At 40.9% G+C, this 72,089-nt stretch overlaps 4 protein-coding genes across 4 annotated transcripts; 2 read left to right on the top strand and 2 right to left on the bottom strand.

Moving 5' to 3' along the window:
* Positions 1-9,849: 9,849 nt before the first annotated feature.
* Positions 9,850-21,146, bottom strand: LOC139475850 (uncharacterized). Its single transcript, XM_071259054.1, has 12 exons — positions 21,030-21,146; positions 19,048-19,188; positions 18,182-18,410; positions 17,249-17,343; positions 16,816-16,913; positions 15,529-15,717; positions 15,120-15,267; positions 14,434-14,576; positions 13,826-14,114; positions 12,148-12,349; positions 11,317-11,813; positions 9,850-9,941 (listed from the first exon to the last, which is right to left on the bottom strand). The coding sequence occupies exons 1-12, from the start codon at positions 21,088-21,090 to the stop codon at positions 9,850-9,852; spliced, it is 2,184 nt and encodes a 727-aa protein (XP_071115155.1). The 5' UTR covers positions 21,091-21,146.
* An 8,795-nt stretch (positions 21,147-29,941) lies between these two features.
* Positions 29,942-34,876, top strand: LOC139475560 (uncharacterized). Its single transcript, XM_071258751.1, has 7 exons — positions 29,942-29,990; positions 30,936-31,006; positions 31,434-31,658; positions 31,892-32,036; positions 32,324-32,460; positions 32,713-33,277; positions 34,266-34,876. The coding sequence occupies exons 1-7, from the start codon at positions 29,942-29,944 to the stop codon at positions 34,874-34,876; spliced, it is 1,803 nt and encodes a 600-aa protein (XP_071114852.1).
* Positions 34,877-41,919: 7,043 nt separating this feature from the next.
* On the bottom strand, positions 41,920-50,257 carry LOC139473776 (uncharacterized). Its single transcript, XM_071256531.1, has 7 exons — positions 50,209-50,257; positions 48,820-49,197; positions 47,813-48,199; positions 46,519-46,590; positions 45,670-45,756; positions 43,969-44,059; positions 41,920-42,733 (listed from the first exon to the last, which is right to left on the bottom strand). The coding sequence occupies exons 1-7, from the start codon at positions 50,255-50,257 to the stop codon at positions 41,920-41,922; spliced, it is 1,878 nt and encodes a 625-aa protein (XP_071112632.1).
* Positions 50,258-51,763: 1,506 nt separating this feature from the next.
* On the top strand, positions 51,764-69,843 carry LOC139474071 (vacuolar protein sorting-associated protein VTA1 homolog). The gene is made up of 7 exons (XM_071256929.1): positions 51,764-51,884; positions 53,675-53,769; positions 57,503-57,630; positions 61,126-61,201; positions 62,086-62,194; positions 65,863-66,111; positions 68,503-69,843. Exons 1-7 carry the CDS (start codon positions 51,776-51,778, stop codon positions 68,649-68,651), a joined length of 915 nt encoding a protein of 304 aa, XP_071113030.1. The 5' UTR covers positions 51,764-51,775; the 3' UTR covers positions 68,652-69,843.
* Positions 69,844-72,089: the final 2,246 nt, after the last annotated feature.

Below are 72,089 nucleotides of genomic sequence, written 5' to 3'. Positions count from 1 at the left end.
GTGTGACACGTAAATAAAAAAAATTCTTCTTCTTCTCCTTTCCCAGAGTCACGGCTATACAGCTGAGACAAAGAGACCCAACCATCATAACGTAATTAGGGTCCAATAAAAGCAATGCTCTGCCAAACCTCATAAACATGATCAGTGAATGTCGTACTACAGACGTTTAAAAAAAGCATTTGAATAGCAATAACATTTAACAGGATCATGTATTCTCTTAACACTATCGCAAAACATCATGTAGAAAAGCCACAACAGTACTCATATTTACCAACAGTATCACATCTAAAAATGAAACATCAGCAAGTACATAGACACAATGTTATGGATAACAACTTCTTTAATTCTCTAAAAAGCAAGACAGTATTAAATAGGTTCTTATCCATAAAATTGTGTCTACCTTGTCAATGTATATGTCTACTGAATTGAAATAAAAAATTAAACTTATGACAGTTATGGTGACACTGCAATTGAACATGTCCAGCTTTCGTTCAGCATCGATCAGGCCGAAACGCTGAGATGTAAATGAAACAACTGTTCAAAGCGGGAATGAACAAATATCACTATCAACACGAAGCAGTTAAGTTCCTTGATTGTCCAAATCCCGATAAAGGGCAAGTGAAGTGAAAGAACATGATTGCGATTTTGTTGCGAATATCAAAGTAGATACATTAAGTCAATGTCCGAGAGTGAAATGTTCATAATGTTCGAAGAAAGTAATCAAATGTCCAAGTGAAAGCGTTGAAATCACATGCTCTGTAATCGGCCTCACAAAAAAATAATTTGTGGGCGTGGACTAAAATCAACGGCACAGCGGTGACAACAGATTTCATTGGCTGATAGGTTTGCCACGTTTCTCTGTCTTGTGATTTTCAGCCGTTATATATGCTCTAAATTCACCAGTGCTGGTGGAATGTCCTATGATGTGTATACCAAACTGTATCAATCTTGAGTGAGCCCATATTATTCTATGGTACTGGGAATTAGGTTGAAAATAAATACAGAGAAATTGAAATCATTCAAAACAAAGCGTGTAAATATGTTCTGGGTGTGGGGTAGAAAGCCTCAAAGCCAGAAAAAAATCACTTATTAATAAATCTTTTTATATACTCCAAAAGAGTAATGAATTATGGATTATAAGAGATAATTGGGGGAGCTTAAAGATGAAAGTTACATTCTACAGGAATTATTAATATAGAGAGACAATCTGCAGTGGTATTGTGACATCTGGAATGGCTATGGAAAGGTTAATGGCAACAAGTAAAAAAACCTACAGATTGTATAAGTTCGAGTGCTCACCTAGTTCATATGTGAAATCACGTAAACGAAGAGATGAAAGAACTGTACTACCAAGGTTCAGATGTGGATCACTGTCTATATCAATAATAGCCAGCCCGATACTCCAAGCCCACTATTCCTTTATCTGAAAGGACGTGTAAATATTACAACAGTTGCACATGCTCGACTTCTCCCATTGGACATTTTGAAGGCGAAAAACATTTTCTGATTGACTGTTCCTTTTTTACAGACTTAAGGTCTGCTGGTATTAACACTAATTTCAATTGTTATGATTCTGTGGAGTAATTGTGGGAAGCCACCAAACTCCTGTCTACTAACAACAACTGACGACAAAGAAATATACATGAAGCCATTGGCATCAGGAGACACCAGCCAGCCATGAACCGTGACCAGTGAACCTATCTGCCTAGTGCCTGGGACTTATTGCTTTGATCTTTGTCGATGCTAATTATAGCTGACTTCCATTTGCCCATTGCCATTTGTATTATTTTACCTATCAGTGCTAATTACCCACCGCCCTCCAGTTTGCCCATTGTCCATTGCCAGTTACCAATCAGTGATAATTTAAGTCCTGCCTTTCAGTTGTCCATAACTATCAGCGCTAATTACTGTAAAGTGTTGGCTAATCAATCAGCGCCAATTATATGTTGGCTTCCCTTGTTAAGTTTCCACCTTTTGCTATCTTATTACTTCTGTTGTTCTCACATGTAAATATATATGCTCTCTGCCTCATAGCATCGAAAAAGAACGTTTTGACCACGAGATTCTAACTCTTCAAGATCTAAACTCATTTCTGATCGAAACTCAAGACCGGGGCATCCAACCCACGACCCAATTCATCATGAACAGTACTACCAACTTCATAAAAAAAACAATATCAGCCCCTCACCAACCTAGACTTTAACCTGGTAAAAAATCTTCACTCCGGCTCTCTTGCAATCTGCTCTTAAAAACACTAATAATATGCCCTATCCCCACAATTTCGCCTCTTTTACGTCCATCGCATGTTCATCTACTAATTATATGTTTATACATAACCTACAACATGTTTTAGAACTTCCCAAACAAGTCTGACCACAATCTGATAATGTAAACAAACTATCTCCCATTTAGGATCGGGAACCAAATTACAGCGCTGACTGTCTTCTACGACGTCCGCGCGTTAAATTTCTTTTATCCATACTACTAAATACCAATGTTGATTAACCAGCCAAACTCTCAAGGCCACTAAGAGCTCTCTACTTCACCAGTCACACGGATAACGCCCCCCCCCCCCCCCCCCCCCAACCTATGAACTCCAAAAACTGTAATGCAATTTCTTGATGAAGTCGGATATGTACTAAAGCTACAGTTATCATGAGTCATTCTTATTATTACTGCATAATGTAAATATCAGCTATTAAACAATGTATGAAGCTTCAAAATTGTCCTGTCTGTTTAACCTTCTTTTGGGTCACTTCATTATTTTAGAGGTAACACAGAACTTATGTGCAGTCAGCTGTAAATTTGTTTTGATAAGGGTGTAGGCGAAATGGGGACAGGCCAACTCCACACACCCACCTGTCTATACTTACACGAGGCGCTTAATTCCCTTTATCTTCTTTATTCAAGCCCCTTATTCTAAAATTGCTGCTTTACTGCAATCATTTTACACCCAGTTATGCTTTACCTTTACTAAGCTTAGCTCATAGTAATACTAGGATCATTTAAAACGCTCTTTCGTCTTCTTTTTAGACCATTTTTATATATTTCATTCTAAATCCTCTCCTCTCTAAATTATTAAAATCAATATACTTACTTAAATACACCAGCTGTGTATATTATAGCTATAGTACCATAGATAAAGTTTATGCCCCATCACTTATAGTTTTTGGGTTATGGTGACTTACTTTTATTCAAATATTATTTATATTTACTTTTCCCCAATTACCCCTTCCATAAAATACATTAACTGTGAAGTGGACGTTAAACCCTTCAACCAACCAATCACACCTTTCATTCACCTGATGAAGGAGTAAGCATTTTTCTCCGAAACGTCGTGTTCTTCATAATAAAGAAGTTGACACCCATAAATTCCCTTCCTTTTATATTGTCGTAGTATTAGTTAAGAAACAGTTGACTTAATATCGCTCTTAAATTGCACATGCTTATTAGTTCATGTACAAACCCCATGGCGTAAACATGTGCTCGATATAAACAAACATCAACCTATTCAGTCGTTGATTATCATTGTGTGGAGCTCATAACGAACAGGTATCATAACACATATATCTTCTTCTTCTACGTACCGAGTCTTCTATTTCTGTTAATCCCACGAAAGTAACATCATTGCATCACATTGTTCAATGTGTGAAACGACCTTTGATCTTAACATTGTGAATAATGAAATTAATAATTAACAGTCGGTAACTAGCGTTGAATTACTAACATCCTGTTAATGTCTGTCCTGTTTTTTGGTAATATATAACACCAGCTCTATTCCACACAATAAATGCCTGTCAGGGATTAATCCCATAAACAGAACAAACAACTGAAGTCATCTGCAGCGTTGTTACTAAGGTGACGAGGCTGAAGCAGGAAGGATGGGCGTCGGCCCGATCGTTACGACCGTTGAAATTGCAAAGTAAACCCCTTAGTAGGATTTTTCGTTGGGGGGGGGGGGCGATATCCTGAGCGTTGAGCCATCCGTCACAAACACATGATAAGGCAGGACAAATGTAAACTTGAACAAACACCGGAACACATGGCCAAGTCCAATAATATATTTAACATCATTGTGATCACTGTTGCGCGAAATTTGCCCTCTATATGTTTTCAAATGCCCCCCCCCTACCGCCCCCCCCTACCGCCCCCCCCTACCGCCCCCCCCCCCCCCCCAGCATATCTACTGAAAAAAGTTTTTAAATCTTAACTAAGACCTGTCCTCAGAAGCGTTGGCCCCTACTCATGGATTTGCATCTGGCTCACCTCTCTGGCAGTGGCGATGAGACTTGGAGTGAAGGTAGCCCAGTTGGCAGCGACATCTCCCATCGGTGCACACCCAGTGAAGTCCGCCACCACAGTCCTCTTCAGAATTACAGGGGGAGCCGAGGTCAGTTCCAGCTGGAGTGGGTGAGTAAGAGGGAGAAAAGTTTAACGCCTCTTTTAGCAATATTCCAGCAAAAACACACAAAAATGGGCTTCACAGATAGTGTCCATGTGGGGACTGGAACCCAGGCCTTCGGCTCGGCGAGCAAACGCTTTAACCAATGGGCTGTTCAAGCTGGAAAGGCAGTTGGATTATTTACTAACCTGCAGCTGTATCACTACGGCCGAATAAATCTTACGTCATTACATCTTACATCTTACATCTTATGACATCGCTCACTGACGGCGTGATTGCTGGTATTCTTCATTTGCGTTTAAATTATTGAGAAGCGATCATACATCTTACATCTTATGACATCGCTCACTGACGGCGTGATTGCTGGTTTTGTTCATTTGCGTTTAAATCATTGAGAAGCGATCTATTTCTACCCAGTGCTCCATGAAAAAGCCAACTACCCTCGTTAACTACAGATTGAAGGTTTGACCGTAAAATCCCTTTTCGCTAAAAATGTTATTTGCTTTACATTGAACGCATTAAAAACATTTCAAAATGTCGTACTTGCTGTGGTCACATCAAATATCTATTACTGGCATTCTAATGAGAAAGATTGTTATTTTAAGGGTTGGTTTTTTTCATTATAACGATTATCAGATTTGCAGTTGTATAACGCATTGAATATGTCATTTTAACGATGTTGCACCGATGTAATATCCAATTGTAAGTGGCTTAATGAGCCCGAGTGTTGATTGACTATTGTCTAACTTGTCTAAATTACTACTTTGGAAACCTTACAAAGTCTATGTTTCCGGGACACACACTCTTCGTGTGAATTTCGATATTCGTTCTCGATTGTCTCATGTAACTGATATGGTACCATACACTCACAGGTTCTAATAATCACTACATAAATTATGAAACGATGACGAACTTGCCTCTGTGGATGATGTTTGGTTTTGGTTTTGGTTTGGCTGTTGTTTTACGCCGCACCCAGCAATATTCCAGCTATATGACGGCGGTCTGTAAATACTCGAGTCTGGACCAGACAATCCAGTGATTGATATCATGAGCATCGACCAACGCGATTGGGATCGGTGACATGCATCAACCAAGTCAGCCAGTCTGACCACCCGATCCCGCTAGTCGCCTCTTACGACAAGCATATTCACCTTTTATGGCAAGCATGGGCTGTTGAAGACCTATTCTACCCCGGATCTTCACGGGTGCCTCTGTGGATTACTCAAATCACTGACACTCAACCCATTTAAATCCCCAGATTTTTTTATGATGGCAACTGTTTTTTAACCGAAGCAGAGAAACATTGTTTCTTATCTATAATTTCTCGGCCACTATTGATTGACCAATGATGGTCTGAACTATCCATTTATGGATCTAATTACTGAATCAACATTGTCGAAATTCGCCCATTACCTTTGAGACACATGTAGCCATGCGCACCCTCCACTGGTACATACACCTTCCGATACCCACATGGACTCATGAGACACCCATGGTTTCCCGGGTACTAAAACAAAAGATACATTCAATAAAACGCACTTTGGGAACATATTTGAACCAGTCATTGAACGTATTCACTGAAGCTAAATTATATGAAATATATTCGGTAAAATGCCAATATATGAATATATTCGCAATCTCACAACGAAGCTTAATTGTTTCTCATCCTTGCCCGAAAATAAAGTTGTATAAAATATATAGTTTCCAGGGTTATTTGCTTTCCCTATTCCTTTTCGAAAAAGAGCATTTTCCACCCTCTGCCTGCACATACTATTTTGAAATATTTATAGGAGACATTTTAAATCATTTGAAACATTCATGAATTTAAGTCAATAACAACAACGCCGAGATTACCCTACAGGACTATTTTGGACAGAATGTGATGAGTCCTCGAAACAAGTACACCTAAAAGCAAGAGTCACCAATCTTGATTAGTGAGATATACGATGGCAATAATCAAATTATGGCACGGGTGGCCAAGTCGTATAAGGCGCCACAATTCGTTGTGTAATGTTGCATCCCTTGGGCACGCCAGAAACCTATGGTTGTGGGTTGGAGTCCCGGTTCGCCACAATTATATGTCTGGGTTTGTCAGCACCATATTCGTGCTAGTGGGTCTCACCAAAGTGGTAAACGTCTAAGACCTGCATCACTTCGGGCTTTCCTCCCACATCAAGCTGATACACTGTTATATAACTTCAAAGCGACGTTAAAAGCCAGTTCACTCACTCACTATAGATACAGTTTTGAAAATATACTCAATCAATTAGAGATGTTATGAAATGTAGGCACCAAAGCCTGGGTCTGCTGTAACATTATTCGAAATAAACCGTTACGGAAAGTTAACAACTGGAAGTCATTCCTCTAGCCACACTCTATTGCATACTCTATCCCCACTTATACATCGATCTAAACATGAAACAGTTGAAGCGGTTTTATTTGTCTAATATATTTTCTAGTATAGATGGGTAAATAAGTGGAAGGGAACTGCTTATTTGATCATCATTGAATGATACCAGATCATCGATTTACCCGAAGCTTACGTTTAAGTGTGTATCCAAATCCCCTTGTTTTGATTTTGCCAATACCAGCAGAAATTCCAATTCATATTAACAGAAACAAGAAAAAGACTGAGGGCACCAACCACTACTGGATCCAACACCTCACTTGTTACGATGATATGATATAAATGTTTTCTTTGCAGACAGGTTATATTACCGATATAATATATCAGTGGTCTTGTAACTGGCACAAGCCGCTTAGGGGAAAGTAAATGATTACGAATGCCGGGGAGCTAAACTTTATCCAAAACATGTAAATAAAAGTGACAAAAGCAAAGCCCGTTGTACTATTCCGATAATAAAATTATCATAATCATGTGCTTATGAGTCAATATCAAATAGTGAATATACCAGGTGTTCGCGAAAAGATGAAAGCATCCTTTCCCACCTGTGGCGCCCATCATGAATACATGCAAAGGCAAGTCAAGTGTTCTCCTGAACAAACACGGGAATATAAAAACAGGGTACATATTTGTATCCCTTACTGACATTGTATTGCTTATTGCACAATGGAGAATAATATTTGCAGCCAGAACCAGAATCTGATAACGTGGCAATTTGTTCAGGTGTAGACCCATCCTTATTCAATAGGAATTTAATTAGGATGGCACCAATTTTTGAAACTGATCGCAATATTCTTACCGAACATTTTAAGACATCATGCTTTGTGTTGCTACTCAGAAGAGAGCATGTACGATTTTGGCTTTCCCACCGAAAGTAATGGCAACCCTCTTGATAGGTGCACAGGCCGCAGCAGGAGAAGTAGTTCCACGTCTGCAGGGTTAGAAAAACGTTTTCAGGATCAAGAAAAGTATTTCTCGTTATGTCCAATGGCCTACAATTCTCCATGCTAGCCGCGTGAATATCAATCGCCAACCCTGTATCACAATCCGAGTATAGTAGGATTACAAGCCACAAACTGCTCTTGTTGATGACATCAGGCATTTTTGAAAGAACGTCTCTGAACAAACGTGCCCAACGAAACAAATGCGTCATTGCAGACCGCAAGCTTCTTCTTGACGGCATTGGACTTTAACTTGTCCACGTAAAGTCTCATGGGGTCCAAACTGCCTGAAGCCAGCAAGACATCCATTGTCACATACGTATAAGAATCAATAAGGGCTGTTGACTGTGTGATTGATTTCAGCGTCACGAACCTAAATAATCAGTCATTAATTAAATATTAATGACATCTTTCGACATTCATCTTTTCGACAAAGACATGTTTTTGTTTACGGGCACAGCTGTCCTGTGAGAAAAAAAACTTTGCTTTGCTTTTATGTGTCCGTATTTCATTTTCATGGATCGATTCTCAAGGGACTGTCTTACCCGGACTCAATTATTTACAATCAAATACAGTAAACTACGGTTATAACGAAGTCAAAGGGACCACTAATTCAGTTTGTTGTAACCGCAGTTCGTTATAAGCATATATACAGCACATAAACAGCAAATAGCCGGGACCAAAAAATAAGTTCGTTATATCCGTCAGTTCGTTATAGGCGCTAGGTTAATTGATCCAAATGTTATTTTGAAAAGAGATGTAATCTGTGAAAATTCAGTTGTGCAAGATGTTTATTTACGTGTTAGTCTGTAAATATTGTTTCATATGTTGAAATATTTCAATAATACATCACATCTATTGTCACACGGTGATGACGTTTTCTGCCTTCGCAGAGAGCAAACCGGAATAGTATATCAATGTGCCTCAAACAAAGGATGCTCAAACAATTTTATTGAAAAAATAAATAACAAACTGTACTTTATCAAAAATATATATACACACACACAAGACTCGTTCATACATTGAAAAACATTCACTTCACTTCAATTTCACAAGGGGTCATGCATACTAGAAGGCCCAAGCACTGAAACAGCAGTGTGGAACCAGATGGCCTTCTTCACAATGTCAATGAGGAGATCGTTCATTTCTTGATGGGTGCATGGAGATCACGATGAGTACTCATCAGTAAGTGTGTCTATTGAAATCTCTTGAACTATCATGACATAAATCGATGGAGGGGCAAGAGAGTAAATGACGCTTCACAATTTACCCACTATGCTACCCTCTGCCCGTGTTGACTAAATTAAAGATTTCAAGAACACAACGTACATCAAGTATGAAATAACACGATGAGGCGGATCCATGATTCTATATGGTGTTCCACGAATAAGTTATTCTATAAGAATAATAATGAATCTCCGTTTGTTTGTATGGATTCGACCGTCCATGGTCTCTCGGAAACACGATCTTGAATATGAAAAACTATGGATGAATATATTCTTATTTCTTGAAGTGAGAACGATGTGGTCGCTTTCTCCTGTGTCTTCGCCTCTGTTTCATGCTTTTCCTTGACTTGGAGTTAAAATCAGTGTTTGATTTTCTAACGTTACGCCTGGATCCACTTATCTGTTTTTCTAGCGACCGTAACATAGGTGTCTGTTTACGTGATCTCCGCAATCCACGCCTTCTTTTGAGATTCTTTGAAACATTTAAAGTCAGATCCTTTTCTGATTCACGTCTGTCACTTTCTTTTTCTTTATCGTCTTCGTCTTTGTTCTCTTTCTTTGTGCCATCGTCGTCTTGGTCAGCGTCCTCAGATTCAACATCATCGCCATTGCTTTCATCAAGTTCTTCAACCCTCACTACCTTAACCTTTCGGGTAACAGCTTCCGGTATGAAAGATGATGAAGGTGACGTCAGTTCCGGAGCACGTGTTGAATATGATTTGATGGATGGAAGGATGGATGTTGCTTTTGGGTTGGAAGTCGATTTTCTGTATGTGGTAGGGGTGGATCCAGTTGGTTGGTTGGGTCCTTTCGATTTCTCTCTCAAGGGAGGATCTTGACCTGGCGGTGTGGATTTACCCGCCTCTGTTCCTAGGCTCAGTAGTAATCTCGTCGGTGTCGCTTGCGCAACCTGCGCAATCGGATGGCCGCGATACGAAATGTGCGTCGGGGCTGCTTGTGTTGAGGATCTGTAATTGAACCGTACTATATTAAATCTTGAACTTTTGGGAAATCGTAACGTGGAACACACCTGATAAAGAGTCTTACAAGAAATATTATTGTTATACTTGATGAAATCAAATATTTATTCAGCCTTAGAATTTCACTGTCTGCAAAGATTATTAGAATTATTTCCTTGTTCCTGTTAACTGTTCAGTGTCAGTGTTATTTATGTCATTTAATAAAATTGATAGCCTTATAATAGTACATTATAACTGTTTTCATTAAAATGTTAAATGTTAAATTATTTGGATTTGTAACTATTGAAGTAACTGTTCATCTCAAAGTCTAACGCATAATAATATATTCATAGAAGCATAGTAGGTTACAGATGGTAGTTGGTGATAGCAGATACAAAAATGACAATATATATGTATTGAAATGGAGCGTCAACATATCGTTCTTTACTTGTGTAACTTGACTTGTGTCAGTCTTTCTCATTTGCGTTAGCAATACTCAATGAGAATTTCCTAACTGAGATTTTATTCTCTCCTGTAAATCAACTGTTATTTATTTTATAAATACTGATAGAAAGTTGAATTACACAAAGAATGTGTAATTTCCATATTTAATCCCAGTAGATGCCGCATGCAAAATATGTTAGTATAAGCAAATGTTAGTTAGAGATAGTGAGAGAGTAAGGTTTTACGCCTCTTTAGCAATATTCCAGCAATATCACGACAGGGGACACCAGAAATGGGCTTCACACGTTGTTCCCATGTGAGTTATCGAACTGAACGCTTTACCCACTAGGCTACACCATCCCCGCAGTTAGAGATAGAACGAAAAGGGTAATATCAATATATGACAATATATCCTTCAATGAGCCTTTTGTTGTTAGATTCTATTATGGGAAGGTATATACATGATATATTTCAAAATCCATTCGCCATCGTTATGAAGGGAGTAAATGTGCTGACATCAAATCTCATAGCATTATCAAAATATGTATTCGTTACCATGTTAATATACCGCAGAGTAAGTATAGGAAAACAGGGCAGAGTTTCTGAATAAAAAAACTAGATCGAATCCAGAACAGACAAACCATCATCTGAATGTGAGGGCATCTCCCCGGGTACGAGCATTCGAGGAGAGCTAGATAGAATCTGAGAGTTTCCCGGATGTCCACACTTAAATGTGGCACCAAAATTTCAACAGCTTTTGTCGAAGACCAATTCCAATTTAGTTTCTTCATAGGACAAACATAAAAGTGACTTTGGCATGTACAAAATAACTATTTAGGTATTAGGTATGAAGGTTTAGGCGATCTATATTTAAGCAATGATAAAAATAAACTAACAATGATGAATATACTCGCAAGCAAATTTACGACTGTTTTCATACCTAGAATGTGTTGCATTTCTTGGTTACTCTGGTTATCAGTGACCATTGGTTGAATGATAATCCTGTCGGGTGTGCTGTCGGGTGTGCTGTCGGGTGTGACCATGGTGTAACGAGTGAATGAGGGACTGACCTTGGTTTCATGATTAAAGGTTGGGATCATGTTGGTTTCAATAGTTTTATATACATCTACGTCAATATCGGAGACATTATCTCTTACAATGTTTTTCTGTCGATCTGGGGGTTTCTGTTTTGCGGGCATTTTGGAAATATTGGTAGAAATTAAAATGGGTGAAATTGTTAATACGTTATTGTTTAGGTGCGGCATTTCTTTCATTTTGTATTTTTTCACTTGCTGAATTAGATCCTGCATGGTATGGAACAATTTACTTTCAATATTTCTCGAGTGTCTAATATTGGTTGAATGGGTAACATGGTTTGAAGGAATGCGAATATCAAAATAGAATGTTTTAGAAATTGTGACATCATGGTTTTTGCGTCTGAAATAAGAGAGTATTGTGATTCAGCTATTTCAGTTCAGAACAACATAATACCTTCGATTATATCGAAGTTAATCAAAAAAATATATTCTAATAGTGGCTTTTGGGGTTACTTTCTACTCTTGATTAATTTCGAGATTCTTCGTACATTCTTTTGAACTAACGTTATCAAAAGTCCACTATTTTACCTTTCTATTTTCCGTAAATTTGTAGTCACGCAATAAAAAAAAATCCGTTCATGTTGTTCATCCTCTTTTTTACTTTAGGTCTTTAGGTTTGTATTTTAATCATAATCCAAATTTTAAACGCAATTGAAGTTCGTTAAAATACTTACATGCCAGCCTCGTCGACACAACATTCCATGAACTTGTTCATACACATGTTCTTCCCAGTCTTCAGGCTCCTCCGGTATATCTTCCACTGATGACGGCAGTGGTTATAAAGTCCTGTCTCAACTTCGAAGACTTCGCCAGCATCTTTTCCATGTCTACAACAGGTGAGCTTCAGATCCAGCTTCCGCTTCCGTTTTCTTAAGGCTGAAATTATGAACATAATCATAAACATCACCAAAATTCAATATTGAACTGTAATGTTGAGTTCCTGAAAGTAAATCTGTCTCATTCCCTACACTACGTCATAGACATTGAGAGAAATGACACTATCGGGCAAGTTATTTTATACTTTTAGGCCTGTCTTAGCTTTATCACAAGAAAATCGAGTGCGCACCATGATGCGCAAGATCGCTTCGAAAACGGTGTTGTCTTGGAACGCGTAGGTCTGCTATATTAGAACATTCCAAAATGAGGTCACACGTACTTCTAAATGCAATAAATATTACAGAAGTTCAAGATTAAAATACTCATAGTATTGACTAGTTCAAAAATGCAGTTCGGAACACATATTTGTTTCAAATAGAAGTTGTCAAATAACGCTTCAAAATTTTAATTTCATTGCAACATGTCCTATTTGCACTCCTTGGACTCAAATAAGTCAAGTAAAGAGAAATAAATGCTGAACAAATTTATGCCTCCAACAAATAACAAGAGTAGATTTATATTGAAGTTGTACTTATGTAATAGTTTGTTTGACATATCTTCCCAAAAGTAATACATATTACGAATGACTACATATCTCTACCCAGAACTTCATCCTGGCTAAACTAGGTTACTCGTCATTGTCCATTGCTGCTAAAATAGTTGTTCACGACGACAGTGTTATTTACAAACTGTATGAACCAAGAGGACAAGCTCGGTCTTCATTTATGTTCAACATTTCAACCCGGGGAAGTATTGTTGTAAAACGTGCCTACTGTCACACCCATTGCCAACAGAAAACACCCTGAAGTATGGCGATCACTGCCGTTAACTGTTGGCTGCAGACGACGATATGAGAGAGACTGCTCACATTTGCGATCGATGATTATGTGGCCCTGAGTAAGTGTGTGTGTTACTTAACTGGATGTGTTCTAATATAGATATTATCATATTTGATAAGCTGTCGTTCTTATATCGAACGTATACAATAATCTTAAGGTTTTGACTTCCACTGTTGTATGCATCGATGCGTAGGCTGTCGAAAGATCGATGTTTTCATATGCATTTTTTGTATGAAAAGGCTTCATTTAAACGAGGCATCAGGAGGTAAAAGGATACCTCTTTTTAACCAATATAAAATCAAGCATTTTTCAATATCATGGAAGAATGATCAATTGACCGGGGTAATAGCGACATGAACATTCACTTGGTAGCCTAGTGGTTAAAGCGTCAGCTCGTTACGCCGAACACCCGGGTTCGATTCCCGACATGGGTACAATGCTTGAAGCCCATATCTGGTATCCCCAGCCTTGATATTGCTGGAATATTGCTAAAAGTGGCGTAAAACCAAACTCACTCCCTCACACATTTGGTGAATGGAATCTGGTGCATTATAAATGTACCTGGAAGGTGAGTTTCGACAAAGAAAACACCATTACGTTTCTAATGTGGGTCAAAGACATATATCACATTAATTACCATCTAGCTCCGCGTCCACCGCAGATATCGCAGCAACCGGCGTTTTAACGTCGATAGCTTGCCGACGTGGAACGTCGCTCAAAACGCTGCTGTATGTGGATGACTCCGCCTGGTCAGACTTCCTGGTGGTGTGTGTCTTTGAAGTACCTTTGTCACGTGCCTCAGATGTTGTTGTAGCCATTGTCGTAGACGATGACGGTCCAGTAGACATGGTGTAGGTGACAGTTTCACGCCCTCTAATTACAACGTCTTGTGTAGCATCATCAACAAAGTAGTCAGTGTTGTGTTGCTGTGCGAAGAATATATATTCATGAGGATGTTCTCAGGCTAATAAATGAAATTCCATCGAGATATTATGTTTGTCAAGATTATTTAATTTCAGATAAACGCCAGAACATAATAAACTTAAATGAGATAATTTGTTACGTGCATGTACACTGAATAGATTTTAGAAATGTAATCTCTGTGTAAATTTCCTTTACTCCTTACACCGACTGCCTTTTACCGTCTTGCTGCACGATCTCTAGATGTATTGTCTCAATACATTAATCAAAATAAACACCGACAGCCTCACGATACAAAATCGTTCATGAGGTATGTATAATTACCATTTCTACTTCTCGTATTTCTGAAGGATAGTCCCCGATGTCGTTGACGGGATCCATCTCGTCAAAAGAATAATCCACGGAGTTTTTTCCCCTCACCGTCTTGAAAATCGAATTGTGGGCAAAGCACTGATAACGTGGTTCGCCTGTGGACGTGAATACGATAGTGAGTATTTTCATGTACAGTATGGATATTGGACTCAGCAATATTATTGCTATATGACGACGGTCTGTAAGTTATCGAGTCTGAACCAGACAATCCAGTGATTGACATCATGAGCATCGATCCACGCAATGGGATACGATGACATGCATTCACCAAGTCAGCGAGCCTGACCACCCGAAACCGTTAGCCGCCTCTTACGACAAGCATAGTCGCCTTTTACGACAAGCATGGATTGCTGAGGCCTATTCTAACCCGGACCCTTCATGGGTCGTATAAATTTATAAGCGAAAGGACACACCAGGATTTAGGGGTCTCGGAATTATCTTTGCGAACAAGTTACTGTTTCGACATTTCGTCAACACATTAAATCTTTAAACCAGAGTATTGGGTTTATGAAGTCACTGATAATATAGTTGTGTCTAACCCACACAAATATCATTGAAAAGACATTGTACTAATATCAAAATCCGATATTTTCCTACGTGGGACCAGAGGCTATTAAAGAACTTCATCCGCAACATACCAAGTCTCCAGCAACATCTCTCCTCTTTTTCCCTCATGAAAACATCCCGTCTGGCGGTAAAGGGGACGTCTGGGTGTCCCGTTCTACAGTACCGGTCGATACGACGACGTCGCATGTCGTCAAAGCACCGCGTCTTCTTGGTCGTGCTCTGAAAGAAAAAAACATTGATAGATGTTGAACTGAGACAATGCGGTGTTCAAGACTTTTGTCCGTGTTTGGTCTGATGATGGCTGACTTGCATAGCAGCATGTCACGTTGACATTATTCGAATATGCGAAATATATGTCTGTTATTGCATAAATGGAATATTTGTCTTATCTAGGATTTTTCTCTGATCAAATTTACAATATTGTCCCGGTCTCAATCTATTGTGAAATCGCTGTTTTCGTTTGATCGTCAATCTTCTTACCACGATCTTGCAACATTCATGGATATCCAGTTTGCGCTGGTCAAGAGCCAGTTCAGTCCGCATTAGGCTAGTTAGGTTGAGTCTCGTTATCTGCCTTCTCCTAAGGAAAACCTCCCTGGCCAACAACTCAGCGCCGTTGAAATGGAGCGAGATCTGACACAATAAATCCATCCTCTCTGGACGACTTAACTGTAAAGAATAATGACATTTTTTGCATGGTTGTTTTCTCTCTGGATATTTAAGATAATTACTACATGTCGTAATCCTCAGGTGATGAAATGTACTGATGAAATATACCGACACAACAGAAATATTTTATTTGAGAGAAATGGAATGCAAGGTAGTCCGCCGAACGTACATCCATAAGTGTGTCCAAAGAATTAAGAGACATTCATCTCAGCCATTCGCAGTTGGACAAATTCGTATATTTAATATAATTGTGTGACAAAACCACATGTGCATAAACAAGTCAATAATATGGCAATGATGGAAATATTCCTCAAGATCACGGACATGTACTGGATAGTCTACTAGTTGAAGCATCAGATCGTTACACCGAGTATAGCCGCCTACTCGTTGAAGCATCAGATCGTTACACCGAGTATAGCCAACTAGTTGAAGAAACAGATCGTTACACCGAGTATAGCCTACTAGTTGAAGCATCAGATCGTTACACCGAGTATAGCCTACTAGTTGAAGCATCAGATCGTTACTCCGAGTATAGCCAACTAGTTGAAGAAACAGATCGTTACATCGAGTATAGCCTACTAGTTGAAGCATCAGATCGTTACACCGAGTATAGCCGCCTACTCGTTGAAGCATCAGATCGTTACACAGAGTATAGCCAACTAGTTGAAGAAACAGATCGTTACACCGAGTATAGCCAACTAGTTAAAGAAACAGATCGTTACACCGAGTATAGCCTACTAGTTGAAGCAACAGATCGTTACAATGTGTATAGCCTACTTGTTGAAGCATCAGATCGTTACACCGAGTATAGCCTACTAGTTGAGGCAACAGATCGTTACACCGATGGTTTATGGTTTTCGGAGCTTTTTGCAGTATGCCAGCAATATCACAGCGGGGGACAGTAGAAATGTGCTTCAAACATTGTACTCATGTGGGGAATCGAACCCGGGTCTTCAGCATCACGAACGAACACTTTAACCACTAGGCTGCCCCACGGCCCCTATGGGTAAAGAAGCTCCCCTTATCGTAGTGCAATGGTGGCTTTGTGTAAGGCTCCTATGCATTAGCAAGGCTCCTCTGACAAAGAAGTAAACTCACCTTTTTCTTCTGTGGCGGTTTCTGTGTTGTACTGGCTGTAGTTGTGGTCGTGGTGGGTTGCTCTGTCTTAACTGACCGTGTATATTTGGTTCTGAACACTGAAGCACAAACACAAATCATTTGCTTCATAATGGACAGTATCATAACCATCGACAAATTAAATAAGTTTTAAATAACCCTATCTGTACTTGAGGAGGAACAAGGTTAACTTGATTCTCATAATGCGAAACCCGTTATACTCCAATATGGTGTCAAGATGGCATTTTTATGAGTGCTGAAAACGGCTAAAACGGACTACAAGGACATATAGAAGTTACACTAACCTCACTGCATACTTCGCCAATTTGCAATAATCAGTCATGGTTCTAAGACATGTACGTCCATGCTGAAGTATAGGAGTTATATAGTCATGTTGTTAAGGTCGATGACCTACCATGTAGATTCTGTCTTGGGCAAAGTCGCTTTGAGAGGAAGCCAGAAGGTGTCTGATCCATATAGTATGTCGTTCCATTGCTTATAACTGTAGCACTAAAAACAAAATATGAAACATCTTAAAAATCTTCTTGGTTCTTGAAAGTCCACCCCTTAAAAAACTTGTTTCACTTATTAACATAAACTAAACAACCTGAAAGTACGTTCACTTTCGCATTCGGACACTTATTAAACAAAGTTATTTTCATGTTCATTTTTAGTCGTTTATATTTTGATTATTTTACTGAAAGAACATGCAGGCTTGGATTCAGAAGTATGTGTGTTTTGTTATCATCGATTGAAATTGATTGAAAACTGAGTGGGTACATTGCGAGTACAAACCACCTGATCAGTGTCAAGTGAATATTTGACAAAAAAATGACGTGAATTGTTACTTAAATTGGACTTTGAAATACATATAAAAGAACCATGTTTTATGGGTGTCATCATGTTTATCGTATATAGACAAGCAATGTCTCAGAGAATTCCCTAACTCATTTACCAATCGCGCAAAAAGGTGAACATACTCAGAGAGTGTGTCTATCCACACTAACGTGCGAGAGTGAGCATGTCAGCTTAATGTTTTGAGGAAAGCCCGAAGTGATGCAGGTCGCAGACCTTTACAACTTTGGTAAAATCCACGAGCACGGGTATGCTGACAAACCAAGAAACATAATCGGAGCGAACAGGGATTCGAACCCACAGTCATAGGTTTCTATCGTGCCCAAGGGACGCAATTCTGCAAAAGCGAATTGCGGTGCCTTTGACGCGCAAAAATGTAACCGGGAAATTTTTATCCGCACAATGAAGAAATTGACATTCACAAAATCTTCTCCTTTGAACTAATGCGATTACATATGATGATATTCTTAAGAGAATGCAGTTATTATCTTACTTTATAAGAACACAGCCACATTCCGGCGCCCGCCACATAACGGGAGGTAGTTCAGTCATAGGTTTTTTCTTGTTCGTGAGCAGAACTTCTTGGCAGTCTTTGAATTGGTACAGGTGGGGGGTATCGAACTTAAAGTGACCAGTTCCACACCCACGTGAAGGGTCCTCCTCCTGGAGGGTCAAGACGGCCTCGCTGAATGGAAAGTCGGTGTCCAGAGTCGTGATGCCCACTGAATCAAAAAGAAAAGCTATACATAGCTGTATGTTTGAATCTCTAAAAATTTAGTGTAGCATATCAAAGTTATATTATGATAAATACGAACCATAACTTCGCTATGCCATTGCTTTTATCAGTAGTTTTGCACAAGATTTCTCTCAGATGAGCGTAACATGACGGACGGCTATGGGGAGAGTCACGTCATTCGAATTTGACACAAAACGAGCTATGGTAGGTCCATGTCGGTAGTTATGTCACGGAATGTTCACTTCAGGAGGCAAAAAAACATGTTCTTGTTATGCCTTGATAAGGCTTCCATTAGACAGCCATTACAGAAGGCGGGTAGTGGACAGTGTGAGTAACATTTCAGGACGTTAAACCTCAAAACCATATACAAGGACACTCATACTGTGCAACCATTTTGACCTTCTGATACACATTGGAATTCGATTTACAACAATTGACATTAGTTCTGTACCGAAATTCCAACGCGAATCCTTCTTTGGAAGTTTATAGAATGTATACTTGTGCGTTTGTATACCACATTGCACTCTTTCAACATATATAATGTATACTTGTGGGTGTGTATGCTGCACGCTATTCTTTCAACATGTATAATGTATACTTGTGGGTGTGAATGCTTAGCTTACATTTGTAGTAATGGTTTGGCTTGTATCCGAAACGGGCTCGGCCAACGTTCAACCAGAACAGGGCATGTCCATCACTGACGTCATTAACACCCAAGGTCAGACCTGTCGGTATCACGCCCCCCGGGCAGTCAAGGGCGTACGCTGCAATGTAATGAGGCATTTACACACGTGGGATATAAAGACAAGTGAAGTGAATAAAAGGACTGTTGTGATGCGATATCAAACATCGACAGGATGTAACGATCAAAACTGTTTCATGAATTCTGAGGTATTTCAACACTTTCATCTGGATATTCTTAAACATCACGGCATCTAAATTGGACGTAAGAAAGAATAACCTGCGTAAACTTAATGTAACTGAATATTGCTCGCACTAAAGATTGAATATCACGAATCAATTAAGCAGTAATAACACACTTTATGTCACGTGTATATACTCCCACAATGGGCAACCTTCCTACCAGGTTTTTTATTAATAAAACTAAACTAACCCGATGACTGTTCAATGTATATTTAGAGCGACAATATGACGAAAACTTTGCTCCACGTTTATTGAATAAAACACAAATTTAAAGTTTCCACCTCTTTCAATACGAAAATCCTCAGCCAAAAATGGTATCGATAAATTCATTAACTATAGCTAACTTCTGATCACGTGCACGATCGTCATGTGACCGCTAAATTGTGTCCGTGCCATGTATATCAATTATTAGATAACTGTGATAGATATAAATGTGATAACAAGACTAGTAAACACAGCAATACCACTTGAGTCTAGATAACCACGTTTGGGAACCTGGATTGATACAGCTTACACTCGTGGACAGTTCGCTTAGATCCTACAGGAAGATATCACGTATGAGTTGCCATTTTATTTCGTTGCTGTAAAAACACTTTTAATTTTCTTATTAATATTTTCGAGTTTGAGAAACACCGAAGAAAAATTAAAATCATAATACAAGCTTATAAACAAAATTAAAAGAACATTATCTTACAAGACCAATTGTTTCAAAGCAAAACGAAATTAGATGAATACTCGTTCTGTAATAAGAATTGAGAAATATCAATGTTTTAAATAATATAATACAGTGGAGACAGTGTTCGGTGTTCAGTGGTTCATTATAAGAAATATTTCAAAACCAAAAAAGGCCATTTGAACAGATTATGAACATAGTATAAACAGACCTTCAATAACATAAACGTCTAGTTCCCAAACAATAGATTGTTAAGCTAATTGTAGGATCGGATTGAGTATAATGTGTTTGAATGTAGTATCCGTGTTAAACTGCGGCATGGTAGCTCATTTGGCTAGCACTATGAAAGTCAGGACCAGTACAAGTTATCACAAACACGTGTGCATACATGTCGTTAAACCCCATTTCACCTCATGAACACGTTTCTTGTTGTTGAGTTTTAGATATGCGAATGCATTTATTGCACCACAAGCTTCCTGGTGTCTGGCCCGTTCGCTTGATTGTTGAGCTAGTCGCTTTCAGTTGATATGCCAGCTTCTGTTAAAACACTGGAACATTGTTTGTCCAGTAAGATCGTCACATTCGCATATAGGCTGCAGTTGGTCATGTCCTAGAGATTGTGGTTTTATACTGCATACTACATAATCTGCCAGGCCTCTAATTTGTTTCTGACAATTTGACCCATCGTGACCGCATCCGACCCTAACCCACTACCTGTGTCAGTACGATGATACAGTTAAATGGACAATGGATAATGAGTGCAATATATGCGAAAGTTCCCATCTAATAGGAAAGCTATCTGCGTGTTTGTAATGATGATTATACATCTATTTTAGTTCATACAAAGCAAAGCATACAACAGACATCTTACACCATCCATAAAACTACATGCAATCTTGCATGATGTCGCGACGAATAAATAATAATCTACAATAATACCATCAGGTGCAGAGCAGACACACTACGTACCCCACATGCTAAATAGTCAAATATTTAAGAAACCCTTACCTTCCCAGGTGGCCAGCAGCCCAATGATGAACAATGCTTCAAGGAACAAAGACTGGCGCATAGCAATGCAGGCAGATACACTTTAAAAATAACTGTTCTTAAAAGAAAAGTTTCTCCTTAAAGGGAAACTTTGTCAATTCGCTAAAATGCTAAGAAGGCACCTCACTCTGGCGGCAATGTCATGGATACTGATGTAACTACAGTCAGGGTAAGGGTTTATAAGTGAATGAAATAATACCATGAGTGAGCTGGCTGACCAAACACATGTGAACGGAGGTCCATTATCAGTCTCAACCACGAGTGATGCGTTTATACCTCGAATTGTAAACCGAGTCGCTGATTGGTCACTCAGCTCGGTAGACGGTCGTGAAAATCTTGTGTTACACACGTGGTGACACGGGCTTCGGGGGTAAGGGGTTGGGGGAGCACGCGTGAAATTATATCCAGCATAACCCGCCTGAGAATACACGGTCGGTTCAACATGGTATATCCACGAATAACGGCGAGTTCGTGCTATGAAAAAAATGCGAAATTACGGAGTAACTATACCTTGTACTATGCATGTATAAATAATTGAAAAGAAATTGTACAAAATATATCATAATTGCAAAATGAAATTGTATCAGTGTAATACTTTTTTATTGATGTATTATGCATGGAACATTTGACATCTGCATGTGTAACTGATATCACAATCCATTTGTTCAACAATGACCCATAGAAAAAAAGTAATAAGAAACACATAGGAAATATAACGCTTTAAAATTATCAAAATCCTTCATTACAATTATTCAGAAATATCTGAAACCTTTCTCCTTCAACCCTCATATACAGAATTACTACTTTTTAAGGATCCGAACGAAGTATATCCCAATTTCGGTGAATATCATTCCAGCGATGTTGAGACCCGAGTGTGTGTTTATAGTTCTGCGACGATCAATCGTGACACAATAGTTAAATCACGACACCAAATCCAATATAGACCAATGGAAGTAGTTACCAGAGTATTAACCGTTGTGAGACATGGATATTCTGTTGACTTAGAAATATTCAATTCGAGCTAGAGTACTCGAACCCGGTTGAGTCTGTCGTGAACAGTCAGTAAATTTAATAAACGAAGATTTTTACGTTTGTCTTATCAATAGGCATTCAATGCTCATACCAAATATCCTTTTAATACTACTTGTACAAGACGTCATCTGAAGTTGGTATACAATAGCCAGTTTGGCTATGAGATGATAACACGGCTACCACAATATGGTTTATCATAAAACAAAACGAAATTCGCTTTGTAGATAACTGATGTGTATCAGTGTGTGAATATTAGGTGATACGAAGTCCATCTGAAGCACATGTGACGCACGCCTGTAAGCAGCAAATGCGTTGCGACAATGCAGAAATGAAACATGGGAGTTATAATGAATAACACTGGTGTGATACGCTCTCCTTGTGCTACACCAGTGTTGAAGGCATGTCGCGCGTGTTGTTGGCACGGGGGTGCAGGCTGTAGCATACACCACTGCTCGCACACAAGTGACTTCCGTGCACATCATTCTGAAGTATGTAAATGTGTTTATACACAGCTGCAGTCAGCTATATCAAAGCTGTCAGTAAATAATGGAGTACGGACCAGGCAAACCACTAACTTTAATCATGTGCAACGATCCTCACAATAGGAGTAAGACTGTCTGTGTTTCCCGCCTCCCGCCCGAACTGAATTTTCCTTCCGAAGTGAAATAATAAAAAAAGTTTTCCTGTCACAATTGTCCCTGCCTCTGTGGAAATGTATGCCCCGATGTGATAACGAAAATACTCCTACAGTTGCATATTAAAAAAAGCCAGGTCAGCTTGATCTTTCCTCAGCTATATTTATTAAAACTTCGTTTCCAAAGCAAAGCGGCTCGATGTTCATCATAGATTGATTTAAGAGCTGTAACCAAGTGTTTTAAGCTTTAACATTTCATAAAATAGGTTATACAATTAGTGATTGGTCGATTTATTTTTTTACTTTTGTTTGTATGTTTTGCCCGACCGCTGTCTTGCTCGTTGAGGTTCGAGATGAGAAACACATAAATAAAATATGGTTGGCCTGAGGTGACATGCGATGTGTTAATTCCCCTGATTTCAAGTCGTAGGACAGGAGATGCTAACCCTTTTAGCGAACACCTGGTGTCATCACTGATTTTCAGTGATCTATTCAAATACAGTTCACTGCTTTTTGCCTTTTACACCCAATAGAACCTATTTCTTCGAATAATTGAAACTGGTTATTTATTCTCTGGCGTTAACGTTTTACGTTTACAAGCAAGCGGTGATGGATATCTGTTCTACCCCGGCACCCCTACGGGGATAGCCTTCTACATGTAAGAGAACTCGTACCGCAATAACTATCACAATATGACCAGAAATTGATGAAGAAAGGAATGCCAAATAATAGTTCGCAGCAGCATCTGAAGATGAAGATTCTTGTTCCTTAATTCTAACTTATATCCGACACATTTGTATAAAGTTATAGAAAATAATTTACGAGTGACGAGGAATGACGGATTATCTGTGAGGGACTTTCAAAATTAATTTTACGAAGGACAGATAATTCGTCATTCCTCGTCGCGAGTAGTTTATTTATTTTACCTGTCTGCACTCAAAACTAAGATTCCGCGAAGGAGAAATAGTTCGTTTGAGCGGCATTAATTCTTCGACAATTCAAGCAATGTCATAACTTTTGGAGATAAATATAAATTTTGATTCGGGTATAATACTACAACAATGACGTGGCATTGTTGTCAAAACAAAATCCAAACACTTGTCGACAGTGGTCCGTCAGTGGCATAAAGTCACTGGCTCTCATGACTACAGAGAGAATACCAAAACTCTTGTCGGTCTGAACATTCTCAACAACAACAAACTGTGTAAACTGATTCCACAACAAATAAACTTTATTTGACAGACTCTTTCAAGTGAACATATGTCATGCATTTTGAAACAACAGTCAGTGTTACTGTCCCCATTCTCACCCGCTGTCACAGAGTTCGTTTTATACCGCGACTATGCTGGAATGTCTTACGTTCTAAGTTGTAGCAGTACCACGAGGGGAATGTGGAGTTTTATGAGTCCCTCTACAGCGAATTGATCTTACCAAAATGATTTGATATGACATTGTAACAAACTACAAACAAATTCAAAATTGATAGAAAACAGCTGTTCGGTTGAGCTGAGGTTAACTTGCGCTATGTCACGTGACTTCCATTGACTCGGAAAAAATGTGCGGTCTTTTGCTTTGAAGCATGATATAAGGGACTTATTTTGCCTCTCAGATGTCCACGTGCAGCCTGACTTGCTCGTGGCGGGGTTTAAGAGATTTATTCTCCCACTGAGAAATGTATTCCCCTCGAAGGCGGAATACATCCTATCTTATCAAGATCACGTGGACCAATCATATCTCATCATTCTGATATGGAGGTATGATAATTAGTATTAAACGAGCCAAACGCTAAAACCGTTCAATGGCTATATCATGTTCACTCGTCTTCCAACAAAATTTTCCGTCATTCTTCACAAGATCGTTCACTTTCATCGGGGATAAAATTGTTGAAATTGTTGTTTACGTATAGGGATAGAAAACGATTTAGTCAATCAAAATTACTGTACTTACAAATCGTAATTAGTTTTAATGTTTTGTGTAGTCCATTATCGTTAACAACTTTGTGAACGATATTTTCTTGGAATTAATAAAGACTGTATTTTTGCGCCTTATGTTCTAGATTTTAAGTCTTATATAGGAGAAACTTGTTTGTGGAAAAAGATGAATGAACATGATGAATGTGAAAAAGTAGTTCCGACAATACGTCATTAACCAATGAAGTTACAGGATTTCTAAAACAGCCAATCAGAATTACTTGAGCGATTGCTGTACCCTCCCTAGGGAGGTTACAAGAACAATACTCTAGCTTCCCATGTGAGTAATAAGTATCCTTCTAAACTGTCGTTGACATATGCTGCAATACATATTGAAGAAGACGGTATTGGCTGTCCCTTGTGATTGTCCAAAGGTCACAGACCTGGCTTATTTTACGGACATGTCACAAAGAAAATAATTGCTTATACGACTCAATTTTTTGTGGATATACCTCAATGACATCATGCAATATGGCCACAACAAAATATTTCACTATTACGCATTTTCTTCTATGTGAGGCTTAGAACTTATATACCATCCGAAATGAATGTCACGTAAATTACTTCTGTTTGGCGGTCGGGTTTCTTCTTTTTATCTGTTTCTGTTGTATGCTAGGTTAATTACATTGTATCGTATTTATTCCTATTTTTTATCGTCGCCTTGGTCTTGTGGATAGAGCGTCTGCCCAGAGAGCGGAAGGTCGGTAGTTCGATCCCCTAGTCGATTCATACTAAAAGACGTTAAAATATGGTACTTGTTGTTACCCTAAAGCAAGCACTGGTCGGCTCGGGGTCAATATACTGTGTCTTGGTGGGTTATCCATATTTAACTGCGGCATGGTATCTCGGTGGGCTAGCACCAAAAAACTGGCATTAGTCCGGCCTAGTACAAGCCACCTAACAAGTGCACGTCGCTATATACGTGCAATAATCTCGAACGCCACGTTGAACCCCAATTCAACTCACCTATATCTATTTTTACACCTTCACTGAGCCTTGAGGTGTATTAAAATGTTGTCTGTTGTGTATCCAATTGTATTATTCCGGGTGGAGGCGAAATACGTTCGGGTCTACTTCCCACAAACTCAGGCTGAACACGAGTGAAAGCATCGCCATGCATGTGTGCGCCAGGGTGCCCCTACAGCCGTTACTATTTAAACGTGTTCTCTCATTTCTCGCAGCTGTATTGTCCGAAGTCAGTGACATTCATGTCATCCTGACATTTGTTTACCCGGGATAACAGATGGAGAGACAGGCTGGATCGGGTTTCGGGAGTTTGGGATGTAGAAATATAGTACAGTAGACTCAGCATCATAATATGTTAGTCCCGGAACAGTCCCTATATACTATTAATGTAGAAATCTGTCAAATCCAACATTTGCCTTTTCCAAATCCCGTTACTGTTTCCTGGTCCCATTGGCAAATCCATTTTGCGTAAGTCGACATCAACTCAATGAAATCGTTATAAAATATACTTCAATAAACGCTTTAAGAGGCAACCCCTCTACACTGTGCCATGAACATATGGATAAAATATACAGCTAGACAGGCAGACAGGCATACAAGCAGTATATTTATACGAATCGCACCTAATGTATGCATGTAAAAGTACATAAATAACAAGAGGACCCCCGTGGTCTAGTGGTAGGGCGTCCCCTCGGAGAGCGGAAGGGCCGGGGTTCGATCCCCGGCCGCGCCAATCCAAAAGACGTTAAAAGATGGTACTTGTTGTTACCCTGTCTGGCACTCGGCATTAATGGGCTAAAACAACGACTGGTCGGCTCGGATTCAGCATACTGTGACTGAGTGAGGTATTCATGTTAAACTGCGGCATGGTATCTCAGTGTGCTAGCACAAAAATCGGAACCAGTCCGGAATAGTACAAGCAGCCACACACACACGTGCATGCACGTCGCTATATAATCTTGGACACGACGTTGAACCCAATTTCACCTCACCTCACCTCACCTCACCTCACCTCACCTCACCTCACCTCACCTCACCTCACCTCACCTCACCTCACCTCACCTAAATAACAGCGACAACACCATTTCCACATTCTCTCGAAAGGCGAGTGTATCCTGCCCTACCGGTGGCACCCGTCACAAACACATACACAGGCAATTGTTCACCTAAAAAAATCACGGGAACATATGGTTCTTGGAATTGCATCGGACATCATTTTTGTTATTGGTGTGTCAAATCTGTAAAAGTCTTCCACTTTTTGAACGGTTAACGAATGTTCTTACCTTGATCAAACAAATTGATCTCAAATGGGGTGAAATGTAGACACCAAAGTCTGGAGCTGCTAGAATATTGCTCGACTTGAAGGTAACGTTGAACACAGGAAAGTTGATCCCTCTTGTCATACAATCTTGTGGAGAGTGTTTTGTCTCTCTATATCTATATGCATAGATCTAAACATAAAACAGACGGGGCGGTTTCACTGGTCTCTTATATTTTTAGTTCAAGAGTGTAAAATAGTGGAAGGGACTTTGCTATTGGACCATAATTGATCGATATTCGATATTCGAATGATAAGCATACAGTAATATCATGTTACTCTACTTGAGCCACTCTGTAAGTGTTATGAGAGACGTGTATACATACACAAAAAAATACAAGGGCAAAGTACATAACGGTAGAGTAAAATAAATATATAGAAGATATAAAGAAGATACCTACGCCCCATGATAATATTTAAACATGTAACAACTAATTGTACATTTTCTGATTACTGATTAAATTGCTGAGATCGTGTTCATATCTGACTACGTGTGACCAATGATCGATGAAAATGGATTCTTGGTATAATTCATATCTAATATCTTCGAATTCCCATACAGGTATGAACTCTTTTTGGCCATAGAATGCATTAAAACCACAAAGAACCAATTACCGCTCTGGGCATAGCAAGAGCTAATCCTCTGTGGCCTTAATTTAATTGGTAGGATGTAGTTTGGTGAGTAATGTTAGAATAATAAGATTCGTAGAGTGAATTATGTCAGTCTATGTTACAGGATATGAAATTGTAATTGATGGATAAATGCATGTGAAATTCATATCTGATGTTTATCTTTGCCACAATATCATTGTGTGTAATATTAGACTCCCGTGGCATGAATTGAGTGAGTGAGTGAGTGAGTATGTTTTTTCGCCACTTTAAGCAATATTCCAGCAATATCATGGCGGGGGACACCAGAAATGGGCTTCACTCATTGTACCCATGTCGGGAATTGAACGCAGGACTACAGTGTGACGAGCGAACGCTCTAACCAGTAGGCCATTCTCTTGATCACGAGGAATGTCGGATTAGACAGAGTCTACGGTATGAGGGGAATCGGACCGGGACGGGCACTGCACTTTTCTCTCATGACTGTGGTGACATCGGGTCACGATGACATTCAGGCAGCCATGTCTCAGAATCTGATCCATATTTGTTCGCCCCTTAATATAAGACAAGCATCAGTACTGGAACCCGGAATGTTTATGTGGCATAAAACAAACTGTCTCATCGAATCCTTTAAGCGAAAAAATGAGAAACGACATCATTATTTCCTTTCAATGATGTTAACGAAACAACGACCTTGTACAATTTTCCATTACTGTATTCGACGAAGGCGCATGTTGTGTCGAATCACCGTCCTCTCCGGACAGACGCTCTATTCACTGCACCATGGAGGCGGTGCACTTGTACGAATTTATAAAAAGAGTAAACGAATAATATATTATATAACTAACGTTTAGTAGTAATATATAGCTTTATCAGTGACTCGTGACGATCCGGGATCGAATAGGTCTTCAACAACCCATGCTTGCCGTAAAAAGCGTCTGTGCTTATTGTAAGAGGCGAGTAATGGGATCGGGAGGTCAGGCTCGTTGACTTGGTTGATGCATGTCATCGTATCCCAATTCCGCTGACCGATCTCGATGATGTCAATCACTGGACTGATTAGTCCAGACACGATTATTTACAGACCGTTGTCATATAGCTGGAATATTGCTGAGTGCGGCGTTAAACAACAAACAATGTCCGAAAATGATGAGATCTGATTGGTCAACGTGATCTTGATAAATTACTGACAAAATAACCCGCCTTGGAGTGTAATAAATTTCTTAGCGGGGAAATGTATATCTTAAACCCCGCCACCAGCAATACAGGCTGCACGTGGATTTCTAAGTGGCAGAACAAATCCCTTATGCCCTGCGTCGAAGTGAAAAGACGCTCGCTTTTTCCAAACCCCATGTACCCCTCGTGATCCTGCTACAACGAATTTATCTTACCTATTTTATGCGGTTTTATGCGTCTCTTGTTAGGTTTTATACCACATGCCTCCGGTGCGTGGCATGAAACCTAACGAGGGACGCATAAAACCCCATGTACCCATCCTGATACCGCTACAACTTAAAATGTATGCCGCCTCTGAGGGAAATACATTTCTCAGGGGGCAAATAAATCCCTTATACCCCACCACGAACAAGACTTGCTGCACATGGATTTTTTTCTGAGAAGCAGAATAAATCCCTTATACCCCGCTTCGAACCAAAGAGCCGCACTCATTTTCAGAGTAAATGAAAGCCACCTGACATAGCACATGTTAACCTCAGCTCATTCGAACAGCTGTTTTCTATCAATTTTGAATTTGTTTTAATTTTCTTCCAATGTCTAGTATTAAAACATGTCGGTAAGATAAATTCGTTGTAGCAGGATCACTCGAGGTACATATAGTTTAATGCGTCCCTCGTTAGGTTTTTCGCCACTCGCTGTCGGCTCGGAGAACCTGTGGTTTTAAGCGTCCCACGTCAGGTTTCCGGCTCGTGGTATAAAAACCTGACGCATGACGCATAAAACCACATGTACCCCTCATGATACTGCTACATCTAATAATATGTGCATAACCCAATTTTCATGACCTTGTTGTCGTGCATTCTACAGAGTCCAGTATCAATGCCACTGGAATGACAAAACATAATACTGGCGACAACGTCCTGTTAACAGGTTTTCAATCGGAACAGTCGTCACCCCCCCCCCCCCCCCTCGCCTTATACATTTCTGCTCTCTCCTCCCACCCCCCTCAATCACCCCCCAGCCCCCAGCCCAACCCCCTCTTGCCCCTTTTTCTCGTTGATATTACACAAGTGCACATTGTGTGTACCATTAGACCGTTGTCCTTGTACACAAGGTCTGGGTATTTGTTCTATTCCTCTGGCCCTGTGTCCTTTTTCGTGATTGACCAATGAAGCCTGTCGGATATGTTCTTGTTCTCGTCATTCTTTGGATAAAAGGTTAGTTCCATGCAATGGGACAAATAATTAAGCGGTCAATTTAAATTCCACGCTGACGCATCAATCTTCGTTGCATGCTTTGATTGGGCTTAAAGGTGGGAGATAAATTTAGATTTCGTACACTGGGATAAAAGGTGAGTGATTTATGTATGTCATACACTGGGCTTAAAGGTGAGTGATCAGTTTAAATTGTGAGAGATAAATTTACATTTTATGCCTTACCCTGCCTTACCCCGACAGGATGTGGATAAAACAAGGAGGGTACGGTTCTTAGTTAGTATACTGTGTCTTAGTGGAGAATCAGGGGGCTTGTACTATGAAAACGGTATCAGTCCGGAGTACTACAAGTACCCACTCACGCGCTCACACACACACAAACACGCAAACGTTGACAGACACACACGCGCGCATGCATGCATTAAATGCAATTAGCTTGAACGTTTAACCCCATTTCACCTCACTTCACCTCATCTTTCTAACATAAGTGATCGTAAGAGAATTTCAATGGGATAGGTTTGGTGAGGTGAGGTGAAATTGGGTTTAACGTCGCGTCCAAGATTATTGCACCTATATAGCGACGTGCATGCACGTGTGTGTGTTTGTGTGGCTGCTTGTACTAGTCCGAACTGATGCCGAATTATAGTGCTAGCTCACTGATATACCATGCCGCAGTTTAACATGAATACCCCACTCAGACACAGTATACTGGCTCCGAGCCGACCAGTCGTTGTTTTAGCCCCTTAATGCCGAGCGGCAGACAGGGTAACAACAAGTACCATCTTTTAACGTCTTTTGGTTTGACGCGGCCGGGGATCGAACCCCTGACCTTCCGCTCTCCGGGCGGACGCTCTACCACAAGACCACGGAGGCGGCGGATAGGTTTGGAACTCCTCCATAATGTCTAATGAATGTTATTGATACAACCAGTTTCATTGATGTTTTTAGGAATGATGTCAATGCCCCGGAGCGACGGAATGTTGGACATGACACCTTCATCTGGGATAAAGAAGACACAGGTTTTGTAACATTAAAGCGACAAACGCTTTCAATAATCATAAGAAATACGTTCAAATAACTGCATGATCCGTGAAGATCCGGGTAAGAATAGGTTTTCAGCAATCCATGCTTGCCGTAAGAGGTGACTATGCTTGTCGTAAGAGGCGACTAACGGGATCAGGTGGTCAGGCTCGCTGACTTGGCTGATTCATGTCATCGTATCCCAATTGCGTGAGTCGATGCTCATGGTATCAATCACTGGATTGTCTGGTCCATACTCGAATATTTAGTCATATAGCTGGAATATTGCGGAGTGCGGCTTTGAACAACAAACAAAACAATAGAAAACAAAATCCTCCTGACCTGAGCACCTCTCTGGTGTCCACCACATACACTGAAAGACCATTAACCAACATTTATTTACTCATACGTTCAGTTTTATTAAAGGTAAATAGAGAACATCTGATCCGTGGGTTGTGCAATCTGACAAAGCGGTTCACGTCGAGTGACGTTGTCTTCAAACGTAGACTTCTGCAGCGACGTTACAGCACCGCACCCAACGAGTCAGACGTTGTTGATATAACGGAGGTGGTTCGTCTCAGAAGGCTGGATGTTCTCAGTTGCTGCGAGAATACCATAGCACCAACAGCCTGGCAAAAACAAAATACCGAAGTATGTTCTACTTTTGAATACTACTCGAATGAAGAATGAAGAATGAACTTCGTTTTATTATCACATTCATTTGTAACTTCTTAGAACATCCTGTGAAGACAACTTTACTTGCACATAGTAAATTTTAGTCATTTCGCACCAAACGGAAAAATAAACACTTAATGATTTCTGTTCCGTACGATGCTTTGTAACCAGAACATGTGCCACTTATATGACATTTGATCTTTTTACAGAAATATGACGCTAGCCCTTGTCTTGAGCATGTCCGTAGACGCCGCATTGACCGCTTGTGCTCCAGAGATAACCATAGCCTGCCCTTTAATCTTCACGGAAGGTCTTTCATGAAGAAAAAGATACAGGATTGTTGCTCTAAGCTGGGTAGCATAAACTTATCTAACCATCAATTTTATGTATGTATATATTTGCGCGCGCGTGTGTATGTGTGTGTGTGTGTGTGTGTGTGTGTGTGTGTGTGTGTGTGTGTGTGTGTGTGTGTGTGTGTGTGTGTGTGTGTGTGTGTGTGTGTGTGTGTGTGTGTGTGTGTGTGTGGATCTAATGTTTTATTTTCTATGTACCCATTCATTCATCAATTTTTAACAAATTGAATGTTCAAGGCCCTTATGGGTGCTTTGATTTTCATATCATATATCATTGTATATTTGTAGGAGAAACTCGCTACAGCTGTTTTCAAACGGACTCGCTCAAGAACAAAGATTCGTCAGTTGAGTCTTTCTCATTGGACGAAACAGATACCGTAAACGATATTTGGGATTTTCCAATAACCTCCTCACAGATACAACAAGTATGGCTTTTCACGAGTCTGAAACGCACTTGCAAGGTCCCTATTCCACAAAACTCTCTGTTCACGACTGTGCACCATCTTGTAGAAATAAAAAGTCATATTGAAACGCGAGCGCCTCAAAAAACTATTGCCAGGTCAATATTGCAACTCGAATTCGGTATGTTTGTTTAGGATGGCGAAGAGCATCTTCTTCGAAAAATATTGCCTTCGTTCAAATTTGATTAAGGTTGAAGATGTCCCTTATGATTCCAGCTCATTGGACACTATGCTTCATCTGCTGAGAGAGCAGAAGCCAGGCAACAAAAGCGAAGAGGTATCATGAACGGCGACCTTGACTATACCAGTAACAGAAACCCTGCCACAGTGAACGGCGTGACTAACGCTGACTGTGCATGTAAGCTGCAGGATAAGGTGGCTTTCGATATGGACAGACAATTTACAAATGGACATGCGAGTGGGGCAGGTAGCATCACTACTCCTTTTGTGGACGAAAAAAGTGTTGATCGTTCCAGAGGAGGAAAGCGCGAGGAAACAAAGTCAGGGATTAATCTCGTCGTTTCGACGACACGTCCAAGTGTCACGGTAGCACGCCCAGCGTATTCGCTCACGTCCATACTCTCAGATTCTTCCATAACGTCCGTACGATCGACGTATTCCTTCACGTCGGCACGATCAACGCCTTCTCTCATGCACACACGAGCAACGTCTTCGTTCACATCCGTACGATCATCATTTCCCCCGATGTCCGTACGATCAACGTCTTCCCCAACAACCGTACGATCAACATCTTTCGACACGCCGACGAAGATGAATCAAAGTATGTTAAAAATGTTACAATATGTTGCCATAACACAAGTAACTACAAAATATATTTGTGTATCTGTAATTAAAACTGGAGAAATGATGACGTAGACTTAATGTAAACTGCTGTCGTCAAGGATACATTTAACACAATCTTTGACAGGCTAGATTTGTATAATAACACCGGACTACCTCATGCTCGACCATGGCTATTCAAATTGATACATCGAACCCAGCAAAACCTGAATGCCCTCGTGATAATGTACAGCCTACTAAAAGAAACTATCTGGGGAAAGTTGGCAGTAAACAACTTTACAGACAGACAGACACAGACAGAGTTTTATTTTCTGTATTTGGCTCATAATCTCCAACGTATAACCACATTTATCTACATGTTGTATGATATTAGGTACAAAGTACAAAGGTAATCTTATCCTTCACACTGTATAAGTTAATTCCTTAATAACTATGACAGTTACAGACGCCTACCAATACATATAAGTGTATTGATATCCTTGCACTGTGATAGAAAGCATGGTAGAAAAATCCATGAAGGTCTAGATATTTTCTACACCAGCACTCAGGTTCATATGATGAGTATTATAAGGGAACTCTTGACATTAATCAAGTGTATTACGTTGCCATAATATCGATTCAGTTGGAAAAAGTAATTCTGAAAGAATTCAACAATTTCTACCTCCCAATATTTCTGCAGCATTACTTAGTATCGGGGTTACTATGTCAAATATTTTACATATATTTATACATGTATCTTTTTATTTATAATAGACGCTAACACTTTACACAAAGTGTTCATAAGTGAGATTCTGCTATCTACCTATGTTGTTCTTATCGCTTGATTAGCATGGTGGGCAGGTTCCTGTCAATGTGAAATATACAATTCTGATTTCATTATTATTCTTAATTTTCACAATCCCAATGACTGGCATTTACAAAGATTTTTTCTTTTAATCTGTATCCTAAACTATTTCAATTTTTCACAGATGAAAGAACTTCTACAAATAAACGACCATTCCATCCGGCCGCACTTATTTCATATTTCAAGAAACAGTCCGCGACTGCTGTTACATCTTCCCCGACTAAAGTGAAATTCACACAGCCATCAGCGACAGCCCCTTTGTATACATTCCCCAAACGCCAGCGAGGGCCGTTGACACGGCATCACACAGGGCATCCAGGGCGAATTAAATTAGTTGAGAACGTGCGGCACAATAATCCCTCTAATATCTTCTCTAAATATTACAAAATGAGGTCACGAACAACGACAAGTCAACAGTCTGGGGTAACCCCGACTTTGGTCACCTTTCCAAAAGTAACGTTTTCAAATAGCTTTGTCACCGCACATGATGGTGGTGGACAACCTGTGGTACGGAGGGATAGGCCAAAGTGGACATTGCCATTGAAATCGCATGAACAGCCGAGGCCAGCCGTACATGGAAGACGAAACAAACCAACTTCTTTCGGACGACACAGGGGGCGGAAATGGAAGAAGCCGAAACATAAACACAGGGAGTGCATTTATTCACTGATGAACATGGAAGATGTTGATGCTAAGGAATTGATTCAGGGTAGTGGGGTAGTCGTTTTCACCTGAGGGCGATTTAAAGGCAAATATCTGAAGAAACATACATGAATATACACCCATGTTGTATACACCCGTTCTCTCAACAGCCCATATGCCCGAGTTCAATTCCGCACTTCCAGCGTATGGTGTCATTCGTGAAATCATTGGCGTGATAGATTATGAAAAGCTATCCATAACCCAAACGCTGAGTTGTACCTGAGGTGGTCAAGGTGTGAACGTTGTTTACCTTCTCTGATTCAAGCTTTAATATAAGACTCCCCTGTAGCAGAACGGCCACTGCAACACAATTGCTACAATGCTGGATGTAAGATGCATCATGACCAAAAACTGGCTCTGGAAAAGTAGTAATAGCAGATCTAGCGATGTCCATATTGACTATGATGAGGACAATATGTACACTGCGGCTATCCATCATATACTCTGTGGCAAGCAAACATTGAACTATGGCAATCAAACATGTACACTATGGCAATCCATCATGTTCACAATGGCAATCCAACATGTAAACTATGGCAATCCAACATGTACACTGTGGCAATCCAAAATGTACACTATGGCAATCCATCATGTACACTATGGCAATCCAACATGTACACTATGGCAATCCAACATGTACACTATGGCAATCCAACATGTACACTATGGCAATCCATCACGTACACTACGGCAATCCAACATGTACACTATGGCAATTCAACATGTACACTATGGCAATCCAACATTTACACTATGGCAATCCAACATTTACACTATGGCAATATATCATGTACACTATGGCAATATATCATGTACACTATGGCAATATATCATGTACACTATGACAATCCAACATGTACACTATGGCAACATATCATGTACACTATGACAATCCAAAATGTACGCTCTGGCAATCCCACATGTTCACTGTGGCAATCCAACATGTTCACTAACGTCATCGAACATTTATACAATGACAGCCAAACATGTACACTATGGCAATCCAACATGTACACCATGGCAATCCAACATGTACACTATGGCAATCCAACATATTCGCTGTTGTAATCCAACATGTTCACTAAGGTCATCGAACATGTTCACTGTGGCAATCCAACATTTACACTGTGGCAATCCGACATTTACACTATGGCAATATATCATGTACACTATGACAATCCAACATGTACACAATGGCAATCCAACATGTACACTATGGCAATCCAACATATTCACTGTGGCAATCCAACATGTTCACTAACGTCATCGAACATTTATACAATGACAGCCCAACATGTACACTGTGGCAATCCAACATGTACACTGTGGCAATCCAACATGTACACTATGGCAACATATCATGTACACTATGACAATCCAAAATGTACGCTCTGGCAATCCGACATGTTCACTGTGGCAATCCAACATGTTCACTAACGTCATCGAACATTTATACAATGACAGCCAAACATGTACACTATGGCAATCCAACATGTACACCATGGCAATCCAACATGTACACTATGGCAATCCAACATATTCGCTGTTGTAATCCAACATGTTCACTAAGGTCATCGAACATGTTCACTGTGGCAATCCAACATTTACACTGTGGCAATCCAAAATGTACACTATGGCAATATATCATGTACACTATGACAATCCAACATGTACACAATGGCAATCCAACATGTACACTATGGCAATCCAACATATTCACTGTGGCAATCCAACATGTTCACTAACGTCATCGAACATTTATACAATGACAGCCCAACATGTACACTGTGGCAATCCAACATGTACACTGTGACAATCCAACATGTTCGCTGTGGCAATCCAACATTTTCGCAATGGCAATCCAACATGTTCACTGTGGCAATCCAACATGTTCACTAACGTCATCGAACATTTATACTATGACAGCCCAACATGTACACAATGGCAATCCAACATGTACACTGTGGCAATCCAACATGTTCGCTGTGGCAATCCAACATGTTTGCAATGGCAATCCATCATGTACACTATGGTAATCCAGCTTGTACACTATGGCAATCCAACATGTACACTATGGCAATCCAACATGTACACTATGGCAATCCATTACGTTCACTATGGCAATGCAACAAGTATACTATTGCAATCCAACATGTACACTATGGCAATCCATTACGTTCACTATGGCAATCCAACAAGTACACTACGGCAATCCAACATGTACACTATGGCAATCCATCATGAACACTATGGCAATCCATCATGTACACTATGACAATCCAATATATACACTATGGCAATCCAACATGTTGGCAATGGCAATCCATCATGTACACAATGGCAATCCAACATGTACACTATGGCAATCCAACATGTACACTATGGCAATCCAACATGTACACTATGGCAATCCATCATGTACACTATGGCAATCCAACATATACACAATGGCAATCCAACATATACACTACGGCAATCCAACATGTACACTATGGCAATCCAACATATACACAATGGCAATCCAACATATACACTACGGCAATCCAACATGTACACTACGGTAATCCAACATGTACACAATGGCAATCCAACATGTACACTATGGCAATCCAACATGTACACTACGGCAATCCATCATGTACACTCCGGCAATCCAACATGTACACTATGGCAATATATCATGTACACTATGGCAATCCATCATGTACACTACGGCAATCCAACATGTACACTATGGCAATCCAACATTTACATTCTGGTAATCCAACATGTACACTACGGCAATCCAACATTTACACTATGGCAATCCAACATGTACACTATGGCAATATATCATGTACACTATGACAATCCAAAATGTACGCTCTGGCAATCCGACATGTTCACTGTGGCAATCCAACATCTTCACTAACGTCATCGAACATTTATACAATGACAGCCAAACATGTACACTATGGCAATCCAACATGTACACCATGGCAATCCAACATGTACACTATGGCAATCCAACATATTCGCTGTTGTAATCCAACATGTTCACTAAGGTCATCGAACATGTTCACTGTGGCAATCCAACATTTACACTGTGGCAATCCAACATTTACACTATGGCAATATATCATGTACACTATGACAATCCAACATGTACACAATGGCAATCCAACATGTACACTATGGCAATCCAACATATTCGCTGTTGTAATCCAACATGTTCACTAAGGTCATCGAACATGTTCACTGTGGCAATCCAACATTTACACTGTGGCAATCCAACATTTACACTATGGCAATATATCATGTACACTATGACAATCCAACATGTACACAATGGCAATCCAACATGTACACTATGGCACTCCAACATATTCACTGTGGCAATCCAACATGTTCACTAACGTCATCGAACATTTATACAATGACAGCCCAACATGTACACAATGGCAATCCAACATGTACACTATGGCAATCCAACATTTACACTGTGGCAATCCAACATTTACACTATGGCAATATATCATGTACACTATGACAATCCAACATGTACACAATGGCAATCCAACATGTACACTATGGCACTCCAACATATTCACTGTGGCAATCCAACATGTTCACTAACGTCATCGAACATTTATACAATGACAGCCCAACATGTACACAATGGCAATCCAACATGTACACTATGGCAATCCAACATGTACACTATGGCAATCCAACATGTACACTATGGCAATCCAACATGTACACTACGGCAATCCATCTTGTTCACTACGGCAATCCAACATGTACACTATGGCAATCCAACATATACACAATGGCAATCCAACATATACACTACGGCAATCCAACATGTACAGTACGGCAACCCAACATGTACACTATGGCAATCCAACATTTACACTATGGCAATCCAACATGTACACTATGGCAATCCAACATTTACACTATGGCAATCCAACATGTACACTATGGCAATATATCATGTACACTATGACAATCCAACATGTACACTATGGCAATATATCATGTACACTATGACAATCCAACATGTACACTATGGCAATATATCATGTTCACTGTGGCAATCCAACATGTTCACTATCGTCATCGAACATTTATACAATGGCAATCCAACATGTACACTATGACAATCCAACATGTACACTGTGGCAATCCAACATGTTCGCTGTGGCAATCCAACATGTTCGCAATGGCAATCCATCATGTACACTATGGTAATCCAGCTTGTACACTATGGCAATTCAACATGTACACTATGGCAATCCAACATGTACACTATGGCAATCCATTACGTTCACTATGGCAATCCAACATGTATACTATTGCAATCCAACAAGTACACTACGGCAATCCAACATGTACACTATGGCAATCCATCATGTTCGCAATGGCAATCCATCATGTACACAATGGCAATCCAACATGTACACTATGGCAATCCAACATGTACACAATGGCAATCCAACATATAGACAATGGCAATCCAACATATACACTACGGCAATCCAACATGTACAGTACGACAATCCAACATGTACACAATGGCAATCCAACATGTACACTATGGCAATCCAACATGTAAACTACGGCAATCCAACATGTACACTATGGCAATATATCATGACACTTTCGCAATGAAACATGTACACTATGGCAATCCAACAAGTACACAATGACAATGCAACATGTACACCATGTCAATATGGGTATTTTAAACATGTGTACACTTTGTTTCTACAGACAATATGCCCCAGGCCTCTCAAGTAGCCGAGCAGAGTCCCGCTGATCGTGGGTTCGAATAAATTATTCTCTGTGATTGATGATCGTGAAGTTTGTTTGTCAGCACCACACATGTTGACAACGTCTGCAGCATGACTCACTTCGTGCTGTCCTTACATAGCTGAATATTGATGAAACCAGAGTCAACGCAAACGTGTTTCTCAAAGTGTTTTAACGTTACTATTTCTGATAATGTACATATTGCTACCACATTATGTATAATTATACCAATGCTATTCCCGTTAATAAAATTCTCTTGCACTATATTGAGTTACTTAATAGTATGCAATACACAGATTTTACGAAAAGTCATTATATATTATACCCTCTTGTAAGTGTCTGAGATATCTGAGTGTCGGTGAGGGGGCACGGGTGGCCCTGTCGTCTAAGGCGCCGCGATTCGCTGTGCAGAGTTGCGTCCCTTGGACACGCCAGAAACCTATGATTGTGGGTTCGAATCCCGGTTCGCCCCGATTATGTTTCTAGGTTTGTCAGCACCATACCCGTGCTCGTGGGTTTCACCGAAGCGGTAAATGTCTTAGACCTGCATCACTTCGGGCTTTCCTCCCACATTAAGCTGACTCGCCGTGATATAACTGGAATACTGTTAAAAGCGGCGTTAAACCCAACTCACTCACTCACTAAGTGTCGGTGAATAACACAAGATTTTGCCATTTTAAAATTATTTAAATTATTAATTATTGCTCATGATGCCAAACATGAATTAGAATCGAGGTCAAGATACATGTGATATGAACCGAGATCTGGGTAGAAACGCGTTTGGAAACCATTTATGTTTTAGGGAATCAAATGTCTGAGAATATTTTATGGTCGTTTCAGTTACGTATGACAGATGTCATGCGTAAACATCACATCGCATCACTTTCGTCCCACATAAATCTGACACACAGTGATATAACTGGAATGCAGTTCAAAGCGGCGTAATAAACCCAACCCACACACTCCAACACAGCACACAGCAGCCATAGTGAAGACCTCAGCTCCACTATAGACTCATAATTAAGAAACAAAAACAAAACAACGAGGGTGCTTTACATGATATATATTTACATATAGATACATTATTACTAAAAAATAATGAAAATATATGACATATACCTTATACGTGCAGACAAAAACACAACAGTAAAATAAAGTTTGATGCTGAAAGAAATAAATTCATTAAAGTAGCTAAAAAGTAAATACTCGGATGAACACGAGAGACAGGCGGGTCCGTGAACTATATATTGTTTTATATATTAATCATGCCTCAATATGCGTATCTCATTTCTCCCTCACGATCTGCTGAAAATATAACTATAGCAAACCTGTTTGTTTTTCTAATGATTATAAGCACAGTGTGAATAGGTTACCTCCCAAATCGTAAATATATATATATATTGTAAGGTGATCCACTGCCTCATTGAGGCCAAGACCACGAAGCCATTGTTTTAGCTGACGTTTTGACATCACAATGGCTTCTAAATATCTGTGAGTGTTTACTGAACCACCCAGAAACAACTGTGTACAATAACGTGTAACAAAAAAGCCATGATGGTTAAATCCATTGAGCATTTATAGAAATACAATCCATCTCCAACCCAAGTTTGGTAAAAGATTAAACCTGTGCAATCATAAACTGCCGGGGAAAAGAAAGTATACGCATGATAATTAGATGTGAATAAATAATTACAAACGTTATCAAAACGTTTCTAGACTGTTAACAGTCGCCGAAACACTGCAGACTTAAGGTCCAAAGTATAACCGTACAAAATACATCACCATCTAATAACATTCAACCACGAGTGCATACTTTCTTTTGTCCGGTAGTGTAGTTACACATAGGGGCAAGCAAGATTCTGTCTCCTTCTCCTTGTATTCATCACTTTCATTAGAAACTTATGAAATACCATAGAAAACAATACGATTATAAAATCTGTCGACATTCGGCTCTAATCTTGCCGTGCATATGACTAAGAAACATATTTATGAAGTTATTGGGCAACAGTTTGTAAAGTGAAAACGCATGTGTTTTACAGTATGTGAGCAAACACGTGCATTCATAAGAAAATAACAGCCTGAGATCATTGCGTCCTTTTATGGTGGTTTTTTTTTTCATTTAAGTGTCAAGAAACGTGTTCTCGTCTTTCCAAATGATGACACAACTAAGACTCAATTCTACGAATCAATGTCCTAAATACTGACTAGTTGCGCATTATTATGCGAATGACCAACCGTTGAAAATGATCATTTGATTAAGTTATCGAGTTAAATAGGATTCATTCTGTGCTAAAAGACTTAGCAAGAGCATACGGTGAGGGCGAGGGCGGGCGATCTCTAGCAGTGGTAACTGGAACTGACAGAGTTGTCTCCCCTTCTTTCTCCTCGTCAGTCGACAACCCTGAGTCGTCGTCACTGGCTCTGGCTTGGGTGCTGTCCCCGTCGTCGTCATTTCCTTCCACAGTTAGCGTGTCTTTCTTCTCCACTTCTTCAATAAAACTCGTCTCCTTCTCCACCAGATCCTCTGTGTTCTTTTCGATATTCTCCTGATCCTTCTCAACCGTCGGAGGATCCTTCAATGACGTATCAAGCTCCTCGTCTAACTGATCATTAATACATATCCCCAGGTGAGAGTATCCAGATGGGATGTCGTCAACGCTTGTCTTTCTCCTATAGTTCAGCCTGTCATATTCCTCGAGATTCTTATTAAAGGTAACCTTTTTTTCCTTCTTCTTCCGTATTTCACTGACGGATACATATTCGTCAGACGTGCCGCCATCATCGCACGCCATTCCATTCTTTTTATTTCTCCTAACCTGTTCTGACGTCACATACATGCCAGAAAGGTCGTCGCTGTCGTCATCTTTCTTAAAACCATCGTTGTCCTTGAACCTTAGCTCTGACCTTGAGTCCCAAGGTGAGGAATAAACGTCCGTCGTTGCGCCAGGAACGCCCACTGTGTGATAGAGAGGCTCGATGGTTACCGACTGCGCGCGCCGTCTAGCTGCACTCTCGTCCACGTCGGCGTACAGATGCTCCTCGAGGTAAGGGTCGTTATGGATGCTGGTTGCCTTATCGTTCTGAAGTCGGCGTCTAGTAAATAAAATTAATTATAACAGGCGTGTGTCAGGATAACAAAGGCTCAAAGCAATGTTATAAACATAAATAAATACCATGAATAAATGAATACCCTACACTACACACACTAGTTCTAGAATAAGTACAAAGTGTGTTATTTATATTTGATAGTGCTGCGATGGCATTGACATATAGAAGGCACAACTCCGATTGCAATTAAAAATACGTCCTTGTGTTTATTGCATTTCAAGAATCCGGAGAGATTCGACATCGGTGATTTGATTACCTGGCCGCGTCACACAAGAGACGTTGAACGATTGTGCTCGCTTCAAGGGAATAAATCTTAAAGCACGGACAGGTCGGCGCAGTGTCAGTACATGGTGTTTCATAGGGGTGTCCATGTTAAACTGCAGCATGGATTGGGCTAGCATTATAACCGCTAAAAGTCCGGACTACACACACGGTTTTAAGGGCACAACACACGTGTACGCGCCTCGCAATTTACCTGAAATAATCTTTAACGCGTCGTTAAGCCCCATTTCACATGATCTTTTTACAAGATTCCATTTTAGTACTCCACTAGACAGTCACATTACCATCTAATATCTAATACTACCGGGTGCCCATTCACTGCTGGGTAAACAGAGGCATATTTCGAACGAAGACACTCACCCAAGGAAACGCCACGTGCTACACGTGTTTCAGTGTGGGACGGGACCATAGCCAAGGAAACTGCGAAGAGGCACGCTGCCGGACATGGTTTCCAAGCAATGGGTGAGGTCAGGTGAAATGGGGTTTAAATGGGGATTATTGTACGTATACATGTATAGCGACGGGCGTGCATGCGACGCGCGTGCACGCGGGCGGGCGTTCGTGCGGGCGTGCGGGCGTGCGGGTGTGCGTGCGTGCGTGCGTCTGTGTGGCTGTGTGGCTGCTTGTACTAGTCCGTGCCGACCACTTGTTTTAGCCCCTTAATGCCGAGCGCCAGACAGTTTAACAACAAGTACAATCTTTTAAGATATTTTGGTTTGACGCGGCCGGGGATCGAACTCCGGACCTTCCGCTCTTCCGCTCTTCGGACGCTCTACCACTAGACCACGGAGGCGGTCCACCCAACAATGGACTCTCCCTGACCTGATTTGTTATCTGTGCGCTGTGCACAGGTCCTCGTGTTACGACATGTTACCATGAAATGAAACGCCATTCGATGCCAGACTGCTACCAACGCGAAGACTGTGTGAAGACGTTACCTGTATATCCACAGTGCGATGAGGACGCCTATGCCGATGATGAGCACCCCGCCGATGATGCCGCATGCTAACGCCACTGCTGTCGGTACAGCTGAAACACATACATAAATAGTTGGTCAGAATACACCGGTGTCCATTATATATAAACATAAATATACAAGTGGTCATTATATACAGGTCATTTTATACATGTGATTATTAAATAGTGATACAGATGATCTATCACTGAAGTGACGAGCCACCGCTTTAACCACCAGCCTATCCTACCTCCCCTCGGTGTTACGAGCCACCGCTATAACCTCCAGGCTACCCCACCGCCCCTCGGAGTAACGAGCCACCGCTTTAACCACCAGGCTACCCCACCGCCCCTCGTTGTGACGAGCCACCGCTTTAACCTCCAGGCTACCCCACCGCCCCTCGTTGTGACGAGCCACCGCTTTAACCACCAGGCTACCCCACCGCCCCACTGTGTGACGAGCCACTGCTATAACCCCCAGGCTACCCCACCGCCCCTCGATGTGACGAGCCACCGCTTTAACCACCAGGCTACCCCACCGCCCCTCGTTGTGACGAGCCACCGCTATAACCCCCAGGCTACCCCATCGCCCCTCGGAGTAACGAGCCACCACTTTAACCACCAGGCTACCCCACCGCCCCTCGGTGTGACGAGCCACCGCTTTAACCTCCAGGCTACCCCACCGCCCCTCGTTGTGACGAGCCACCGCTTTAACCACCAGGCTACCCCACCGCCCCTCGGTGTGACGAGCCACCGCTTTAACCTCCAGGCTACCCCACCGCCCCTCGGTGTGACGAGCCACCGCTTTAACCACCAGGCTACCCCACCGCCCCTCGGAGTAACGAGCCACCGCTTTAACCACCAGGCTACCCCATCGCCCCTCGTTGTGACGAGCCACCGCTTTAACCACCAGGCTACCCCACCGCCCCTCGGTGTGACGAGCCACCGCTTTAACCACCAGGCTACCCCACCGCCCCTCGGAGTAACGAGCCACCGCTTTAACCACCAGGCTACCCCACCGCCCCTCGTTGTGACGAGCCACCGCTTTAACCACCAGGCTACCCCACCGCCCCTCGGTGTGACGAGCCACTGCTTTAACCACCAGGCTACCCCACCGCCCCTCGGTGTGACGAGCCACCGCTTTAACCACCAGGCTACCCCACCGCCCCTCGGAGTAACGAGCCACCGCTTTAACCACCAGGCTACCCCATCGCCCCTCGTTGTGACGAGCCACCGCTTTAACCACCAGGCTACCCCACCGCCCCTCGGTGTGACGAGCCACCGCTTTAACCATCAGGCTACCCCACCGCCCCTCGGTGTGACGAGCCACCTCTTTAACCACCAGGCTACCCCACCGCCCCTCGGTGTGACGAGCCACCGCTTTAACCACCAGGCTACCCCACCGCCCCTCGGTGTGACGAGCCACCGCTTTAACCATCAGGCTACCCCATCGCTCCTCAATGTGACGAGCCACCTCTTTAATCACCAGGCTACCCCACCGCCCCTCGGAGTGACGAGCCACCGCTGTAACCTCCAGGCTACCCCACCGCCCCTCTGTGTGACGAGCCACCACTTTTATCACCAGGCTACCCCACCGCCCCTCGATGAGACGAGCCACCGCTTTAACCACCAGGCTACTCTTCCGTCTTTCACGTGAAGATTCAACGCCGTAACCTAGGTTTTACCTTTTCTGTGTTCCGGCTGACGCTGAGGTGGGTCTATAACTTTAGGCTGGACGTTGTTGGGCCACTTTTCTTTGGGGACGACCATGGCTGGAACAATACCAGCAAGTGATTAAAGATTAAACATCATCTTCATCTTCATGTGTTTCTCAGAATGGTCGTTAGAGGTAAGTAAGTCCATCAGAATTATTTGACATGTAGCTTACGTTGTTTAGTTGCGACACAATATATTTTTCAGCCATAACTTCAAGAAATAGAACTTTTCTTCACTGAAAATTAAGCAGGGGCCAAACACTTTATTATTAAAGCAACACATTAATTTCAGTACAGCCTGCATAAACAGTGAAAGATTTAAATCTTTCCTTTTTAAACCTGAGGACAAATTATTATTTTCAGCCTCATCAGGGACATATATATGTTTAAAAAAACAATTATGACTTTTATTCTGATATTTATCCCATCAGGAAATTCGAAAACAAGTACCCCCCTTAACAACAGCGTCCTTAGTTACAAGCGTCAACAAAGGGATCAAACAGAGAAAATATAACATAATACAAAAAGGAGATTCCGAGGATATATTAATATAGTTTGTAACGTCTGGAGTTTTTTTTACTGAAAATAGAAATGCCTAGCCCCTGCAGATGCACAATAAACAAGTAAAAAAATGCTACAAACTGCTGTATGTTTAAAGCAAATAACGAGCGCGGCTGTTTCCAGCGGGCCCTATCTTCCGGGCGGGATGGGCTGGCAGCTTCTTTGACTGACACAGGTATTCAGCTATACATAGTCATGATGTTGTCCACATGTCCCCGTAGGCCATGTTGCATGTCCTATCTAGACGGTGTTACATACCTGGGGGTGCGCTAGTTGTCGTAGGTGAAGGTTGTAGACCACAGGTCAGCTGCACTTCCTCATCTTTACTAGCTGGGGGGAATAAATTACCGGTTATCTAAACTACAAAGTGGGTGAGTGGATGATGAGTAACGCCGCAGTCAGAACTATTTAAGTCCAGTTGATAGTGAGTGTGAGTGAGTATTCTTTTACGCCGCTTTTAGCAATATTCCAGCAATATCACCGCGGGCACCAGAAATGGGCATCACACATTGTACCCATGTCGAGATTTGAACCCGGGTCCTCGGCGTGACGAGCGAACGCTTTAACCACTAGGCTTCCCGACAGCCCCTTCAGTTGAAAGAGTCTGGACAAGGCGAAAAAGGTGGGTTATAGTATCGGAAACACCATCTATGACATAATCAGTCGGATCGTAATTGCCTGATCAAAAGCAGCCGTGTTCAACAGTTTATGTCGACTTAATATATGTTGGGAATACTTTTCAGCCAAAACAGTAAAAATTGAATAGTTAATGATAATCTCTTACAACGATGATATCTGCCCTTGTGTTAACCCGTTATTTGGGTCACTGGTTTTAAACATGAAGTTAAAATGATTCTTGGTCAAACTGTATAGTTTAAGTTCGCGTTTTGGTTATTTACATATAATGTTTTAATTTGAAGTTTACACGATAAACGGCTTTTCCTGACCGGCTGTCCGAACTTTAACCTTGGAGCAACACGAAACATAAACTAAATACAGTAAACTACGGTTATATCGAACTCAAATGGGCCACTAATTTTAGTTCGGTATAACTGTAGTTCGTTATAAGCATATGTACGGCATATATACAGCAAATGGTCGGGACCAAAAAAAATAGTTCGTCATATCCGTCAGTTCGTTATAAGCGTGTTCGTCATGAACGTGGTCTACTGTATTACCTAATTCCAGCCGCAGTGAATTTCAGTTATTGCGAGTAACTGGTGCCTGACACACGAAACATCTGATAAAACTGAGCAAAGAATTAAACGGCCACACAAATGAAAGTAAACACCTTTGCTTGATGGTTGCTAAAATGAAACAAACAAGAATTGGTTATTCGATGGTTAAGTTTCTGCGACTGTTTTCGGTCCAGTAACGTTTTGTTAATGTTCGTAGATTTTTATGTCCAATCAAATTTTCAAGAGTATATTTTCTTTTTCACTTTTTCATTTTTGGCACTTAGTTTAATAATTTCCACAGACAAGAAATGGTCAGAATCAGGAGGTCCGTACTATCAAAGGGGGCACTTCTGCAGCTCGCTCATTGTAAGTACCTTCAAATCCTATCCACACAAACTCGGGTGGGATCTCATTGATCACCAAGCGGGAAATGGCGCCGTTGGTAGAGTTAAGGATGGAGACGAAAGGATAAGGAAAATATGGGTCGTGGCTTGCGAGGCATGTGATCTCGTGTATTTTGGGTTGAGCTTCCATCAGTAACTCTGAATCCGAACACCAGGTAGAGCTAGGCTTGTTGAGTCTCATGTCAACTACAAATGCTGATACTCTCCCCTTTCCTGACCAGGAAGTAGGTGTCGCTGCGCAGGCGCAGACTGACCCAGGTGGTGGAGGTACTTCCCGCCTGGCGTCGAACATGGCGAAAAGAGTTCTTCCCCGGATTGATACACTGAGGGGACTACACATGTCGGCAGTAAAAGAGTCTGGAAAAATATAAACACAACATTATTGTCATCTAAAACAATTCCTAATATCTCATAATGAAACACATTAAACAATAATTCATCAAGAGTACTTAGAGTGGAACTAGTGCAACTTAGAATTCAGTTTAAGTATTTCAAACAAAACTTATAAAGAATCTTAAACTATTGATCCAGCAAGTACCATAATATATTACAGAGACAAAATGCAAACAGACGCAATCAGGGAACTAATTAAAACATCTAACCATTGGCTGAATTTGGTGTAAGGGGAAGGGGGAGGGGGGGGGGGGGGGGGGGGGTGGGGGTGGTAGGGCTAAAGAGCTATCTGGGGTGACATAGAAGGCACGGACAGTTAGGTGCCATTCTTGACAGATTTACTATTTGCCCAAAAAGAATCCATCGATATAGAAAGGTTATCACCATATGAAAATTAACATGAACACATGGAATAAGACACATTATTTTCTAAAATGTGAGTACTACATATAGAAATCCATAAAGATTAAGACGTTGTACCAATTCGGGAAATCGAACCCGGGTCTTCGGCGTGACGAGCGACCGCTTTAACCACTAGGCTACACCTCTGCCCATATATAAAGAAGAAGAAAACCTATACGTACCATTAACACAGACATAGTCAATGAGAGAATAGCTTGAGACATTTCGGTGTTCTACTGGTGAACAGGCTGGTGATGCCTCGGGCTTCTGGTCTGTTTTAATAGTACACTGTTTATTTCCCGAACAGTCTCGGTGGAACGTCTCCAGGTGGTCCAGTGGGTACGGGAACAAACAGTCTCTGCCAGCAGCCATGTCACAACACACGTCCTTCCATGCATCTTCACACGAAAATGAATACGGGCAGGGGGAACTCACGGCGTGAACTCCATACAGCGCTTCTCTAATGGCGATCTTGTGAGCCGGTGGGCATTGCATCAACAGATTAGAACACTCCCCATTGCACACGCTTGCCGTCTTCTCTAAAATAGCGGCTTCAACATCTGTCAAAAAAAAGAGTCGTTGCTTTTCGTGTAACTTTTCCTGTCTGTTCTTAAATTCTAATTCGCTGTATCAGTGCTATAATCTTGGACGCGACGATAAACCCCATTTCACATTTCACCTCCTGTATGTACACTTTTTAAACATATTAATGGTCACGCTACCAAAACGCAGCCAATGTTTAATTCAGAAAAGCGAGATTGTTCTGTGGGTGACAACTTCTTTATTCTATTATGACGCGACGTATTAGGATCTATACCGAAATGTCTCATCATAATAGAATAAATAATAATACTATCTTGTCTTTACTATTTCTTGCCAACTTATGAAAATGCCAATCAAACAGTTGATACTTCGATGTTTGTTCTGAGGAAATCAATACACGCACCTTTTTTCACTCCTGTTTAGTTTTACCTTTTCACCAAATGCCGCATTGACGCCAACATAATATGATCTCATTGTAATGATTAACAACGTTATTTATTTTGATATTACTGATATTGTACCAAGGCGGGTTAGTGTTGTTGATATTGTCATAAAATATAAAGCATGAATGTCAATCAGTGACATTTGTGTTAACAAACTAATGAGAGTGTCCGCCAACAATTTTTTAGTTGTGGCATATTGTGGGTGTCGCTCTTGAGATTTTACTTCGATACTTTGAATATGGATATATAGAGTATAACAAGAATACGATTATGCCAACATAGAACCCAATGGCAGATATTAAAACATATTGCAGAATCATTATCTTTTTATTTGATAAAACATATATAGAGCGTCTAAACAGCAGGTGGTAACCCAAAAAACAAGTTTACAGAATGAAAGTAGTTTTAATTCTGGAAGTGCGATGCTGAATTTCTGTCTGAACGAAAGAGATACACCCTGTACCAAGAAACATCAAAATACACATATTTGTGACCCTACTTAATTTCTAAAGATTTGTCTGACACACCTAAAACGGAAATTAGATATTCGCTAAAATAGGAAGTTCATGACAAGGAAGTACATACCTAGGAATATATAAATCCAAAAGATGAATAGTACATAAAAAATATTCATATTAATTCCACCGACTTTCCGTCCGTCAATCCATTGTTTGCTTGTACTAAGTTGGAAACTCCGTGAATAACTTCATGTCTGTATGTACATCCTCCAAGTAATGTATTCCTACACGACTGTTCTCTCAATGAACCGCGAGTGATGACCAGGGTGGTTCGGTGATAAGTGATTAATTAGCCGTCAATCAATCAATCACCTGTCATAATAAAGGAAGTCAAGATACTGCAGGCAGGAAACGCTGCGCTATGGATGATGTGGGTGTGTAGGTGAACACATATGTGTGGGTATAGTTTTTAGAGTAGTTTGGATAGAAAATTAATCGTTGTTTGAATATTATTAATTAAAACAATGTGTTGAAGATGCAGTTGAAGGGGTTATTGGCATGACATGATTGAGTTAGGATTTACAAACACAAGAGGGTTTTGTTCATGCAAATATGCAAGCACAGTTAGGGCTAATGCAGCATTAACAAGAGGTAATGGACACAGGGCTCGGGTATCTCAGCTTCGAACGAATCATTGAAAGATACATAACGCGCTTTCTTTTCATTACACCTTGCGAGATTTTAAAAAAATGAGATGTTCAACAATTTTGAATCATGTCACCATGATCTTTAGAAATTAAAAAAATATCATTGTTAATAAAACAAAAATAAAAGAAATATTTACACTTCTAAATTAAGTCAGTAGTAACTCGGTGTTGGGTGTTCCTTTCGTTAAATGTCGACATAAAATATTATTGCTCGGAGCGTAATTGCTACTTCGCCTACCCTTGTCACGTGACAGTATGCCCCTGGGATACCCGCCGCGGATGAGAGAAGCAAGTAGTTTTCACGTGTGTCGCAGATGGTTATGCAGATGAAGAGATAGCTTTCAGGAAAATTAAATCGTTCGGTTTTTATGGCTTATATCTGAATATGAAAGTTTGAGGGTATCAACAAAATTGATGAAATAATATTAGTGCATATGTCGTCTTCGTTATACCAACTGGAATAGATCAACGATTATGTCTTAAACAGATAACATAAAATATACTCCATGTGTCCGACATTGTTTCAAATTGTCAAATGCAGCGTATATATGCAGCGTATCTATATATATAATATATACACACACACACACTTACATTTGCTTTGCTTATTTTTGTCCAATGGGAGAAATTGACCTCTCTATATTAAATCAAGATGTAAATTTCATTATTATAGAATCTTTGCCAAGAGAAGGGCGCTACCTTTGAGACCCTGTGTGGAGCTTTATTTGAACGATGTGTGGATATTGAGCGGTGTATCCGGACTCACAGTTACCAAGCTAATCCAATATTCGTGGCTTCATAAGATTGACGTATTTAAGCTGAATGGGGCCACATTCTCATATTCTGTAGTTAATTATATATTATGGTTTAAGCGTAACGTATTATCATGTCAGTACAACAAATGCTGCATCGAAAAGTTTATCAATTATTACTGTCCGTCTTTTAGTATAACCCGGAATTAGCACTTACCGTTTGCAAAACATCAAAATGGCTGCGGCGGGGTTGCCAGCGATTCCTCCGAATCTAAAAGCGATTCAACATTATATGAAGACAGCTACAGAACATGACAAAAGAGACCCTATTGTCGCTTACTATTGTGAGTATATTGTGTCGTCGACATGGAACTAAATGTCTTTCATGAGACGATAAACTCGTTTGACAGGTTGTTACGAACTGGTTGTTTTAGGTATGATTCATGATCACGATGATCTTAATACATTTCAATGTTTTATTTATTGAGGGTGGGGTTTTGGAAGGGTGTGTACCACCGAATTGTTCACTCACCTCACTTTTTCTGATTGTTTGTACAGAGTTACAAGTTCTACTTTTCAAAAACGTTCACGAATGTGTTTCTGTTTAGATCAAGTGTTCTGAACGTCTTGACATTTGGCTTAGACTAAGTTAGAGATACATGACAAGTGTCATGTTAGTGAAACAAGAATATACGTAAATAAGCATTGTGTTGGATATGTAGTAAGGATATGGATACGTAGTACGATGTTCATGGACAAAATTAGTCCCTTCACGATTGATCATGATGTCAACATGGTCAATCACTGGATTGTCTGGTCCATACTCGAGTATTTACTGACCACCGTCTCTAAAACAACAAATAAACACTAGAGTGTTAAGCTATGCATATATTTGTATCACCTATTTATCATGTTTATGTTGATATGGTTGGGCTATTCAGAGTTTCGGATAAAGCACATGATTATCATATCCGATTTCAAAAAGTGCAAACCGAAACATTATAGAATTTGGCAATTTGCCAACCAGATATTTTCGAGAAACTACTTGCCGAATATTACAACCTGAGACCGGATATCATGAAAAAAGATATTATATACAGAGATACAGTCAGACTGACATGTTTTTATTGGTGATAAGTGTAAATGCGACTTGCACAAGTGACCAAGCACTATCGGTCAACATCATATTATGCACGGTACCAACAGGTGATAACAAACTTCAATTGTAAGTAAGAATGTAAAAGTGTAGATAATATATCAGTAGTCATGATGTTTACCATTAAAATTCATAGGGATTGTTTTTATATGTTGAAATTAAGATTATCATGTATATTTTCGCGTAAACTTAACTAAGCCAGAAATAACAATCACATTTTCTCCCTTTCTACCTGTGATTCCGTTAAAAAATACATAATAATATAACTTCAAAGAATTTTTATGTGATGATCGGAAGAATTGTATTTAAAACTTTGGAACAGCTATTTTTTATGTTGGAACAATTTGTTCCGTCACTGTTGAGACCTCCCACAGATTTGTGAAAACCACATTTTGACATAGTCAAACTACAACAAATATGAGTCAAAGTGTGGCATTTATGATATATGTATCCATTCCCTGTGAACTAAAGTTCATTTCAAATTGTAAATATCGGTAATCTGACCGTGGTTGCTGTAAATAACCTTGAATTTTAGTGTTCTATATCTGCATAAACCTTGAATTAAACATGGCCAATCAGAAATTTGGTCAGTGTGATTATATGATATGTACGAACATGAGCGAATGCAAATTTAATTATTTTCACATGAAGTATTTCTTGGTCACAGTATTCTTAATGTAGGATTGTGACAAAATTATAATTTAAAGAAAGAAATGATTGACATCTGCCAATTCTAATTTCAGACCTGTGCATATTTTTGGTAGGAGGTCAAGGATGAGGGGGCTTCCAAAAGAATTTTCAGCCTGTATGATTTTCTGCTTCTGGGACCAGGTGACTTTTGGTACAAGTGCTAGATTTTAGGTTGAGTGGATGCTATCTGCCATCACTATATTGTTGTATCTCCACCATGGTAGTACTACATTTTTCAGGTGTGTTTGTTTCTTCACTGTCAACATTTGGGCCTCTTTCTCCTCACAGGTCGACTGTATGCCATGCAGAAAGGAATGGAGATTGATATGAAGTCCCCAGATTGTCGGACTTTCCTGGTCACAATGATGGACTATCTGGAAAAGGTGAGAAATGGTTATACATGTTTCCTTCATTACCAGCCGACCGCCTCAGTTGTCTAGCAGAAAGGGTGTCTGCCCGGAGAGCGGATGGTCAGTAGTTCGATGCCCGGCCATGTCATACCAAAATTGGAGTGCATCACACTCGGCATTATGGGGATAGAACAAGAACTGGTCGGCTGAGAGTCAGTATAGTGTGTCAAAGTGGGGTTTCCATGTTAAAACTGCAGCGTTGTATTTTAGTGGGCTAACACTGTATGAGCCCTGCATTTGTCTGCACGGAGCACCTTTAGAATACAGTACCACAACTTCTCGTGAGGACGATCTCGGATTGTTAGCCTGACAGCTAACCGACTGAGCTACGTCCACACTGTTAAACTTAGTGCAAATCTACCTAGTCATGCCTATGACGTTACGGAACTGAACGAAAAGGGTCGAATAGGTGACGGACACTTACGAAGGTTACGGGTGGGCAAGGTGTCTCGTGACTTTAGTCTACGGACACTTACGAATGATCCCGTGCCATTTGGCACACTCGTCACATTCCGTAATCTACAAGATACCGGGTGGTGAGGAATGAGCCGATATGCCGCGAACTGAAAACGGCTCCAGACGTCAGACGTCAGACGTCGAACTCGCGAGTGCGCATGAATGATATGGTATTTAATAATTCGTCGGGTGATTTTTGTGACAGGGAACACTGTGGAAAATTGTGGTAGGGAACACTGTAAGGATGATGTGGATAAAAGTAAGGAACGATGGAGGAATAAGCATGACTAGTGACGGCACAACGGTGAGTTAGCTTTTGAATCAGTACTGAAAAATGTAGCCGGTGAAAGTGGCTTGTGTGAATGTTCCGGGACAGTTTCCAGTTGCCAAAATATTCGACACAAAACCATTTCATCCTTTTTACTCGACTTTTTTGTGGGAAGAATATAAGGAGCCTCTATATAATCTATAATAGCCACTAAACGAGTACCTAGCCCCTAACCCTAATGATCGTAAAGGGGTGATTGATCGTAAAGGGGATCCAAGGGTTAAGGATAGACTTAGGGTAATCTAATAGCCACTAAACGGGTTCCTAACCCTAATGATCGTAAAGGGGTGAATTATCGTAAAGGGGATCCAAGGGCTAAGGATAGAGTTCGGGGTAACCTACCCTAACACTGGCGACATTTGGATGTGTTCAGCACCACTAAATATCCCTAACAAACTACATTCTTTTGCATAATAATGAAAATTAATGCACCGAAAAAATAATATATGTATATTAGTTCCCATTTATAACCCTTTTAGCCACTTGAATTACAAGAAAAACAAAATAAAAAATGAATAAAAAATAAAAGTGCTTTCGTAAACTAGCGCTTGCTATAAAATGCGCCGCCGCAGGCTATATTCAGTAAACAAATATTCAAAACTCTCCACAGCGCTTGGCATATTCAATGACATTTCGTGTAGAGAAGATAGATCACTAGGAGGAGCTTATGCACACTCGATGACCCCTGACGTCACAGGGCATTGTTTCGCCGGTGTGACTGGCAACAAATTACGTCATAGGGTATGATCACGTGTTTGAAAAGTTTGTGGTACTGTATTCTAAAGGTAGGCCGTCTGCACTAGTACAAGCAGCCAAACACGCTTGTGCATACACCACGCTGTGTAACTTTTTATCATGCTTTTTTACTGTTTAGAAATTTCTTGAAACATACATAGTTGACATACTGGTACACGTACAGTAGAACATGGATAGAGCGAACAAACAGATACAACGATCTGTTAAAAAATATCATATAATATTTACGTATATAACAAACTCTCTATTGCGAACTAACGGATACAGCAAACTGATATCTGATCACCGACACGCACATCTACCACTAATTAGTGACGTGTATAGCGAACTAAGAAATTTCACTCAGTGTTGAGTGTCACTGACAACTGGCTGTACCCAATCAGCGGAGAATCAACACAATCAGCGGTGACGGCTCAACCTTGTTAAACTTAAATGAATGTTATGAAATGTTATCAATTGAATGCTATGAAGTGATCACTGCTAATACAAGGCAATGCTGCAGTTACGTGTATAGTGTTTTGTTTTATCCAAGATGGCAGACGTTTCCGAGCAAAAAGATTTATAACAAACAATGGATTTAACGAACTGATTTCTCTGGTCCCTTGTAGCTCGTTATATCCATGTTCTACTGTACTCAAATCAGATCACTTATTTTTGAGCATACATGTATTTGACTAGAGATGTATGAGCATGATGAGGCTGATGCTTCACGGAGCAAGTTGGCTATTCCTCCTGAGTCCTGACTGCCTCCGTGGTCTAGTGGTAGAGCGTCTGCTCAGAGAACGGAAGATCCGGGGTTCGATCCCCGGCCGTGTCATACCAAAAGACGTTAAAAGATGGTACTTGTGGTTACCCTGTCTGGCGCTCGGCATTAAGGGGCTAAAACAAGGACTGGTCGGCTTGGAGTCAGTATACTGTGTCTGAGTGGGATAATTATGTTAAGCTGCGGCATGGTATCTCAGTGGGCTAGCACTTTAAATCGGCATCAGTCCGGACTAGTACAAGCAGCCACACATGTTATATAAGTGCAATAATCTTGGACGCAACGTTATTCCCCATTTCACCTCACCTCCTGAGTCCTGATTGTAAACTGGTAAACTTGTTTAATTAATAATTGACTTTCACTATGTGTGAGTTAATTCGAGTTTGAACCTTTATGGAGTGAGCAGGTGAGGACCAAACTGTCCCCAAACATCATGTCAGTATATTGTACCTCGAAGGTTGTAGCCCTGGATCTAGACATAATTTTGTTTAGTATGCGTTACTTCATGTTTACTCTGACAGCCATACAACAACTAGCTGTATCATGGAATAAAATAGTTTCTTAAAAAATAGAGGTGACATGAGTTTATGTATGCTCAACATGCTCTATAGGAACAACTTTTGCTGTTTGTTTACAATAAATGTATTCAAAATGATGTCATCATTAGATGAAAAAGGTCTGTTGAGAACTACCTCAGTAAGTCAGTCTCAATGACAGCGCATTGTAATACATTTGCATCAAATACAAAACATCAAAATGGCTGACACGATAAAAGTGACAGGAGAGATGTAGTTAATGAACCTTTGGCGGTTACATGTGTTGCTAATGGATTAATTGTCAAGTCATTGAAGATGTGTTTAATAGATACCAAGGTAAATTCATAGATTGCTGTAGACTGTCACTGTCAGTCTAAATATGGATTGAGTCGATACAACGATAGTTTGGATGTGCATTTCTTTGTTCAAAAGGATGGGTAGTAGCAGGGATATTTGTGAACAATCGTGCAGTCAAACTCTCAGGTTTCTCAATGTAATTTAAACCACTGAGTTCAAGATTGAAGGGTCTACATGATCAGAAACAACGCTTCTGTATGTTGTTGTGGAAGGGAATTCCCTGTGTTTTCCCCCAGGAATGTGGAAGTAGTCCGTCAGTGTTTACATCATTTCAGGAATACACTCTCATGATAAACGTATGAACACCAAAATGTGTCCTTCATACACTTTTGAACGTCAGTTTCACGATCATGTGACCGGCCTCTCATCATGCTCATCCAATGGAAAAGCTGCATATCCTGTAAACTTCACATTAAAAATTACTTGCTGTATGAAGCTGATGTTATACAGAGCGAGGTGGTCATTGCTCCTGAATCGTGATTGTAAATTTGTAAACATACATTTGTTCAGGCCAAGAAGGAGCTGTATGAGGCTGATGCTATACAGAGCGAGGTGGTTGGGCAGGCTCACATGGAGAACTATGCTCTCAAAGTCTTCCTGTTTGCTGACAATGAGGACAGAGCTGCTAGATTCAACAAGTAAGTTGATACAGGCTACCACTCTCTCATGAAACTGGATCCTTCCAATGTATTTAATGCATGTGTTAAAAGATTCCACACTCTGTTTTTTGTTTGGGTTTTCAGTGTTTTAACTTAGATGTGAGCTTGGGCTGTTGGGTAGAATGAATTAAAATAAATTGGATCAACACAGTATTTTTTATTTATTTGTCTATAAGTTGTTTGGATCTGGCTGTTGAGAAAACATAAATGCTAAAACAGTCAAAGTTGTGTTTTTTTAGCACTGTATATATTGTATATAGCATGTAAAGTGCAGGATGTTAATTATTTTAACAGCAACAAATGTATGTATTCACGACTGTCAAAGTTCACTTTTCTTTTCATTACATGTCTACAGTTTACAGTAAAATGGTAGGCCACTAAATGTAAATTCAAACTATTTCATATGATTCTGTAAACCCAACAAAAGGTTTAAACATGTTGCTTGAAGAAGACTGGATGTAGTGAAAATGAGTGAGTGAGTATGGTTTTACACCGCTTTTAGCAATATTCCAGCAATATCAGGGCGGGGGACACCAGAAATGGGCTTCACACATTGTACCCATGTAGGGAATCAGCGTTACGAGCAAACGCTTTAACCACTAGGCTACCTGACCGCCCCTAGTGAAAATGAAATGGTGTGTTCTGTGTGGTGGAAGACTTGAATGAATTATCTGCTTGGAAAATGAGAATGTTTGTGTTAATAAAGAAGATATTTTTTACTTATCCTGCATTACTCCTTAATGCATTCACTGCTTACCTTACGACAACAAAAGGACAGCGTACGTCGAAATAATGTTGTTTCAAAGTCCCACTTCTACTTTTTATACGGGCCATCGCTGCTGTCATGTGACCTTGATGACCGTCCTCACATCACTGCCTGTCACAGGACAAGGACATGTCTCAGCGCAGCTCTTCAAATTGGCTAATTTTAGACCTTCAACTTTGAATATAATTCTAGATTTTATATTTGATGGGTGATGTATTCTCTTCATCTTACTTTCCCTAAGTTGTGTAGTTTTATGAGGGTTATTTAGGCATAAAAAGACTTTGTCACATGCTCTTTGTTTCCCCCCATTTTGAATTTGTGTTACAATTGTTTGCCTGCAAGGGTAGTCAGATTGTTTACAATTCTCAGCTTCGTATGTATAACATATTCATGTGTTTTTAAATACTAGTAGCTTTGGTGTTACATCGAGTTTGTGTGTGGCAGCAGTCTATCACACACCTGTATCATGCGCACTCAAGGCTCTAGAGCACGTCTCGTATAGTCTATCCCAGCGGGCTGGCAGGTAGGACAATTATAAGCCTAGACACATGTCTCAAGGAAGGCCAAGACCAGGATTCCTTTCGTGGGAAAGGGCGTGGCACAGGGAAACCTCAAGGTTGTTATCAGTCCAGTCGTGGTAAATACCAAGGCAGGGGAGGGGATAAGAGGGGTAAACACTGAAGTGTTGGACAGTCACGCCTGGGATCTCCACGCCCCGAGTCGTCCCAATTGTCGATTCCCCCGTAGGCGGGAGACTGAATCTGTTTTGGAAAAAACGGACCTTTCTCAAGGACGATCACATACTCAACGTACTACGTCACGGTTACCTTCTAGACGTAGAGGTAACCCCATTGTTGACCACAACTCTTCCACCTTGGAAATATCCAAGAAAGCAACATCTGCTAGTAAATTCCAACATAGACATACTGTTGGTGAAAGGAGCTGTAGAGATTGTTCGCACACCAGAGTTAACCCCAGGGTTTTATTCCACATATTCCTGGTACCCAATAAGGACTCGGACAAGATGAGAATGATCAACAATATTTCCTTGATCAGTCTCCACTTCCAGGATGCCTACATGCATATACCTATCCATCCCTCCAACCGAAGGTTCCTCAGGTTCCAGTTCAATGGAGTTCACTTCCAACGGGCAGTTCTCCCATTTGGCATTTCAGTGGCCCCGTGGCTATTCAATAGTGAAGACAATAACCACGTTTCTACACCTGAGGAACTTTTGATTCGAGCCGTACATAGACGACTGTCTCCTGTGTCATCAACACATACCCACATAAGTAAGCCATCCGGAGTTTATCAGACGGCTGCTGTATCAACTTGGATGGCTAATTAACGAGGCGAATTCAGAGTTAACTCCATCTTTATCAGCTCCTGGTCACAGGAGGCCTGTTCCGGACAGACCAGGATCTCCTATCAGTACCGAAGGACAGATGGCTAAAGATTTTACGCCTCTTGTCATCTGCACTGCACCAACCATGCACGCTTCACCAATTGTTGTGTTGCTAGGGTTACTCACTTCGGCACAGGACTTAACCAGCAGAGACTGATTACAACTGTGCCCAATCCAACAATTCCTGAAACCTTACATCAGGCGTCAGGATCCACTCAAGGCCATCACTTTACCGGTCCCTCAAAGGCCTTACCTCAATCGGTGGACTTGGGAGGAGTCTCTTTATTTGGGTTATCCCGAAATTACACTTGTTTGTAGACACCTTCCTTCAGGGGTGGGTTGCTCACCTGCAAGGCCAGACAGCCTCAGGGCTATGGTCCGGCGCTCATTGAAATTGGCACATAATCAATCTGCAGTTGGAAGTGTTAATTCTGGCCATCTCTCATTGGTAGAATCAGCTACAGTCCGACCAACTCGCAATATCCACAGACAACAGCACTGCGCAATCGGGATACAACGCACTCCCACTCCTTTCTTCAACAGACATGCAGGTTCTTCCATCTATTTGATTGTCTGGAACTACAGTTCATAGTTCAGCATATCCCCGTATGTCAGAACATACTGGCCGATGCATTATTGTGCCCAGACGGGGTGGCTCTCACTGAGTGGAAATTCACACAAAAGCATTTCAGTTACTGCCTCTGAAGTTCGGGCAACCAAACATCGACCTGTTTGCCAAAACCATCAACTTATGAGGTATGTCTCCCCATTACCGTATCCGCAGGCATGGGTTGTGGATGCATTCAGCATCCCTTGGGATGGGCTGAAAGCATTTGCTTTCACGCCACCTGTTCTACTTCCCCAGGTGATCCACTACGATCTACTACTATGTCAAACAGTGTTGTGTTTTATGTATATCAAGTTGTACCAATAATGGTTCATGTTGACCAGTCTAGGCAGGGTTATCTCCCTTGTTAGCATGATTAGAATTGTTTGTCATGTTTTCAAGGGATTCTTGAACATGTTGAACGCTTTAGCATAGGGATGTCATCGTATGTCACGATATCAGTGTATCAATACATTTTACCGTTGATACACTACCTATACAAATTTATGAATATCGATGGTAAATTAATCATTCACTGCCACAGAACATTTCTCATGATTACAATGGTTAAGAAGGCAGAAAGTTCAATTTACATTGAAGGGACTTACTTAAATACTGTGTTATTATGATTGAATAATGTTGATCAAATGCATAAGATAAACAAATTTGATCAAGCCATATTGATTGATTTTTCAGAAATGTAGTAAAGTCCTTCTACACCGCCGGTATGTTGTTTGATGTGCTCACAGTGTTTGGAGAACTCTCGGAAGACGTAAGTTGTATAAGGCCATGATACAAAACATTTCATATCAAGGGAATGAAGTCCTAGTATTATCATAATATATTTGTTATACAAAAATGGACTGTTACCACGTTTACAGAAAATGGTTTATCATGTGGTTCTTTGTCCTCACAGAATCGGTTGTTGCCAAAATATTTTACTCAAATTACTGGTATTTAAACAACGTTGACGTCAGCTGAACCTAACTCACTCCATTACTCCGTGAATTTCACAGCTCCTGTCAACAATTGATTATGTCCTTCGTTGAAGCATGTTAGGTCTTCATGTTAGCATACAAGGGAGGGTGGTAACAATTGATCCAACTATCAGCCAGTGTTCCCGCTGGCCTTAGAAACTGCCAGTCCTTGTGGACTGGCAACTCTAAATATTGCCAGTCCCCCCTAGTTTTTGTCAGTCCCAGCTTTAAACAAATGAAAAACATGAAAATGACCTGCTTTTAATTCTTTCAACACTATTTTCAGTTCACCTCTAAAGAAACTTAGATCTACACATAATTCACACAAAGTTCAGTTACAATTTTCTCTTTTTTATTAATATTTTGACACAAAGTCGCTTCAAATAAATATTTAACCTGGAAGCAAACCTGAAAAATATACTTATATGAATATCAGCGATTTTTTGTTCAACAAAGATTTAATAGATAATTTGTTCGCCGGTCCACAGGGACTGGCAGACACACAAATTACTGGTCCAAGTCTAATTTTACTGGTAAAAAACAGGTAATTACCGGTAAACAGGAACACTGTCAGCCCACAAAAGTCACCTCTAATACAAGCTACACCATTTGGTACTGACATGATTGATCATGTTGATGAAAGTTCTGCTCATATGTTGTCTTTTTTTAACTCTACCAGATTGAGAAGAACAAGAAGTATGCCAAGTGGAAGGCTGCCTACATCCATCGATGTCTGAAGAATGGAGAGACACCGATACCCGGCCCGATGGCTGAAGAGGGTGAAGAAGGTAGCACTGACCGTACTGTCTAGTCTCCCCTACCTCATTTACACTCAGTGGTCACAGAGGCCACAACTTAGTTGTGTAGAATTGCCTCCCTTACATTGCCAGAATCGCCTCAATAAGGATCTTACAGTTTACACACAACCAAATGTTTTCCCATAGACTTTTTATAAAAATAACTAAGCATTCAACAGCATTACCTGTACGTGTGCACAGTTTGGCGTCAGAGTAGCATTAAAAAAAAAATGACTAGCTTAGCCAGCTACTTTTCCAAGTACAAGATGCTAAACACGCCACCCCAAGTTCCACATCAAATGTCACTTGCTTGAAAATATAGCTGTGGTCACATTCAGCATGAGTCAGCATGTTGAAAAAGACGGCACTAAATATAGAAAAACATAGTCTGTTTTAATTACTGGATGGATGTACATTTCAAAAACATAAAAATCTTTCACAAAATCATCCAATCACTTCTGCCAGCTGATTCAATCTGCACTGAAGTCTCTCTATGAAAACTGCTTGTTCAACAACTGATTGTGATTTGGTGTAGTAGAACCTGAAGTCCTCTTCACAATAGAAAAACGTAATATCATGTTTATTAATTAATGAAGATAGCTGCATATGTGCTAATACTTATAAAGTGAAAACAAGCCATTCCAACAAGAAGGAATATTATTTACAGAAATGACAAAAATTGCAAAGGGCGCTTTTTATGATTTGTTGGCTAGAGATAATCATCGTTGAGTTTTTGTCACATTGTTCCAATCTGGGCAAGCTTCAACTCTCAGGTGACTTTGTTTGGGCTATATTTAGCAGCAAATGCAGCATACGTACATGACCAGAACAAACTGAATGAAGAAAACGTGGATGTGGCATTTTAAGCACTGTTGACCACACTGCGTATGCTTATCCGGATTGTAAACAAGTGATTGTAAACACTTGATGATGTATGTTGCTACCAAAATGGATATGTCTTGAAAAGCGCGCTTTACTGTAAGTAATATTCCTCATCACCGGAACAACTTGTTTTCATTCAGCTATCCTAGTTAATTAATAATCGCAATATTTCGGGATTCTATTTCACGTTTTGAGGACTATGTCAGCACATACCTGTGTTCATGGTTTCACGTGAAAATGCAACATGTGACATATGCTGTCCATTGTCCTTTGTAGACTTAGCTGCTGGTGGAAAGGTGCCAGATAAGTGACGTATCTGAAGGCAACATGTGACATATGCTGTCCATTGTCCTTTGTAGACTTAGCTGCTGGTGGAAAGGTGCCAAATAAGTGACGTATCTGAAGGCAACATGTGACATATGCTGTCCATTGTCCTGTGTAGACTTAGCTGCTGGTGGAAAGGTGCCAGATAAGTGACGTATCTGAAGGCAACATGTGACATATGCTGTCCATTGTCCTGTGTAGACTTAGCTGCTGGTGGAAAGGTGCCAGATAAGTGACGTATCTGAAGGCAACATGTGACATATGCTGTCCATTGTCCTGTGTAGACTTAGCTGCTGGTGGAAAGGTGCCAGATAAGTGACGTATCTGAAGGCAACATGTGACATATGCTGTCCATTGTCCTTTGTAGACTTAGCTGCTGGTGGAAAGGTGCCAGATAAGTGACATATCTGAAGGCAACATGTGACATATGCTGTCCATTGTCCTTTGTAGACTTAGCTGCTGGTGGAAAGGTGCCAGATAAGTGACGTATCTGAAGGCAACATGTGACATATGCTGTCCATTGTCCTTTGTAGACTTAGCTGCTGGTGGAAAGGTGCCAGATAAGTGACATATCTGAAGGCAACACAACATGTGACATATGCTGTCCATTGTCCTTTGTAGACTTAGCTGCTGGTGGAAAGGTGCCAAATAAGTGACATATCTGAAGGCAACATATGACATATGCTGTCCATTGTCCTTTGTAGACTTAGCTGCTGGTGGAAAGGTGCCAGATAAGTGACGTATCTGAAGGCAACATGTGACATATGCTGTCCATTGTCCTGTGTAGACTTAGCTGCTGGTGGAAAGGTGCCAGATAAGTGACGTATCTGAAGGCCACATGTGACATATGCTGTCCATTGTCCTGTGTAGACTTAGCTGCTGGTGGAAAGGTGCCAGATAAGTGACGTATCTGAAGGCAACATGTGACATATGCTGTCCATTGTCCTTTGTAGACTTAGCTGCTGGTGGAAAGGTGCCAGATAAGTGACGTATCTGAAGGCAACATGTGACATATGCTGTCCATTGTCCTTTGTAGACTTAGCTGCTGGTGGAAAGGTGCCAGATAAGTGACGTATCTGAAGGCAACATATGACATATGCTGTCCATTGTCCTTTGTAGACTTAGCTGCTGGTGGAAAGGTGCCAGATAAGTGACGTATCTGAAGGCAACATGTGACATATGCTGTCCATTGTCCTTTGTAGACTTAGCTGCTGGTGGAAAGGTGCCAGATAAGTGACGTATCTGAAGGCAACATGTGACATATGCTGTCCATTGTCCTTTGTAGACTTAGCTGCTGGTGGAAAGGTGCCAGATAAGTGACGTATCTGAAGGCAACATGTGACATATGCTGTCCATTGTCCTGTGTAGACTTAGCTGCTGGTGGAAAGGTGCCAGATAAGTGACGTATCTGAAGGCAACATGTGACATATGCTGTCCATTGTCCTGTGTAGACTTAGCTGCTGGTGGAAAGGTGCCAGATAAGTGACGTATCTGAAGGCAACATGTGACATATGCTGTCCATTGTCCTGTGTAGACTTAGCTGCTGGTGGAAGGTGCCAGATAAGTGACGTATCTGAAGGCAACATGTGACATATGCTGTCCATTGTCCTGTGTAGACTTAGCTGCTGGTGGAAAGGTGCCAGATAAGTGACGTATCTGAAGGCAACATGTGACATATGCTGTCCATTGTCCTGTGTAGACTTAGCTGCTGGTGGAAAGGTGCCAGATAAGTGACGTATCTGAAGGCAACATGTGACATATGCTGTCCATTGTCCTGTGTAGACTTAGCTGCTGGTGGAAAGGTGCCAGATAAGTGACGTATCTGAAGGCAACATGTGACATATGCTGTCCATTGTCCTGTGTAGACTTAGCTGCTGGTGGAAAGGTGCCAGATAAGTGACGTATCTGAAGGCAACAAGTGACATATGCTGTCCATTGTCCTGTGTAGACTTAGCTGCTGGTGGAAAGGTGCCAGATAAGTGACGTATCTGAAGGCAACATGTGACATATGCTGTCCATTGTCCTTTGTAGACTTAGCTGCTGGTGGAAAGGTGCCAGATAAGTGACGTATCTGAAGGCAACATGTGACATATGCTGTCCATTGTCCTTTGTAGACTTAGCTGCTGGTGGAAAGGTGCCAGATAAGTGACGTATCTGAAGGCAACATGTGACATATGCTGTCCATTGTCCTGTGTAGACTTAGCTGCTGGTGGAAAGGTGCCAGATAAGTGACGTATCTGAAGGCAACATGTGACATATGCTGTCCATTGTCCTTTGTAGACTTAGCTGCTGGTGGAAAGGTGCCAGATAAGTGACGTATCTGAAGGCAACATGTGACATATGCTGTCCATTGTCCTGTGTAGACTTAGCTACTGCTGGAAAGGTGCCAGATAAGTGACGTATCTGAAGGCCACATATGAAACTGAACTAATACTGGCCATTATTTTGTGTAGACTTAGTTGCTGGTGGAGGATCTCCCCAGCCAGGGACATCGGGCATGAGCACCTCCGGGAACATGGAGAACAGTCTCTACACTCCATCATCGGGCTCCTTTGCCCCACCAACAACACCCCAGGACCCACCTCAGAACGCCTATCAACCACCCCCGCAGAATGCGTACCAGCCACCCCCTCAGCAGCCAGCGCCGACACAGTACAATCATCCTGTGGTACCCAACACATGGACACCTGCCCCCAACCCAGGTCTGTATCTTGGAATTTGCGTTTTTCAAGGGAGACAACTCTTATTGTCCTCATCTTGTTCATGACATGTTAGTTCTTATTTCATGTGTGTGGACATGCCATCGAGTCCCTTTTGCAGAAATGTTATTTTAAGAATAGTTTTTATTTTGTTACATACTTAATGAGGAAGAGACAAGAAAGTTACAGCTAGTTTAGTTGTAAGAATTACTGGTAATCCTGGATTAGTAGAAGAAATTCACAAAACGTGTTTGAGACAATTAAGCAGTGCACAGAATTTGGGCAAACATACGCATGTTGTGCACGTGCAGGTCATGATGATGAAATTGACTACGGTCCTGTGGACAATATGTGTTGCTCATAAAACAATATTAAGAGGTTGGTGTATCAAGTCGATGCCAGAATTAAATTAGTATTTGAAGTATAAAGTATTTGATATTTACAAACAAATATTCCTTTCTTACACCAAATGAATTCCTTTTATTGTCATGATACTTCGCAATTGTTGTTATCTATGCAAATCAATGGGTATCTCATATCAGCATGTACTATTATGTACTATTGAACATGCCACTAGAACTCATTGTTAGCCAACACAGGAAACACACATATCCATTGTACTACTTGTCACGGACCACCCGCTACCCCTTTCTTTACAATGGCATGTGTCAGTGGACAGACCTCATACATTGGACCCATGAATAACTGGGTTATCTTCAGCAACCCATGCTTGCCGTTAAAGGCGACTATGCTTGTCTTAAGAGGCGACTGACGGGATTGGGTGGTCAGACTCGCTGACTTGGTTGATGCATGTCATCAATCCCAATTTCATGGATCGATGTTCATGATGTCAATCCCTGGATTGTCTGGTCCAGACTCAATTATTTACAGACCGCCATCATATAGCTGGAATATTGCTGAGTGCGGCGTTAAACAACAAACAAACAAACCTCATACATTGTCATACAGGGTTAATTGTCAGGTCACAACTTCTCCTGCCTTACCAGGGCCTCGTTGGACAAAGCAATCTTAGCACTAAGGCGATCGTCACTCCCATACTTTAATATAGGCTTACTTTAATCGTAGCTAAGATCGCTTTTTGCAACGGGGCCCAGGAGTCCCAGCTACCTTCACTTGTCATATGAGGCGCCTACACGGTTCAGGTGGTCAGATTAAGTGACTGTGTTAAGTGCGAACTATATAAAAACATAAATAGACCTTTGGAAATCAGTTAAAAACTTTAAGGAAAACCATTCGCATACAATCTATTTATTGTCAGTTGTCACAGAGTTTTTCCTGCCTGTGAAGCTTCTGTATGTCAGGTTGCCCACAGTCTGTAACAATATAAAAAGTAGTGATGAGTATTGGTCTGACTTTTGTTTTGCAATTTATGGCAATAATGATTCCTGTATTGCGATTCGTACCACAATATATTGCATGTGTAATTTCTTGTGAACCTGAATACAAAATATACCAATTTGCTTGAACTTTTTTTTGATATCCGAAATGGTCCAATGTCCCATACATACTACTTACCCCGCATATAGTCACCCGCCATTTTTTTAGATGTTGATGTGGTCACAACTCCGTCTTGCACACATAATATACAGGAAGCTGGTCACGAAATGTTTCGCATTTTCATTCACCATGTTCACAGGAATCATTGCTAATTTCTACAAAACATAATTTCAATTCGACTTAATACTTTGGCAACAAGATGAAAATATGCATGATTTTGAGAAACGTATTGTGAAACATATTCTAGTATGTCAAACCATGGTATACCTGTAATACTGTGCACCTCTAATATCAAGTGGGGCCACGGGTGGCCCAGTCGTCTAAGGCGCCGCAATTCGCTGTGCAGAGTTGCATCCCTTGGGCACACCAGAAACCTATGATTGTGGTTTCGAATCCCGGTTCGCCCTGATTATGTTTCTAGGTTTGTCAGCACCATACCCATGCTCGTGGGTTTCACCGAAGTGGTAAATGTCTAAGACCTGCATCACTTCACTTTCCTCCCACATTAAGCTGACACGTCGTGATACAACTGGAATACTGTTAAAAGAGGCATTGAACCAATTCTCACTCACTCACTCACTCACTCACTCACTCACTCACTCTAATATCAAGTGTGAAAAGATGTTTAAAAAAGACGTGACTTTTGTTACTAAGGTAATGTACTCACCGTTAGTAGCGGCATTAGGAGTTGGCACTTGTCCTGTTGTCCTTGCCAAACTGCCCAATAGTTACGGTATCATAAGGACCACTAGAAATTTGCTATATATTTTTTATTTAGCTATCTGTTATCATGATAAGGACTAATGGTTTCTACTGCTGGTACTTAATTGGTTCAACACAACTCACCCCTGCATCTTGTGTGTTTTTCTTTGACAGCCGGTGTACAGCTTACGACAGAAGACTTCCAGAAAGCCATGAAGTTCTGCAAGTACGCCAGCAGTGCTCTGCAGTACGAGGACAGCAAAACTGCTGTGGACAACCTACAGAAAGCTTTACAACTACTGACCACTGGTCACCAAAGCTAGTCAGCATAGGGCCGCTCTTCTAGAACATGTGATAATAGGGACTAGCGTCATATTTCTACACACAGCTTCTTGTCTGATTGTAAGGGGATGCCACATTGCATGGGTTCAGATATCCCAGGACAGTGTCTCTTAGTGGATTCTTGGAAAAATTGTTTGGTTGTCACGAGATAAACTGCTGGCAATCAAACGTTTCAGCCTAGCATATAATTGTTCCAGCCTAAATATGTCATGTGTTGCATGAGGTGCACCTAGCCTAACATGGCACCATAAGACTTTCATTCCGCGTGTGAATTCAGTTGATTTTTTTAGGTAATCTGTATCACACAGTATTTGGAAAGAAAATCCTGCTAGCCTTCCTGGCCAAACCTTCCGATGTTCAGACCAGCCTCAAGGAAAAGTAGATAAAAAATTGGTTTGAAGCCTACCTCTATTCCAAAGTTTATATGTCTATGATAGGGTGACAGTTTTGAAAAGGATGATGTTAATGAAGTTAAGCTGTAAATTAAAGCCTGAATTTGGCTAACAGTGTACACCCATTCTATTTTTTGTTTGGCATGACCCAATAGCTGTCGGCCAGCTGTAATGGGAGTTTGCTTGCCTTTCTTGACTGAAGACATCCTCTGGGACCTGTACTGTAAGTTGGTCATACTGCTGTGACTGACAAAACACTCATCCATCAACATAGACTTTCCACACTCAGAGTGGAGCACTTTTTGTAGAACGTAACCCTGCGGGTAAGACTATTGTTTCTCAATACTTTAACTTAGCATTCCACTGTGGCAGTACTAAGATGGTGGTTGTGGGACCGGGCACTGGGCCTAAGACTACTGTTTCTCCCTACTTCAACTCAGCGTTTCACTGTGGCCGTGCTAAGATGGTAGATGTGGGACAGGGCCCTGGGCCTAAGACTACTGTTTCTCCCTACTTCAACTCAGCGTTTCACTGTGGCCGTGCTAAGATGGTAGATGTGGGACAGGGCCCTGGGCCTAAGACTACTGTTTCTCCCTACTTCAACTCAGCGTTTCACTGTGGCAGTGCTAAGATGGTAGATGTGGGACAGGGCCCTGGGCCTAAGACTACTGTTTCTCACTACTTCAACTCAGCGTTTCACTGTGGCAGTGCTAAGATGGTAGATGTGGGACAGGGCCCTGGGCCTAAGACTACTGTTTCTTCCTACTTCAACTCAGCGTTTCACTGTGGCAGTGCTAAGATGGTAGATGTGGGACAGGGCCCTGGGCCTAAGACTACTGTTTCTCCCTACTTCAACTCAGCATTTCACTGTGGCAGTGCTAAGATGGTAGATGTGGGACAGGGCCCTGGGCCTAAGACTACTGTTTCTCCCTACTTCAACTCAGCGTTTCACTGTGGCAGTGCTAAGATGGTAGATGTGGGACAGGGCCCTGGGCCTAAGACTACTGTTTCTCCCTACTTCAACTCAGCGTTTCACTGTGGCATTGCTAAGATGGTAGATGTGGGACAGGGCCCTGGGCCTAAGACTACTGTTTCTTCCTACTTCAACTCAGCGTTTCACAGTGGCAGTGCTAAGATGGTAGTTGTGGGTGCAGGACCCGGGGCCTAAGACTACTGTTTCTCCCATACTTTAACATAGCGTTTCACTGTGGCAGTGCTAAGATGGTGGTTGTGGGTGCAGGACCCTGGGCATAAGACTACTGTTTCTCCCTACTTCAACTCAGCGTTTCACTGTGGCAGTGCTAAGATGGTGGTTGTGGGTGCAGGATCCTGGGCCTAAGACTATTGTTTCTCCCTACTTCAACTCAGCGTTTCACTATTGTAGTGCTAAGATGGTGGTTGTGGGACAGGGCCCTGGGCCTAAGACTATTGTTTCTCCCATACTTTAACTTAGCATTCCACTATTGTAGTGCTAAGATGAGGTTGTAAGACTGTTGTTGCTCCATACTTTCCACTGCGGTAGTGCTAAGACTCCAATACTCTAACTAAGACTTTCCACTTGTATAGTGCTAAAAGATTGCTTTTTGGAATGGGACCCTTATTGTTTTGGCTTTGCACCTGTTGAATAGTTTAAGTAACTGTTATGAGGTCTGATGTAGCAAATACATCACACTTGTTTGAAGTCATCTTTTGCCTTATATAGATGTCGGTGACAAGGGAGTGGCAACAGATCACTAATGCTGTGTGGTAATGTGCAAACAATCATATTCGTGTTACGCTTATAAAGTATGTTGTTAATAATTCTAGATATCAAGCCAGGTTGATGTTGATGGCCCGTGACAACACAGATTTTCTTTGTTGGTTAATACCGCATTCAGCAATATTCCAGCTATATGACAGTGGTCTGTAAATAATTGAGTGGATCAGGCAATCTGAGACTGTTGGTGAGTTGTGATAGAAAGCGGTCTCTATAGGATTGTTTATATTTAATCTCAAATGTTTGAATGAAAGGTTATCTTTTTCAAATCAATTTTTGTGATTCTTTAGTATAACTATGATTAGTAAAACTCGCAGTCTGTTAGTACAATACCTGTCCTGTACAATACCTGATCCATACAGTAGACATGTCCCCATCACTTAGTGCTTGCTTCGAGAGATCTTTAACCGGTACAAGGTGGTCAGGTTCCATGTCTTGGATGATTGGTTGGCCTTCAGGGGCGGGTCCAGGATTTTAAAAACGGGGAGGTTCCACTTGAGCCATTTGTTAATAATTTTACTTCAACAACCAAATCAACATGTTATCATGGTAGGAAATGTGCATACAAGTTGCTACCAGATGTAAAGAGGGGGGTGGGGTAGGGACTACCCCTCTGGATCCGCCTCTGGGTTTGTACCCTGATGACGTGGGGCCATTGTTCCTAGTACCAACAACAGACTCCAGTGTTACTGCCAGAATAGTGCTTACTGCAGTGTTAAACAACAAACAAACCATTGGTATAAAATTGACAGGAGCATTATGAACTGTTCTCTTCAGACCTATACAGAGACACCTTCAGAGCCTTATACGAGTGTTTTATCAGTGGATGATTGTCAATGATTTTTACTGAATTAAAAACAATTGTACCAGTTCAGGCTATTGTTTTCTTTAAACTTTCCTTTGTAATAAATGGCTTTTCCAGATTAAAGAAAAATAGTTGAAAGTTTGTGTCATAAGAATTGCCTTTGAAATAATGCTTTATGGATTTTAATAAGAAATTGAAATGAAATATATTTTATGCCAGCATTGTGACAACTTCTAAAGAACAAAAGACATATTCTTTGATGTTTAATGCTAGAGTTGATTGGTTTACTGTGATACAGTATTGAGTAGATGTTTGTACCAACTACCTTTAGGAATGACAATTTAAGCTGTGATCAATGTTCTGAAGTCACTAGTGTTCACATTACACACTGGCTGGTTGGTCCCTGGTCCAGGGGTCCTGTAGGACATACAGAAGCCGTGTAGTGGGTGTGGCTGACTAGGTCAGC

This window comes from Haliotis cracherodii, unplaced genomic scaffold (assembly GCF_022045235.1).
Source record: "Haliotis cracherodii isolate W230 unplaced genomic scaffold, xgHalCrac1.p SCAF_3, whole genome shotgun sequence".
Classification (NCBI taxonomy): domain Eukaryota; kingdom Metazoa; phylum Mollusca; class Gastropoda; order Lepetellida; family Haliotidae; genus Haliotis; species Haliotis cracherodii.
This window is presented reverse-complemented; position numbering and strand designations above follow the sequence as displayed.

What these genes read in the sequence shown, in the direction of transcription:
- LOC139475850 (XM_071259054.1), bottom strand. Translation starts at nt 21,090, where the DNA reads ATGCGCCAGTCTTTGTTCCTTGAAGCATTGTTCATCATTGGGCTGCTG. An exon ending in ATGAATGTTGCAAGATCGTG is followed by an intron (nt 15,268 to 15,528) that starts GTAAGAAGATTG and finishes TTTTTCTTTCAG; the next exon opens with AGCACGACCAAGAAGACGCG. An exon ending in TGTGTCGACGAGGCTGGCAT is followed by an intron (nt 11,814 to 12,147) that starts GTAAGTATTTTA and finishes CTCTTATTTCAG; the next exon opens with ACGCAAAAACCATGATGTCA.
- LOC139475560 (XM_071258751.1), top strand. Translation starts at nt 29,942, where the DNA reads ATGAAGCCTGTCGGATATGTTCTTGTTCTCGTCATTCTTTGGATAAAA. An exon ending in CGTCATTCTTTGGATAAAAG is followed by an intron (nt 29,991 to 30,935) that starts GTTAGTTCCATG and finishes TGATGTTTTTAG; the next exon opens with GAATGATGTCAATGCCCCGG. An exon ending in CCTCCTCACAGATACAACAA is followed by an intron (nt 32,461 to 32,712) that starts GTATGGCTTTTC and finishes TTATGATTCCAG; the next exon opens with CTCATTGGACACTATGCTTC.
- LOC139473776 (XM_071256531.1), bottom strand. Translation starts at nt 50,257, where the DNA reads ATGAATATTTTTTATGTACTATTCATCTTTTGGATTTATATATTCCTA. An exon ending in TTGGATTTATATATTCCTAG is followed by an intron (nt 49,198 to 50,208) that starts GTATGTACTTCC and finishes TTTTTTTGACAG; the next exon opens with ATGTTGAAGCCGCTATTTTA. An exon ending in TGTGTGGATAGGATTTGAAG is followed by an intron (nt 46,591 to 47,812) that starts GTACTTACAATG and finishes TATTCCCCCCAG; the next exon opens with CTAGTAAAGATGAGGAAGTG.
- LOC139474071 (XM_071256929.1), top strand. Translation starts at nt 51,776, where the DNA reads ATGGCTGCGGCGGGGTTGCCAGCGATTCCTCCGAATCTAAAAGCGATT. An exon ending in TTGGAGAACTCTCGGAAGAC is followed by an intron (nt 61,202 to 62,085) that starts GTAAGTTGTATA and finishes TAACTCTACCAG; the next exon opens with ATTGAGAAGAACAAGAAGTA. An exon ending in GACACCTGCCCCCAACCCAG is followed by an intron (nt 66,112 to 68,502) that starts GTCTGTATCTTG and finishes TTTCTTTGACAG; the next exon opens with CCGGTGTACAGCTTACGACA.